General features: G+C 40.1%; 4 protein-coding genes across 6 annotated transcripts; 2 read left to right on the forward strand and 2 right to left on the reverse strand.

The window, feature by feature from the left end:
• Nucleotides 1–12,856: 12,856 nt before the first annotated feature.
• On the forward strand, nt 12,857–15,772 carry mrps18a (mitochondrial ribosomal protein S18A). Its single transcript, XM_034580939.1, has 6 exons — nt 12,857–13,042; nt 13,890–13,921; nt 14,250–14,354; nt 14,452–14,575; nt 15,112–15,184; nt 15,305–15,772. Exons 1-6 carry the CDS (start codon nt 12,895–12,897, stop codon nt 15,447–15,449), a joined length of 627 nt encoding a protein of 208 aa, XP_034436830.1. The 5' UTR covers nt 12,857–12,894; the 3' UTR covers nt 15,450–15,772.
• rsph9 (radial spoke head component 9) lies at nt 15,752–19,627 on the reverse strand. The gene is made up of 5 exons (XM_034580923.1): nt 19,329–19,627; nt 19,078–19,240; nt 18,312–18,441; nt 17,895–18,041; nt 15,752–16,125 (listed from the first exon to the last, which is right to left on the reverse strand). The coding sequence occupies exons 1-5, from the start codon at nt 19,553–19,555 to the stop codon at nt 15,965–15,967; spliced, it is 828 nt and encodes a 275-aa protein (XP_034436814.1). The 5' UTR covers nt 19,556–19,627; the 3' UTR covers nt 15,752–15,964.
• A 14,182-nt stretch (nt 19,628–33,809) lies between these two features.
• LOC117758826 (CSC1-like protein 1) lies at nt 33,810–43,002 on the forward strand. The gene is made up of 24 exons (XM_034580792.1): nt 33,810–33,829; nt 33,921–33,981; nt 34,127–34,164; nt 34,294–34,436; nt 34,788–34,839; nt 36,102–36,210; nt 36,680–36,750; nt 36,904–36,984; nt 37,340–37,457; nt 37,696–37,829; nt 38,260–38,397; nt 38,635–38,788; nt 38,882–38,988; nt 39,105–39,191; nt 39,309–39,374; nt 39,552–39,714; nt 40,029–40,134; nt 40,333–40,500; nt 40,894–41,009; nt 41,101–41,145; nt 41,344–41,447; nt 42,155–42,317; nt 42,655–42,760; nt 42,854–43,002. The coding sequence occupies exons 1-24, from the start codon at nt 33,810–33,812 to the stop codon at nt 43,000–43,002; spliced, it is 2,499 nt and encodes an 832-aa protein (XP_034436683.1).
• A 1,332-nt stretch (nt 43,003–44,334) lies between these two features.
• tmem63a (transmembrane protein 63A) lies at nt 44,335–55,139 on the reverse strand. 3 transcript variants are annotated; one of them, XM_034580856.1, is made up of 24 exons: nt 54,981–55,120; nt 53,595–53,625; nt 53,445–53,561; nt 53,190–53,269; nt 53,014–53,092; nt 52,527–52,564; nt 52,247–52,389; nt 51,896–51,947; nt 51,660–51,768; nt 51,179–51,249; nt 50,942–51,022; nt 50,379–50,496; nt 49,991–50,124; nt 49,571–49,714; nt 48,900–49,053; nt 48,700–48,806; nt 48,484–48,570; nt 48,172–48,237; nt 47,785–47,947; nt 47,342–47,447; nt 47,079–47,246; nt 46,582–46,697; nt 46,451–46,495; nt 45,184–45,616 (listed from the first exon to the last, which is right to left on the reverse strand). In XM_034580856.1, the coding sequence occupies exons 2-24, from the start codon at nt 53,598–53,600 to the stop codon at nt 45,425–45,427; spliced, it is 2,376 nt and encodes a 791-aa protein (XP_034436747.1). In that variant the 5' UTR covers nt 53,601–53,625; nt 54,981–55,120; the 3' UTR covers nt 45,184–45,424. The 3 variants fall into 3 exon arrangements, with proteins under 3 accessions (XP_034436745.1, XP_034436747.1, XP_034436746.1); XM_034580854.1 differs by having other exon boundaries at nt 44,335–45,616; nt 53,445–53,625; nt 54,981–55,139; XM_034580855.1 differs by having other exon boundaries at nt 51,896–51,943; nt 52,243–52,389; nt 53,445–53,625.
• Between the last annotated feature and the right edge of the window lie 5,809 nt (nt 55,140–60,948).

Here is a 60,948-nt window from a genome sequence, read left to right on the forward strand (position 1 = left end):
TTCATATTAACCGAACAAACATGAGAGCGGTATCAATGTTCTCATTGAGCTCTGGAAAAAGTATATTTCTCAAAATGTCAAACTGTTCCTTTATGTTTACACATCCTGGTTTTACTATCTCAAATGAACATGCAATATATACAAAAGTACATACGAGTGCTCAGATACTGTCTCTAATCGCTAATAGTGGCATGGATTGTGTCCGGCTTTCATTCAACTTTTGGCTCTGCGTGGAGCGGAGACACCAGATCTTTTTGAACTTTCAAAGAGATCTTCCTCAGATCAAATATCTGCAGATTTCCTGGGGATCAGCTGTAGATGAGCTCCAGTAGTGATTGAATCGCACAGAATACTTACACAAACAGCAGAGAGAGCTCCCTAACATCTAACAGGTGGAGCGGTCAATGCAAAAAGATTTTCCTCAATCAGTATCGTGGAAAAATGCGTTGTACATATATGTGCACAATAAGGCAGATAAACCAATGGCATGTGCTCCAGGAGGATGAAAACAAGTTGTACAGGACTGGCTACTCACTATTTAGTGTTATATTAGAAAAATACATACACATATACATGTACAATACACTTTTGGTTAGTATACATGAATCTGTCAAAATAAAGTTCTCCCTGGATATATAGTATGAGACGAGCCGAATAAGTATCTATTTAAAAGTGGAAACACTTCTCCCTGTAGGGAGTGAATCACTGACATGATCCAGATGTAGCCAGGGAACAGAAAAACCTTCCTAAACACAGAAAATGGACTTAGACTAAGACTAGATGATGGCAGCAGGCTCTCATTCAAGTTATGTTATATTAAATATTTCCATCCATCCATCCATTTATTATCTATACCGCTTTTTCCTTTAAGGGAAAGGGAGCTGGAGCCAACTTCAGCTGATATTCAGCGAGAGGCGAAGTACAGCGTTGCCAGGTCGCCAGCGCATCCCAGGGCCGACATAAACCATTCACTCTCACAATCACACCTATGGTTAATTTAAAGTCTATCAGCTTAAAATCCAAGCTGGGGGAAGTCTGTCCCATTCAAACTCAGGAATACGTGATGAGAGAAAATAACATGAAAAAATTGCAGACTAATATTTCCTTCAGGGTGGTCCCTACTGGCTGTATGCTGGTCAGGGTGAATGCAACATGCATTTAGTGGTTATGTGTCATCACTGTCATGCATCGTCTTTCCAGAAAAGACAAGCAGATGCAGAAAGTTGTGCTTTCCAGGAGAAATTGTCAAAATATATGTGGTTGAAGTAAAAGAGAAACCAGTGGACCTGGTTTGCAGAGACACACTCACAGTGGTGAGAAAGGCAAACCTTGAGCATCTATTCAGTTGGAAATTTCGAGAAAATTTAATGAAGATAAGCTCTTGGATAAAGTTAAAGCTCTTCAGAGGCGTTTGAAAGCCCATCAGAATGTTTTTAACAGGACTAAATTCTGACAGAGACACTTTGCTTTTCGTGAGCAGCTATGAAGATGAAAGGTCAACCAGAAGAAAAATTTGTGAAGGAGCCTTGTTGCAGCTAAGGAGTAAAATTGTTCTTCAGTTATTCCCGTCTTTAAAAACTGACAATTGCAAATATCAAATTCCACTCGAGACTGACTGACTAAAACCTGGAGAACTAGCTGTTAACATCATCTTCATCACTACCATCTGACATCAGAGGCCCCACCAAACAAAGGCAGTTCCAAAGCGTGAAGGCAATTAGTGCTGTTCCCCTGTTAAATGATTTAGTATGGCCTTCAAAGGATGTTATAAAAACTGAATGGTCCTTGATAGGTTCCTCACTTGTGTTCAGGTTATCCAGGACATTCAACATGCAAAGCCAGATTTCATGATACAGACTACATCATTTCAGAAAGTGAGCATTTAGCTCGAAGCATTAAAAGCACTAGATTCTCTTTAAGTTTTCCTGATGTAGGCTACATCACTCGTGTTTTCCCAAGGATCTTAAAAAACTATCAAGGACTCCATGAAGATCTTCTCATGAAATAAATCAGAGGCAATGAAAAGATTCCCCCTGCTAAAAAGAAACAACACACCGGTAGACAACATCTGTGGGGTCAAATCATGAAAGAGCCCTGGGTGCACTGATCAAATGTAGGGACATGAGGGACCAGAGTCTTTGATGCTTTTGTAGTTATCTTTTTCCCAATACGAGCATATGGGGAGACTCTTTGAGCGGGGCGTTTATCAGACATAAAGAGAGTTAAATCAGCTGAGAGGACTTTGTGTTTGTTCTCTGTGGTACTTCACCGTGTTTCTGTGTTTCCTCGCTGTTAACTCGCCTCTTTAATCCTTTTCTTTCTTTTTTCACCAGCCCACAGCCCAGGAAGGTCCCCTGTGAGCTCCCGGTGCTTGGGATACATTATGCTCACCACAACAAAGAGACAACATTGCACATTTGTAAATGGGCTGCTGCCAGTTGGACAGGTCTTTTTAAACAAGCTTTTTAGCAGGGGAATGGAAGTCGGCTCCTCTGAATCACAGCAGCCAACAGCGTAGGTTGAGGGTGAAATGTGTCATCTTGTCAGATCTAATTAGATTTTAAATGTTTTACACAGTTGACACCTTCCTCCAAAGCCAAGTGATGCAAGTCCTAAGTGTCTATTTACCGATCTTCCGTGTCGAGTGAGATCCTGAAGATTTCTTTAATCATCACTGTGATTCTTGGGAGCTGTAGGGGATTTATTAATAATAATAACATTGACTTGACTCTCATCCAAGTTTTTCCCTTTTTGCTTTGTGGGAATGAATGTATGATTTCTATTTCAGCCAGATGTTTAACACTGAACCTTTTTATAAGACCAAATAAATCCAACTACCATCAAATTTTATGGTAGTTTTTATGATAAGTTTTTATGGTAAAATGAATTACCACTGCCAGTAAGAGCATATAGCAAATAATCATTCATAAAATACAATATGGAAATATTATGAATGAATTCAACAATATACGACTCCAATACTATATCCCAAATAGATTTACATTAAGTGATTTAAGTCAACATAAGAACCAAAGTGGCGATTTGCCCAGGTGTCAAGACACTTTGGTTTCAGGAACCAGCTCCAGTAGTAAAATCCACAGAATAATCCAACACAAATGAGAAATGTATAGCATGCGTAAAATTAGCCAGATTTATTAAGTCTGGAAGAAAGTTTGGAAACTTGAGTGGGAAAAATGCCTCCATCCAAATGTAATATAGCACCTTTGAAAATAAAGAAACTTTAAAACAATCAGTGGTTTTGATGCTACTTGTATCACAAGTAGCACACAGAGGCAAAAAGTTAGGAAACTTCAGCTGGCTAGATTTTAGTATAAGTATAAAGTTGGTTTCTGTCATATTTGGTTGTTCTTATCACACGTCCAAGTTCAAAATTTTCTGTCAGAAATTTATTTTAATTAGTTATTTGATGCTATACAAACTGGGTTAAACGTCATGATTGACAGCTGACTCGCAACTGGCTAGGACATTGCTTTATCTTCCTGTCACTACTGTTCAGACCCTGGCTCCAAATGCGCAAGATGGCAGTGTTCATATCCAGGATATTTTGGCTTCTGGATAGTTGGAGGAAGTGGATACGTCGTCCATCTTTTATACAGTCAATGCTCCATTCTCAACGGACAGCTTTGACCTGCACGGTGAAGGTCATGTGACCTGACAGCTGGAGGTTTCATTTGGCAAATCTTTGCCTGTTGCCTCACATGCTGTCTGGTTGAACTGTAGAAGAAGGTAAACCGTGAAAAGGACAAAACAGAAATGCCCTTGAAAAATGTGTGAGACGCTGTACAGTGAAACGGCAGTAAGTTATTTTTTAACCTGTGCTTAAGTTTTGACAAATTGCAATTTGAACAATGCTAATATTTAAAATACTGCAATGATTACCTGAGAAACTTAAGAAAGCACCTCCCTCTGAACTATTCATCCAGGCTGACTTTGAACGGGCAGCAAACAGCAAAATAATAATACATTGATAGTGCAACAGCACAGTGAAGATATAAGACCTGATGAACATAATATATTTAATTTGTGAGCATATGTATGGTAAAACTGTTATTATCAATATCATTGCTGTATAAGAAAGTTGTAAAAAGGCCTTTTTATCAATATAACCTGTGACTGAATTAAATACATTTTAATTGTATGCTTACATGTGCTTTTAATGTATTTCCCATCCATTACCATTAGGCCAAAACATCTTAAAAATAACTGCCTTGCCGGTACCGTGACCTTACACTAATTTGAAAAAACAATAAATAGTGCAAGTCCTGACCCTACCCTTACCAATTTAATCCAAATTTGATTAAAACAGCTATCGCTGTGACAGACAGACAGACAGACAGGCGCCACGAATTATAATACACCCGCCTACTACCACATAGCGTGGGTGTATAAATCATAAAACTCTGCAGTCAAACCCAAAGCCAAATGGTCGATGTATTTAATATAAATTTAATAATGGTTTAATCTCTTAATTGTATTGTTACCATAATGAAGGTCATTATATACAATGAGTCACAGCCATTAAAAGTCTTCCTGTTCAGCTGACCTCGGTCAAGGTGCTTCATGATGATGACTGTAAAGTAACTGGTTCAAGAGATTTTTGGGAAATGGGGGCAAGTTCAATGTGCAGTGCAGTTATCCCTTTAATTGCCACTTGTTGCCACAATGGCCACAAAAGTTACACAGTTCCACTTTAAAGTATGACTCTGTCTGCCAGTTAATGCTGGTCCTGAAATCTGAAACATGGCAGTTGTCAACTTGTAATTTGACCATGAAGCATACAGTTGGTTATTGCATGCAGTCGTCATAATTTGTTCTAAACGGAAAGACTCAAAAACGCATGTCTGCACTCCCACTTAATAACAAGCAGTTGTTGGAAAAAGAAGCTCTTCCTTTATCAAGTGCTTAGTCCTGTGTTTTCCAGTGATGGAATTTTACTGGAGAGTTTGCCTTGTGTTTGACTGCCCAGTCCTTTACAGGCCTACATGTGAATGAAAAGGAGATGGAAGGACTTCAGGTTTGCTTCTTTTCAGCGTCCAACCTTTTGTCGCATCATGTGTCTTTGTGTGACTGAATGTCTCCCAATTAAGCCCAATGCAGAAGGACTGGAGAAACACTTGACTGATTGCCGTCGACTGTACGACTTCTTCTCACCAGGGCAAGGCATGCACGCGCGCGCGCTCGCACACACACACACACACACGGAAAGAAGGGTTTTTACGTTCTCATTCAGAGGGTAAGATGTATTGGACATGGTGTTAAAAATACAACAAAAAAGACGGTAGTAAAAGTTTTTTTTTAAAAGACGGTCTCAAGTTGTTTCCATGAATGACCCCCAACTGGGAGAGGAAGAGAACAAGGCACAAAGATTATGTTCCCCATGGTGGGTTAGGGAAGTTTATTAGGTCTGAAAACACATTTCTCCTAAGGAAAAGTCATTAAGGGTTTAATTGTTTTTTTTTTCTGGTTGTAAAGAGGACACTGTTTATTCATATATCCAACCATCATAACCTTTGTTTTACATCTATGCTACAATTTATTGAAAGGTTTAAATTCTATATATGACTTGTACCTGAACTGCCTGAGGTGTAGCAATAACAGAAACCTATTATGCTGTAAAAGTTGTGAAATTGTTGATAACGCTTCATTATTTAATCTACAAGGTCTTGACGACCTGGGCAGGCTGCTGCAGGGTTACAGTCTACAGGAGGAGGGAAGCAGTCACATAGATTCACCTGGTAATCACTACTGCCCCCTGCTGGGCTACAACTGTCTCCAATGGAGCCTGCTCTCAGTTCTATACTTTTCAACTTGTTAACCCAGTTCCAGTCACAGTGGGAGACAGACGAGACAAATGAGGGTCAATAAAATCCTGCAGGATACTTTTCATGCAAGGTGTGGGGACCATAAAGGTGGAGGGGGTACAGAGGGTCTAGATATATTCCCACACTCTATTGTAGTGTGTGAAAACTGTACAAAAACTTGTTGAACCAGTTCAAATTTTGGTGAAATAGGTAATAATGATGAGTCATGTGTTGTACTGTAGATACGCCAGGGAACTTTAATCAGCCCCCTCCAATGAAAAACAGATTTTTAACCTTGTTATAATAGATATATATATGATACAAGATATATCATGAACAAACTAAGCAGTCAATGCAATGACTGCTTCGTTTGTAAAGTAATTCCACCTTAGAACTGCAGTGTACCAGTGACAGTCTAAAAAAATGGATTCAGACAGCAGGAGATTTAGTCAGTCACAAATCCAAGGAACCCATAAGATCAACTTGCAGGGTGAGGCTTTGCTCTGATAGCACCTCATAATGTAACTGCTGAGCGTGGAGTATTGGAGGACAAGTCAGGTGAATTATCTGTGTTCTGTACGCTGAGTTAGCTAAGATAGCGAGGCCAGAACTGGCACTTGGGACAAAAGTTTAACTACCATTTGCAACACATTATTACCTGTTAGATTATGTAGTCAGAATGACAGCTGATATCCATTATATTGAATATTGTAGAGTCCAATTCATAAAATAGCTCACATTACCATTGTGATACATTGACTTGTTTGGCTGCAAGGCAAGCAGTTCAGGGATGGATGTATATATATATGACGCTACTATGTAGAGTTACATCGTTTCAAACGAAATTCTAATATGAATCAAAGAGGGAAAGAATTGCAGTGTTTGAAGCTAACATTAAGATAATGATAATTGTGTTGCAGTGGTAGAATAAACATTGAACAATGGCATGATTCTACAGGGAAGCAACAGTACCCTATGTATAATATTGTGCACCCTCAGTTGAAATTCGAATGATAAATATGTCTGATTTTTTTTTTTTTGTGGTAAGTAGGAACTCTTGAAGATGGTCACATTATTAAGCAATGAACCCTTAAAAACATCTATCAGGACTGTGCAGATCGTCTGTGTGGTGTTGATGTATGGAGCTGGGTTTAAATCTTCAGTTGTTTGCTAATCGTCCAATATGATTACATGGATGTCCATTTTGGGGGTAGTTGATTGGGGAGGCCAAAGTCAAACACCAGCAACAACAAAGCCTCAGCAGCTGAGGACAACAAGGCACCTCATGACAACCTCGCTGACGTTACCAAAGTTGTTTTAAAGACTTCAGCCAAGCCATCTCAAGTTTAGTGCCAACTGGCTGGTAACCAGCTGACTCCTGACTCATCAGCACCCCTTGGCCCACAGCTTCAACCCATGCCAGTTGACCTTGCAAAAGAAGAGCCTGTGCAGGTGTCTAAATAAACCCAACTTGTTGGTGGCATGAGGCATTTGTTTTGTAGTTCATTGTGTAACATTCTTATATTTATTTACCAGGTGAAATTTTGGTCTACAGCAACTGGCGAACTAGAGCACATGAAATCAATGGTGTTGTGGAAGGAGAGATGTTTCTTGAAAATACATCACAGCTTGAAAAGAATTGCTCATATTTGTCAGCTCTTGCAGACGTATTGAATCTATGATGATAAACCAGCTGCCTTTCGAAGATTCTGTTGATGTGTTGGGGCGCAACACAGCAGAAACAAACAATATCATATTATTGCATGTATAATCATGTAAATGTCATACCTTGTTATGCTATAAACGGCTTGGGCTTTGATTGACAGTTACAAGAGACACAAAGACGAAAAGATATATCTCTGCTCTTAACACGGACGCACATACAGTTGTGTGTATTGTAATGTTCTGACCCCGATAAAAGCAACTGTAGGCATATATAACCTGGGCAATAATCAATTAGTGGAAGATTAAGTTTTAGGTCTCTGCACAAGTGCACCCCCACTAATTTCAGATGCACCCTTAATCATTTTGTTCTGGAACTGGACCTTATGAGACGTGAGGAGGAACTGTCAACAACTCGTTTTGCATGTAGGTCAACGGACGAAAATAACCCTAATATGAAGTGACACCTTGTCTGAAGTATCTATGGTCAACATCAGCCAAGAACTGCTAGTTTGTCCAACAGTTTCACAAGCACAATGGTGACGTATCTCATGAATAAAAATGGTTTCAAATGCAGAAGAGAAAGTTGTCATCACTTTTGAGAGTAACCCTAACCCTAACCCTAATGGTCATACCAGAGCAGACCTTTACCACAGATTTAACATATCACTGATCTTAAGCTGCTCTATTCAAACGTCAATTAAGTCAATTTATTATGCACTTAATCAAACAATCAAAGTTTTTTTTGTTTGTACCCACCAAAGAGCCACATATCTCCTGTTTGATTTGTGAGGGCTATAATATGTCAATCTTCTCTTTCCAATTTCCATGTGACCAAAATATCAATCAATACAACTTAAAGAGTAAAAATAATTAATACATCAAAGAGGATGAACGATTACTTATTTCAGTTAATGAAGAAAAAGAAGTTACAGCTCCTTCAATAGTCACCTCATAAGTCACATGACCACTTGCAGATGGCCTTTTAGTAAAGAGGACCGCAGCTGGCTGGAAACCATCTGGTGTATGTGAGAATGCGGCTGCAGGCATCATAGCAACATGCACAAGGAGGAAGTTAAGAGCAGGGGCAGCCATGGTGGGAAACTAATCTGGCCAGTGCTGCAGGAATCTGCACAGCATGAGACATCCCTGCATCACATTAAAACAGCGCTCCGAGCTTATATTAATCGCTGGTTATATTTCTGGCTGTTGTTCCTACAGGTGGAACACGATTCTTTAATTTAAAACACATGCAGAGGGAGAATTCCTGATCTGTGACAGTGATCCGGAAGAAAACAAATTAGTTGTCTCTTCTGTCTTTTCTGATCTGACTCCGTCTCTGCTTTAATTGACTTCCTTGTTGCTAGTCGACGGAGGGATGAATCTTTAAAAGGTCAGACAAACAAAACCCAGCCAAAGGACACTGGACCTCGGGAGGTGCGGAACCAGTTTCAAACTAAAAACTACATCCCCAGCAGGAAGAAAATTGCAAGAGGAGAGGACAAAATGTTTTCAAACATCTGAAGAGGCTTGCGTTTTTTATTGAGTGTGTGTGTGTGCTCACAGACAGACTGAGTGTGTGTGTGTGTGGGTACGTGTGAGAAGGAGGATAGAAGCTGCCACTCTCTGAGGGCCAAGCGGAGGAAAAATGGGGATAAGAGCCTCTTCAAAGAGCAGTGAATTTGTTGGAGAGGCCAGTGCCATTTAGCACGTACGCCCAAATAAGTACGGGAAGGGTAGTGAGTGAGGGGGGTGAGAAACAGAAGACGCGGGGGGGCCAGCGGATACTTGGATGGATAAAGATTCATGTCACTTGCAGGAAAGCTTTACCCTGCTTCAAAAGGGGAAAAAAAGAAGAAGAGGAGCGATGAATGCACATTGAATGTCACTCAGGACACTGAGGTCCACTCCCTGGTTGATGAAAGCTGCGTCTTGATTTCCAGTTGTCTGCTTCAGAGAACCTCTTTCTTCCCACCTCATCTTACGAGCAGCGGGGGCCTTTAACCAAACTCATTCCTTGGAAATAGGCTAATTGTGTTCAGTTGACTTCCTTGGATGCAACAGCCCTTACAAGTTAATCACCCAGGAAAGCCTCTTAGTGACAGCTATGCCTTAATTGCATACCAGACTGTGCCCATCAATTTCGGGCAGCAAATCCACACATTCCACCTGCATGGGAATGAGATATTCTGTCAAAAACCTTTGGTGCTCATTGGGAGAAGTCCTACATGTGAGGACACATTACAGAGCTATGCCACAACAGTTGCAATCCATTGCATGTGCTACCGTTACGCCTGGTGTCAACACTGCTCCAGAGTTTTAGTCCCGCTTAAACAGAGAAGTTTGGAAATGCTGCTGGCTCCATTTTAGTTTGAAAACTCTGGGGAAATGTTTTAGTCTCGATTCGCAGAAGCAGAGAAGTTGGGAAATGACTCAGACATTCACAACAACTTGCTGATTTGGTCTTTTCAGGTCAAGATGTAGCCTTCGCGGATTTGTTGGGCTCCTAAAACATGACCCCGTTCCAGAAGAATACGAAAGGCATCAGCTGCAGCTACCAGTGTAGAACACAACATGGATAATCACTTACAACTGTTGCTGACCCTGTTGTCTTTGCTAACAGCTGTCGTGCAGTTGAATTCTGCATTTTACTATGACACAACTGCTTACACGTGTAGGAGAGCAATCTGCGACAATTTCTCTGTGCAACGGGACGTGTGTGCCTTCCTGTGAACACCGGCATGTGCATGAACATCAGTGGTCACAATATATGCATTTTCAGACGTGCTAGGATGAGATTCAAACTGATATGGAACCAAAATACTTGTGTGGACAGAGACTGTTTTAATCAAAAAAAATGCTGTTTTCAAATGAAATTTTTCTACTATGCATGTGGCCTTTAATTCAACTTTGCAGATCCCATGGTTTTGCTATTAAGACCCTCTTGCAGCTCTTTTTGTGCAGAGTCCTCTGCAGCATCCCCAGGGGCCCTTCAGTCTACACCAAAAACATTAAAGGCCAAACAAACTGACCAGTGTGACAATAAAAAAGGAACGCAGAAGGGTGGGTTGGATTTGTTTTTGTGTTATGAGACTGTGCCCGCTCTTCCTCTCTCTGGTCTCAGCTCATCTGCTTGTTCCATGCTGCGTTTTAGCGTTTATCCAGGGAGGCAGGGGTGAAAATGCTAACCTTTTCCACACAGCAATAACTTCCCACCATGACATCAAACCAACATTGCCTCAGTGTCCCCCAGTGCTCGCTGTGAAAATGTCAGACGAGCTCTTTTCATCTCAGGGAAATCCTATCTGATTTACTCTCCCCCTGCCTTCCTCAGCTGAGGCGTCTGTTTGTACAGGCCCATGTTTCATTTGAATATCAAAGCCTATGAGGAGGTGGCCAGACACTTTAAATGCCATTTTTTGGGGCTTCTCTTGAGGAATGTGACTGCCTAAGTGTCCTTGACGAAGGAACCTAATCACTGAGACAATGTGTGCTTTGTGGCGGCAGGGCGACGGTAATCTCTATCTCCTCTCAGCTCTGTAGACAAGATGGACACAGAAGAGGCTATTTGCATCCCAGTGTGCAGCTCTTTTAGGTTCCACACTTAAGATGGCATTTGAGAAATCGCTCGCATTTTTGGCCGTGAACCCAAGGAACCGTGATGGTGAATATCCTGACATGCCCTACATGTAATTACCATGCTCCACTCACAATGAACTATGCTGAACCAACAGATTAAGTCGCACGGAGGAGTTTTCTGGTACAACTAAACAAACACAAGTTAAGTTTCAGACATACTCTGACTCGGTGGTGTGTCTCCTTGAGGTCCAACAAACGTGCAGCATAAAATATTGCCATGGCTGATTTTTGTTTATTTTGAAACCTTTGTTTTTGTTTGAATCCATGTTTACCTGTTTGCATTCTTCTTCTTCCGTATCTTTGTTTGTTGAATGTTACCACCACCAACTGTCAATCAGTGGAATAACATTAAATATCTGATTGCACAAGTTGATTGTGTGATTATGTAAATCCTCTTGCCTGGGTATGATACAAACAAAAAAGGGCCTCACACACACACAAAAAAAAAAAACATTGGTCCAAGGCCCTGATGGTCAAAACCTCCACAGGGTGCTTTTAATTAAAAAAAATACCCCCATCACTAGGTATAGCTTCAACCATGAATTCATTATTTGTTGTGTTATTGTAATAGTTATGATAGGAGGAACCCAAAAATGAGCAAAAAAAAGATCTAAACTCAAGACTGAGTTTCCTATTGTTGTTATTTTGTTTAGAAAATTGAGACCTACATTTATGCAATTGTAGGAGATCCTGTAAAACACACAATGTGTTGTTATGTCTATCTTCAGTGTATCATGCTGCTGTAATTTGCTATAAATTACATGAATGTATTTATTCCTGCATTTACCAAAGCACTTCTGTTGTACTATTGTTGCAGTCTCCCTTTGCTTTCTTAATGACTCCCTTATTCAAGTGGATGATGAAGTAAATCCTGAACAACAGCAAACAAAAACATAGCAGGTAGACAATGGCATAGTGTTCTCTAAATGTGCGATAACACTATCAAGCACTAGCACTTTATCTTCGCGGGCCTCTCTCCGATCTGTGCGTCGAATCCACCTGAACCTTTTGCTTCCTGCAACAAAAGCTTGGCGTGTTCCTACACCGCTCCTCGAGGTGCCTCTCCTACTTTTCATCTGATGAGCCTGGTATGACTGGAGGTATGAACAGTGGCCCCTGTCTTTGTTATGAACTCATTTAAACAAGGATGAAAGCCTCTCTTAGTAATCTCTGGGATCCACAGATATATCCTGCAGTTTATTGTGTGGACTGCAGCATTCATTTTCATGCACACTGGCACGTTATTTGCAGAGAAATACTTGAAAATGTCTTCTTTATCTTTTTCTTGGCTCATGTAGCTTCATCTAGACGCCAGTTTTCATCTTTTTTGCTCAAGTGTTCCCTTGTCTTTAATGTCTTTTCAACATCAACGTCTTGTACATTGTTGTTTCCCCCTATGTTTACTTTTGTTTGATCCTGAGTTGCAGTGCTTTTGTGGTTGAACGAGGATTAAATTACAGTTACGTCTTAGCTAAAATGGGCAACGCTTTAGATAAAGATTCATAAAACTGTACCATTAATATATGTATCTGGACTTTGAAAGTGACCTATTTCACTAAGCCAGTTCATACAACATTTCTTAACTTCATAAATGAACGTGGTAGTAATTTAACTTTATTTCTGTTCTTACTTTCTGTTTAGTTTGTGAAAGTCTGAGTTGTTGCATTCCTGCCTTGGTTGTTATGCGCAGTCTTCGCCGAGGGGGTCGCTGTTTCCACTCTCGCGAGGCTTTCATACCGGAAGCGACGACGGCGAAGGTCAAGAATTAAACATGGCGCTCCGTGGTGCACTGAGGTCTGTGTACACCTCGTTTGCGGGGTTAAAATTAGGAACTGCAGCCTCTAACGTGGGTGTGTTTCAGGGGATAAATGTTCCTCGGCTCTGTGCTGTGACCGTCCCGAGCAGAGGGATCCGCCAGGGTGAGTGTTCCATACAGACGTGACGGCTTTAGCCTGTCGGTGTGTTAGCTAGCATGCTAATGTGGAGGCACTGACAGCAGGCGGCTCGGCGCAGATGTTTCCTCACATAAAACCCTGCAGCCTTCACACAAACTCTGAGGATCCACTGATTATTTTAACTCTTATTGTGAATGCAAAACAAGATGAAACACAAATCCTCCAAAACACCTGAAGTCCTGCGTTGACTCTCTCCTCATATCTCTTCATCACGTGTGTTATGATCCCAATAAAGTGTTTCCTACCAGAGATTCACTCATTTTCTTGACTTTAAATAACCTTAAACCTGGTGGTTTATACAGTATACCATGTATGGGTTTATATCTGTAAAGGTTGCATAATCATATCAAACTTTGCTTTTATAATGGCCTTTATTAAACTGTTATATGCCTGCTAACTGTCATTTGAACCCAACTGTGTACTTTTGCATTACTGTACTTTGCTTATTTGTGTGCTTCTTTTAAATATAGATTTTTTTATTTTTCGGGTTTGTTGTGTCAAATGAATTCCCACCAGAGATTATTAAAGTTTATCTATCTATCTATCTATCTATCTATCTATCACTGAACCTATCAGGAGATATTAACAAGCTACAAATTTGGACCCCAAAGATTCGAGATTTACTTTATTTAAACACATATGTCACAAGAGTTCGAGAGTGACATTGAAATATATTTACTTGCTGTCAAAAAGTGAATGGTTGAATGATTGTACGTCTTGCCCAGATAAGGAGGCAAATACTGAAAAATAGCAACTGCAATATTTGTGTTTATGAATACTGTGTAATGTTTTACATTCTGTTTTGTTGCAGTGGTAGAGAAGCAGGAGGGTAAAACAACAATGGTAAGTACAAGAGTGTTGTGATGTGAAACTGACATAATAGTAACAATAAACATACAATTTTATATTCTGTAGTATTTTGGTTCATAAATATAGTCTTTTTTATCAATTCTATCTATTGTATACACCTCGTGTTTTTGAAGGCTTCATGACATGGCAATTAAAAAAACAAAGAAAAGTTCGCATTTCAATGACCTCCATCAGCACACCTCTATAACAACCAGTTATAATACGATATAGTTGGTTGAGGGGCTTAGGATCAGAAAACCTTAATGTGACTGGACATGTAATTTTTTATTTCAAAGGTATAATAATGCTCATCTTTTCTCAGATCGAGGGACAAATCGTAGAAGTCCCAGTAGGACCACAACCTCCAAACCCCACAGCCAAGTGTCCTATCTACAGATGGGACCTTCAGAACAAATACAACTACACGGTAAATGCATTCAGGGGCAGCCAATGACCAAATAAGATATTATTGAAAGTGTTATCAGCTGTTTAAGGTGCCTGATTTGATTCTTTTCCTCTCCCAGGACGTCTTGCTCCTTAGTCAGTTCATCAGGTCAGATGGAGGGATGTTGCCCAGGAGAATCACTGGTCTCTGTCCACAGGAGCATCGCAAGATTACCATTTGTGTGCAGATGGCTCACAGAGCAGGTCTGTGTTAGTGACTACCCCTCTGTGTGGTTTCACATACAATTGAGTTGACACTGAATCTGTCTGTGTATCATTGCAACATTGAAACTAATTTCAAATACATATAAGTAGTCAAGATAATGTTGATAGTGTTGATTTTGACTCGAATGACAACAGCTGTGGTAAACTGGATCAAGAAAGCAGGATAGAGTTAGGTTTCACCCTAATCCCTAATATATTAATTTCTTATAAATTGAGATTGCATTCTTACAAAAAACATTTTGGTTATATATTTATTACAGAGTAAAGTAAGCTGAATTTGATCTGCTTGTCACAAAGCTGGTTCCCTTTTTTTTTTTAACACTATCACCTATCAGGAGAGTTGTTGACAGGGATAAGTAATTCCTTTGTTCACTGCAAATGTGTGGCGTGAGTTTAATCCAACTAAACTGTATCTTTATGCCGTTTAGTTTTTTCCCACCGGCTCACTGAAGAGCTTTCTCTGATAACAGTGTTGCTGACATGTTTCAACTCCTTATTTCTTTCCTGTGTTCAAGGTCTACTACCTGACCACAAACCCAAACTTCCTGAAGGCCATGTCCCAAAGAGGCCCAAGCCACAACTTAACAGGTGATACATGAATCTGTGTCTGTGTCTGTGTGTGTGTGTTTTCACCATCATCTACCAACTCTCAGCATGTATGTCTATCAATAAATATATGTTTTACATCTCTATTTTTTTTTTCTACAGATATTTGACTCGCTGGTCTATTAACTCTGTGAAACCCATCTATAAAAAAGGACTCAAGTGGTGTAAGAAGCGTATGCTTGTTGGCCACCCAGCACTCAAGGACAATGTGTGTTACGGTGTCAAGCCTCTTTACATAAAACACTGAAGGACAAAGGGCCTGATGAATCAGTACAGCAGCTGTTGGAAGAGTAGGTGGGCCGATTACGCACGGATGCAGTGGATTTCCACGTCTGACTTTTGTGATAGTGCCCTGGGAAAAGGCCTAAACACTTCATCCATCTGTTAATCCACCTTTTGTTTAGGAAACTGTCACACTTTGAATAAATCACACTCATCCATTTCTTGAGATGAACTCACTGACGAGTTAATGTGAACAACAACTGGGTCAGTGTTACGTTTTCAAAGTAGGTGGTATGTTGACTGTGTAAACTCAAGGGAACACAGATGTGCAAATAAAATGTCTGTTTATTCTACCTCAGCATTTGTTTACTGTATAGGAATAGCCTTTATGCATGAGAACTAAATAGAAGAGAAAGCTTGTAGACACGAAGTGCATAAAGAGAAGATAATAGTCGTGCAATATGCTGCATAGAGCAGACATTGGTTTGAAGAGGATATATGAAAAAACTGCAAGCTTGAAATAGGTCTGTAAGTGTCTCTTTACAGCATGAAGGCGAGGTCCAAATTCTTGGCCCCATCACCGATGTAGATGTATCCGTGCTGTGGCGTCATTGGCACGTGGTAGAAGGTCAGGCCGAGCCACAACAGGCTTCGAAGCACGCACACTTTGCTGCCACATTCAAACTGGAGACTCCATGATCCTGCAGACAAGGGCAGAAAGCTTGTAAACAGTTGATACATGCAAGAGGCTGCAACGTCATGTTCTCTGACTGTAAGTAGACCGACTGGAGTTTTCTTTGGAAAATCACTCCAAGACAGATGTGCCTTCACATTCCAGGAGCAGCCAATCAACGCTCTGTTTTGATATCAACAGTTGACTCTGACCACAAACCAAAGACCCAAGGAATAGAGAACTTGAACTACATTCTGAGAAATAAGACAATAGTTTCACTCCTTGTTTTGTTTTGGACAAAGTATGATTCAACTAAAATATAAATGACTTAGGGGTGTGGTAGGATGGGAAATCTACAGCTGTAAATTGAGAGCTGGACACTGGTTGTGGGAAAAGAGGTGGAGCACAGCCCGGGGGTCTTAGAAGTAAACATCTGTCTTTGGTGGAAATGCATTATACTGCATTTTCCCCAGAGTCCCATTCAAAAATAGAGAAAAACTGTTTCTCCTGTTCTAGCGAACTCGTGTGAAATGCTGTTCTTACGGCTGAGTGTGGCATTGAGACAGCTGTGTAGTGTCTGCTGCAGCAATGACACTGTTAATGTCAGTATCAACTCAAAGAACACACACAAACATATACACACGAGGAAGCTCTGTGAATCAAACATCTGTTGCACGTTTAGTCTTGGACGCTCATACACTTGAACATGCAGGACGTCACTTAATCTGCATCACATCCAGCCAAGAAACCAACCTTACAGGCTTGCTAACAAAGCTGCTTTCAGACATGCACTGAACCTATAAAGGAATTTCTGCAGACTTTCTCTGCTGACCCCTGAGTATAGAGTCTGCAGAAAGTCCGGAGGAGCCGATGTGAGCGCACAGCAGGAGATCCCCCCGCTGGATTCAGCATGAGGGGGTTGATGGTGCTTCAAAACACGCAACAGATGCAAAAATTTCAAAAACAGAACAAATTTCTCAGGATTACAAACCAGAGCCACGCACGTAGAACACAGATGAAGATGTCAAGAGAGTTTTTATGCGGATAAGAGTCAACGCCGGTGTCGGGAGTGCTGTAAAGAAAAACTCCTGATTTCCGCAGCCGAAATAATACATACATTTTTGCCTCCGCCTGCTGCACCCCCCCTCACCTGAGTCCTTCTGAGAATTTGTTGCGTCTGAGCAGAGAAAGTGTGAAAAGTCTTGAGTAAATTGACATGATTCTTTTTACAGTAGTACCATTTTCCTCCGAAAAAATACATTTTTCCAACGTGGAAAAATGTTCAACAGCTCAAATGTGTGAGCCTCCCACCGGCATTTGAACACACAAACCGGAAAGAGTCAACATTATATCATGCTTTAAACCACATAACCAAACAAGAACAATAACAAATTGATAAATGAACTATTATGGCATTCAGGACCACACTTCTCTCGCAGTACTTGGGCCCTGAATCCAGGACTAAGAGCTGAGATATTACTAATCACATCTGATCGGTATTAATTAAGTCATCAAACCCCCAGAAGCCAATTTTGGGTGAAACCTTTCTTACAACACATTCCCGGAAATCTGGAGGCGAGGGGGATTTATCATTTTACAGTTAAAATGAGATAGTTGTTCTCTGAAGAAACGCCTCTGGACTTTTCAGTCGCCACACTGATTCATATTCTGATCTAAAGGCCTCATTGACGTGAAACTATCCTCTTAAGTTTATAGGGATTGAATTTTGTTGTTGTGTATAAAGGAACATTAGGCGGCATGTTTTGGTGTTGGGTAAACTGAGCTCTGTGGCTTCACCTTTAGGAATGTCATCACTCAGCACATCCAGGAAGTCAATAGCTGGGTTGAGTTGACTCATCTCTAGGATGCTTTTCTTCTTCAGATTCTTTGGTTCGCTGAAGTGCAGGAAACTGTCAAGCTTTCCTGCTTCAGAGTGAGACAGACCTGGGGAACAATGCACATAAGAAATACACTGTTACACAGGGTACAGAACTGTAAGTTAACCAAATACATTTGAAAAGGCATTATGAAACATTTCCCAATGTAAACCCAACCATAACCCTAACCCTAACCCATTTGACGTATTGGTCCAATTGACATAAATACCACATTTTAACAAGGCTCGATGAAACCACTTACACGCAGCTGCAAATGTTAATGCTCCACAATGGGACTTAGACTCACACATGAAGTGAAACAGTAAAATCGTATTACCGCCGAAGCTGCGGTTGATCTGGACAAGGCCGTGCGGACTCTTGACGAATGCACCTCGTGGTACTACAGACACTTCCTCTTCGATGTGATGAACTGTCACTGCCAGCCTGCTCTCCTCATTCACTTTGGTCTGAAACCAAGAGCAGACTTTCATGACTGTACAGATATCAACAACAGGAACGAATCACAGAAGTGCACCAGTAAGACTCTTTCTTCTTCTGCCATCTGTGTTTATTGTTGTGTTAGCAGGATTACACAACAACTACTGGACGTATTACCACGGAACTTGGTGGAAGGGTGTGGTGATGCGTTCGTGGGAAGAACCATTACATTTTGCTGTGGATTTGGATCATTGGGCAGATGCTGAAAACCTTTTTTTTCAGTTTCTTGCACATTTTTGTTGATTACTCGGAAAAATTTTGTGTGAATCTTTATGAAAAAGAAAAACATATTTAGGGGGTTTATATCTATGACTGTGCAACTTCATGCTGATCCAATACAAATCTAGATCTGAAGTTAAATGTGGTTTCATAAAGGGTATAGTTTTTTCAGCCACTGTATGGTAACACATAGAGCTAGAAACCTGTAAGTACCACGAATGTGTAGTTAAGAAGTGTAATGTAATAGGGCCTTAGCTTGTTTTAATTGTAGGGGACTGCTGAGCCTCGGGGGACCTATGTGCTCTACTGAGTGCAATCCTACTTTTATTGTATGTTTAATTTAGGTCCCACATTCATCTTTGTTATTACTTTATATCAATACTCACCACTACCTCCTCTTCTTCATCTCCTTCTCCTCGCCTGCGGGTGTCCCGATGCTCGTACACATGTGAGGGGTCTCCTGTGAAGCGACCCTTGGCAGCGCTGGACACTTGGTCGATTAAAGGGCCTGTGGCAGGGGGCAGCAGGAACCAGTCCACACAGTTCAAGCTGGAGGAAACAGCCATAACACACACAATCAGGTGTTGTCTACACACAGCAGATGAATGAAACTGAGTCACAGGTGAGGTTCTCCCACCTATACAGATTCTTCCTATCCTTCATCTCATCCTCTCCTCTCCCCTGAGCAATCAAATAATCCGCCTTCAACCCCAGCACTTTGCCCCAGAGCATGACTCGCTGGAACTTGTAGTTTTTCTGCAGAATCACCAAGGAGGTCTGCAGGGCGGCTCTTTGCTCGACGCTCAGAGTGTTGCCGCTTCCGGCGACGAGTTCCAGGGAAAAGTACAGCGACTGGGAATCCATCGTTTCTCCAGTGAACCTTTTTTTTTACAGCGTCAGTAAATACAAGTCTCAACTTCACCGCGGTGTTTTACCTACTTGCCAGCTAGCATGACAGCTAACAACACAGTCCGCGCGCTGCTACAGTGGTTGCTACTGACAACAATGCTCGTCGACGCGGTTGTTATAGTAACGCTAAACATTTGTTCGCCCTCCCACGTTAACACAATTACAAAAGTCACGTTATTACCACCACAAGAGCAAATTAATTGATTAAAGGGCGCATGTGTCTCTGCAGGATGTATAAAAGCGTATTTATCTTCAGCAGACTGTTGTAATGGTGAGTTTACAGATGTCTGTTGGAGCAGAGAGCTGCAGCTGATCCTCACTCACTGTCCTGAGGTCTTTGCACTGGCTCCCTGACTCCCACATCCTGTTGTCGGTTTATAAAGCACTGGATGGTTTAGGGCCAAAAACATATCTCTGATCTTCGGAGTCCAAAACTAAATTACCTGGAGAAGCAGTGTTCAGTTTCTGGAACAAGCTCCCACAGACCCTGCAGGTCTGCTGAAAATCACAGTTATTTTAAATCAATGCCAAAGACTTTAATTGACATGCCTTTTATCAAATCAAATAATTACAGATTTTTTTTTTACACTGCACTGTTACTTTTACTCTTTTACTTCTTGTCTTATTTATTAGCTTTTATTCTCTATTGAGCTCTTTTTAAATGCTTAATTTTTGCATTGCCTTTTGTTGCTTTTACAATTCGTCATGACGCCTTTTAGATTCTATGTGAAGCACTTGGAATTGCTTTGATTTTGAAACGTGCTAAACAAATAAACTTGCCTAGCCTTTTGCAAATACTCTATTTATATAGACTATATTTACTGTGCCATGCTGCCACCAAGTATCACAAAAAGGAAAAACTAAATTGTTATTGTTTTTGTATTTATATTGTATTTGTATCAACACCCCAATGATGCAAACCAGATCATGCTCTGATGTCATTGCACATCCTGTCAAGCGCGAAAGAGTCCCCTCTGCAAGGGGGAATCAAGTTTAGTTCGTCACAAGTTTTAGTTTGTCCATAATGGCATGCCATTGTGTTGCAAATTTAGCCTTAAGGTTGTGACATTGCTCAAGGTTGCTACAGGTAAAAGTGGTACTTAGATACTTACCTGTGATCCCTGCAATAGAAATGAATGATTTACTGTGAATATCCAGGAGGGAAAGCCAGCTGAGGGGATCAGATTAGGATAGAAAGGGATGTGTGTTTATTATCCAGGACATGGTCAAACGTGCTTCGGCCAATCGGCTTGTTGCTCCCTCACTGCGAGCTAAACACTCATCAAAATCACAACTGTTTGCTGTCCTGGCTCCTAAATGGTGGAATGAGCTCCCCATTGACATCCGGACATCAGAAAGTTTACACATCTTCCGCCGCAAACTAAAAACACACCTCTTCCGACTTTACCTTGAATAACATTTTTAAAACTAACAATTTAGTAGCACTTAAAATGGCACTTACTTATAGCACTTTGTAGTTTTGCTTTTTTGAAGAAATTGTACTTTCTCTATTCTTGTTGTTCTGGGTTTGTACCCTCATGGTTGAATGCACTTATTGTAAGTCGCTTTGGATAAAAGCGTCAGCTAAATGAAATGTAATGTAATTATGTATTGTAATTTAACTGTTTATTATAATTGCTCATATTTGGTTATTGTATAAAAGGACATGGCTGACGCTGGTCATGAAGAAGTTGTCGGCGCCTGAGAACACAACTGTATTCTTTATATTTTCTACAGAAAATGAATGTGTCAACCATCATTAATATTGGGGAGCACGCCTGTGCTTTTGAAAAGCATTACGACGACGATGATGATTATTATTATTGTTGTTTCCTATACTTCCATTACAATAGTGCACGACTATGCTCTTTGACAGCGCACGCTTATTTAGACTATTTGATGTAGTTGTGGATTAAGTTTGTAATTTTCCTCTTTCTAACAGAAAAAATCGCACATTGTTCCTCACTGAACTCCTCAGTGCTGATTGTTGGCTCTGTATGTTGGTATGAGGGGAACAGTCAGTTTAGTGGCAGTTTCAGCCAAAGTGTGTGGAGGACAGAGGGTTAAGTTCTTTGCACAGCTGGCAGGATGCATGCTGTAATATTACTGCATGGCACATGGGAATAAGAGTCACAGGATGTATTTTTCCATTTAAATACTATCATTGTGTGTTCGCAGAGAATAGAAATAGCTTCAACTTTAATAAACAATGACATGTTGTGGAGGTAAATTTATTATGTGTTCCCATGGCCATAAGTCAAAGTAACTGACTGGCTTATAAGATAAAGTCACACAGCATACACACCAGGCTGTAGTCCTTGAGGCTTATGGCAATTTCATGAATCAGATTTAGTACTGGAAAATGAGGCACCATGTGTGTGTGTGTGTGTGTGTGTGTGAGACTGTTTTAGGGTTGAGGATGTAGAGGTGTTCTGGGTGCAAATGAAATAGCTGAAACGTGATCTAGCAGGAGTGGAGGAGGAAGAATGGGATACTGTTAAGTTTCAGTATATTCTGTGTGATTTAGTCATTGTGTGAATATATTGTGAATAATGCATTTGTTTGTTTTTTTAGTTTTTTCCCTCGGCCAAATCTGTTTATCCGTGAGAGGAAATGAACATGCAGCTTGCTCATCGTCCACCAGTATCAGTGTCTTGGCTCAAAAGGTCAATCCTCTTTTACGTCTGCAGTTTATTAAGACATCCAAAACCATTGTCCTTTCTCTCTTTAGTTCTTGAAGGTATTGTTTTTCATTTCCAGTGGATTGATTTCAGGCAGACTAAGTAGTGCTTAAATCTATAGTTGCTCTGGGCATGTAGTGTAGTGTATCCTGCAAATCGAATAGGGAAGCATATCCTGCGAATCCCATTCATAAGACATTAAGCAGACATTGGTTTTTCTCGTTTACCCTGGAACAGATCCACTAGTTGTGGTCGGTGTAAGCAATGTAAAGCCTATTTAAGTTACACTTAGAGAAGCAGGATTGGCTACTGTCCAACAAATGATTGTAGACAACCCGATCCCGTTTTGGTCCCTTGGTTTCAATTGTATTAATTTCTTTACAGATCCTGAAAGCCATGCAGGAAGGAACTTTATTTAAATGTAGGAAAACAACAAAAAGTTCTCATTCATGCTGGAAGGACAGTTTAATTACTCTCACATCAGGTCGTACTATTTGAAGTTATAACCCATAAAATGTTCAGTGCATTAAACCCTAGTTGCTACTCATATTGCTCAGTCATATCCTGTCAGTGTCGCAATATATTGTAATTACTTCTTTGGAAAGTCATATTCACTGGAGATTTCTGCTATTTCCCATGATTCAGATTGTCTTCACACGCACAGGGTATTCATAAGAATTCAGGAATGTTTGCATTAACTGTTAGTTTGATCTCATTGATATCATTCAGATTACCGTTAGAGCTGTATCAGAGTATTGTGTGAAGTTGCTGCTAATGCTAACTGATCATCATTTCCTGATACAGCTGCTTTCGAGGGTTGAGATACATTGAATGGCTACTTTCAAAAATGTCAACAATAACTTGTATCAAAAAATGGGGTCGGATTTGAATGAAAATCTAAGGGTTAGAACCAATTCCAGGCAATTCCTCTCAAGAATTTGCAATCTGAAAAGAACACGGGCAGGTTTTAATAATTCTTAATGTCTATTCATTCCCATGCTTGGCTATTCCCATGCCACACTGCAGTTGCAGGGCTCTGTGTGGTGGCTGCAATTGTCTAAACAAAAGGGCTCGGTCTGGAGTCACATGCTTGATCAGCAGCGGTGATTTCAGCTGCCTGGCCCTCTGCCCTCATGGCTAATGTAGTCCACCAACAGAAAAAGGGGAGGAGAGTGGGGTGACTTCACCACAAAGTACCCCACACAGAAGAGAATACACAAGGACAGCCCCTCACCAACCCCTCCACTCACTCACACAGACAAACACACTCTGAGCTTGTTGCTCAGGATGGCACCTCATTAGAGTTGGCAGTGTAGGTGGAAGTTTTGGAGTTGCAAGCCACAGAGTGACACACACATACACAGCACTTCATTTGTGTTTCCCAATTGGCCGGGAAGGAAGTAATACTTGGAATGAAGCGGCCTGTTTCTGTCCTTGTCCCGCTGCTCTGGGAAACTCACCTCCCAGGCGACCAGCGTTGCCACGGCACTAATCCTGACGGACAAAAGATGGGAGTGCCACAGAGCACGATGCTGCTAGACGCTCTCATTGGTTGGCATGATCCCACGCGATGCACTGATTGGCCAGTGCCATGTTTATATACAAATTGGAGCAGTCAGAGGTCACATCCATCGATCTTGGTGGTGACATGAAGGAAACCTGACCCCAAAACCTCAGAACTCTAAATGGGCTTAATTCCTATTTGATACGTACACATAAAAGCACATGCACACAAACACAGCGGCTCTTTTTTAAGTCCAGTGGCCTGGGAGTGCAGTATTAAGTGAATACTGAAAGAGAGGGAGTGAAGTGACCAAATAATAGTGTCTGTGCTGTACAGCACAGACGACAACAATACCAAGAATGCATTGAGGGCACTGGGTTCAGTGGGTTGCACACCTAAACAAAAACCACAGTCACAGAGGTTTTGGATTAAGACTTGATAAATATTTTGATCCGGAGAAGGGTGTGTTGGGTAAACTAGTAAAACCTCACAGAATTGCAGATCACTGCGGTTCTATTTGACCTGCCGTGACAACAGTCTGTTAGAAAAAAGTAATTATTATCATTAATATGATTTATCTGTTCTCCTTAAATTTCCAAGATTATTCTTTTACTCTCATTTACTATTTGTCGGTATCTTCTAAATCTAATTTGTATCTACACTAAGATTAAAAATAGATTGATTGGTGAGGCTAATATGCTAATAAGAGCTTATTGGAGATATACTATTAAGTGTAAGTCTAGCCTATATGTCCTCCAACAAGGAATTCCAGTGAAAAATTGCAAAAAAGATAAATTAGAGATAAATTATACACCTTCTCTCATCACATAATTTGTCCACCAGGAGAGCGCTGATGCTATATTTTTTAAAGTTACATTTCTGTCTTATGTCTTGGTCAGGGCAAGGAAATACTCGTATTTCCTTTTTTTTCGGAATTAAATGACGTGGATGCCACTCTCGTGTTTATAATCATTAAGATACAGGTAGCGTTATTAGTTTAGCTTGGATTAGCACAAAGATTCGAGCTAGGGGCAAACAACTATCCTAGCTTAGTCTGATCACATCTAAAGCTTGATAATCTAGATGTAATGTTTAGCATGTTTTATCAACTCATGGTTGGAATCTTAATAAGTGCGGTAGACCTTCAAACATCAAAGGGATATTCTCCATCTTGTCCTATGTTCTAAAATAAAGAAATTATTGTGATTTTACAGTGGGCTATGTGCCTGACTGAGCTACGTTAGCTGTTTGAGAGTAAGATCAATCTTTTATTCCAACTCTTGGCAAAAACACAGCTAATATTATTTTAAAGAAACTAATAGCAACACATATTTTACAGGTTACCTACACATTTCCTCAAAAGAGCTTTGTTATTGGATCAAAGAGAATTACAAGGAAACTACACATGGTGCTCAGTTGTTTCCAGTAAACTCAATTTGGGTGTTAGCATAACCCTGTATTGCCTGAATCAATTATTACTTTGAATTATTACTTAAAATGATTACCATTACTAACTCATAACTTAAATCACAGACCAGTAAATATGTAATTCGTTTTTGTATTGTGTGCTGCACTGCACCTTGTGCAAAAACCAAATATGACTATGTGGACATGTGATCAAGCTGTTTGAACAAGATAGTCTGCAGGGAATTAGATCCAACTTAAGATCAAACACACACCCATTTCAAGAAATCAAGAGCCATGTGTTATGAAACTGAGCCAGTGAATTTGTGGTGTTTTCCATCAGATCAAAGTTTGGTGTGTGTGTTTTTTGAACAGTTGTGCACTGTAGTTGTAGCTGCTGCCATTGGGACTAGGCTGCTTCCCAGGCTCCGGTAGCCTCAACAGCCACATAATGTCTTCACTGAGTTAGCAGAAGTCAGTGTCCAGCAGCGAGCGTTTATTAAATAGATTCAACCAACGGGCCGTATATCAGGTGTCTGATATCAAACTTCCATCTCTTTCCCAGCTCATCCTCAGAGCCACATGGGAATATCTGCAAGTTATTAGTGCCCCCGCATCCAGACCCTGCACAGCTTTCTCATGTGACTTTGTTGAGTTACAGCATGTCTTTTCAAATCTGTCTTGAATTCTCTTCGTACAGCAGTCAGGCAGTGTTTGTGTTTGTGATTCATCAAGGAACCAGTGCCATATTGTGAGTTTTGCCACCACTTCAAGCATGTTGAAGATCATTTAACACTGAGCATAGTCCCTTTATGCTTAAGCACACAACCACACATACAGACACACAATGAAATCATACTTGAGAAAGAGTCGACAAGTTAGGTACAGTAGGGGTTGAGTACAGTCAGTAACCTTTGCATGCACTCAGACCATACACTGCAGTTATGTCACGCAACAAAAATTACTATAGAGGTCTTTCTCAGCTGAGGCAGGCACCGTGGTGAGAAAGGGGAAAAGGGCAGGAAGCAAAGGGAAACCGAGAGGGAGACAATATTACAAGATCAGGTGAGGAGGTGGAGCTACTGGAACTGTCGCCCAGTAAACTGTCTCATACCAATGTCAGAGTAAGTTAGAAATCCTCAACAAACACTGTGCATTTGTCCCCCTCTGCTGCTTTATGAATATTTCAGAAGTTCAGCACCTCAACTGCAGCTCAACAGTGCCCCCAAATGTTAAGAATGGTACATTTTGCTCCTGTTGTATTTTAATAATAATAAATTATACGCCGCCTTTCAAGAGACACAAGGACGCTTTACATGTGTCGGTAGGGACAAAAAGAAAGAAAAGAAAAGGACAGAAATAGACTGAGCACTAATGGCAGGGTGGAGCTTTAACTGAGGCCAAAGTGAACATGTGGTTTTTGAGATTTCTGAAGCTGTCCAGAGATGCATCATTGCCGATTTCAGCAGGGAGAGAGTCCCAGAGGGGTGGGGGCTGCAAAACAGATGGCTCTGTCTCCAAAGGTTTGCAGTTTGTTGTTGAGGATGGAGAACAAACCTGTGTTTGAGGACCGCAGCTTTTGGAGCGGAGTGTAGGGGTGGAGGAGGTCAGTATGGTGGGGCTAGGGCATGGAGGGATTTATAGGTGAGAGGGAGGAGTTTGTTGTTGATGCAGGCCTTGATCGGGAGACAGTGGAGGCGGATTAGGGTCGGGGTGATGTGCTGCCAGGGCTTAGTGCGGGTGAGAACCCTGGTGGCAGAGTTCTGCACATACTGAAGTCTGTTCAGGACATTGTCTGGTTCACCGGACAGGACACCATTGCAGTGATCCAGGCTGTGAGGTGATGAAGGCATGAATGAGGGTTACTGCCACAGAGTCGGGGAGTGAGGGCCTGTTTTAAAAAAACAGATAATAACAATAAATAAGTCCTATTACTACCGAATACAGTTTTGATACAATGCACATTTTTAAAAAGCTGCAAAAGTACCTTAAATAGAAAATAAAGGTTGACCTGTTCAAACATTCATTCACTAAATAATAGTTAATAATAATAGTTTCTTTCACCTTGAAATAAATCCTCTAACCATGGCAAAATACAGCTTAAACATTCTGGGGTCAAAACTCCTGAAATACTGATACAATATTTTTTCTCTTATCTTATTAAAGAAGTAAACATATTTGCTCTTGTTAGTACACAAAAAGAGGGTGTGGGAGGTTGTTATTAAAAGTTTGTAGGAAGTTTTACTAACAGAAATTATGCTAATGGAGGATCATAGCTTATACGACAGAAAACACAAGGGATGTAATTAAAGAAGAGAAAATGTGGACAAGGTCAAATTAAACCGGACATGACGACAGAAGCGAGAATAAACACTGGAATGGAAATCTCTGCTGAGAGACAAAGGGTTTAAGTCCGACGCCGAAGCCTCCAGTTTTCTGTTGAACAGGTAATTTACCTGCTAATATAAATTCAGTTTGTTGTTTGATAGATCCCTTCTATAACTATGTGCCAGATATGGAGTGACACTTGCGAGCTAGTTCAGGCAGCCAACTCGAGCTGCGCTGCTCCAATCATGGGACATACATCATGTGACATACCTCACTCTCCACAATCATCTATAATAAACACCCACCCTATTAGGCGGTCTACTTAAGCAGAGACATTTTCCCATCACTCCCATCTATGTAATCATATCTGGGGGAGTGATTAAGTCGGAGCCTAGACGCCAAACACTAGCCTGTTCTACTGTTGCAATAAACATTTGAACTTGAGTTGTCTGACTGAACTACAATGTTTGTATTTAGTAAATTTTGGGCCCTATGAAGGAATGTGTTATTGCCCCCAACCGCCCACCCCCCAAACCCTAAACCACCCACCAGCCTGGAAAACCCATTTGACGACTCATAGGTTTAATAATTTGTAGACTGGTAGCTCAAGGTGTAGTGAAGTGTTAATTACCCCTAATACTTACGAATAATTATCATCATTGACCATTGATGTATGAATGTCAGAGGTACTTGGGTAGCATATATCATTACTGTTATCTTCTCACAAAAAATTAAATTTGTGAGTTCAAAATCAGTTTTGAGAATTCATTAAATTCATTGCATTATTCAAAATATTAAGGAAGGCTTATCACAATAACACATTTCGTTGGATGATATATTGTCTTATTATTGAGAAAAATGATACTTGTCATTCTGGAACTGTGTTATTGTGTACGTGTGTGTGTGTGTGTGTGTGTGTGTGTGAGAGTGAGTGTGTGTGTGTCTGCTCGCTCTTCACACACAAGCTGACAATCACACTTATTTAGTCTTCTGCAGTGTGTGGCAGGTGAACTTAGTGTGCGCACAAAATTTGGACTAACACAGTCCAGCTGCATCGCTGTAGGTTTATGAGTGGTCACTGCTGCCATCTGGTGTTGACATTGCACCTCACAGCATTACCAAAAGGCAGCCCATAACATGACGTCTGACTCATTACACTGAAAGTTTTGAGGAAGTTTGGAAAAAGGAAGCAAGTCGAAGTAGAGATTTTCAATATGAAATGTATTTTCTGTATCTCTCATTCAACAAGTTGACTTGTTGATGGAGTGACTGCACACGTGTAGCTTGGCAAAGCCTGCTCATTGGGAGTGGTGTGATTTGGGACCATGGCTCAGCAGCCAACAGGCCCTGACTCTGTCGATAATTTCTTCGATTAATAATCGAAATAAAAGGCAAAAGCTAGATTTGACCCTTTCCAGTAGTTTTATCTTTGTCCTTCTTGCACAATGCTGTTTCTATATAGACATCATCTTAATTATGATGATAATTCCAGTTTCAGATACCAACCAGTTTAAACAGACTGCTAGAACCTGGGTGTGACACTCGACAGTCAACTCTCCCTTACTGCCAACATTACTGCAAACAACCCGTTCGTGTAGATACTGCTGCACAACGTCAGGAGAATACGTCCACTTCTCACTCAGAAGGCGCCGCAGGTTCTGGTCCAGGCCCTGGTCATCTCACGCCTAGACCACTGCAAACTCCCTCCTGGCTGTCTGCCTGCAAGTGCCATCCGACCTCTGCAGCTAGTCCAGAATGCAGCAGCTCGACTGGTCTTTAACCTACCTAAATTGACTCACACTACTCCGCTACTCCATCTGTTTCAAAACACTAGTACTTGCGTACCGTGCTGTGAACGGATCGCGTCCAGTGTACGTACATCCAGGACATGGTCAAACCTTACACCCCAGCCCGTCTACTCCGCTCTGCATCTGCCAATTGGCTTGCTGCTCCCTCACTATGAGCTAAACACTCAACAAAATCACGACTCTTTGCTGTCCTGGCTCCTAGATGGTGGAACGAGCTCCCCATTGACATCAGGACAGTGGAAAGTCTACACATCTTCCGCCGCAGACTAAAGACACATCTTTTCCAAATACACCTGAGATAAAAAAATTATATATTAGAGGGGTTTGAGCAGTCGTCCTCTAACCAGAAGGTCAGTGGTTCGATCCCAGTCTTCTCTAGTCTGCATGCTGAAGTGTCCGTGGGCAAGATACTGAACACCAAATTGTCCCTTCTCATAGAGAAAGTGCTGCGCATAGATGCACTCTTTCAATGTGTGTGTGAATAGTGTAAACCTTCACTGTAAAGCGCTTGATCGGTCATCAAGACTAGAAAAGTGCAATATATATGTTTTGAGTCCACAAAACACTTCTGGAGTCTCAGGGGTAAACTTTGTTCGAGCAGAATCCAATAAAATTGAAGTCAATGGTGAGTCCTTCTTCGGACGAAATAAAACAACAGAAAAAACATAACATGCCTCCATACTGCTCCTGTGGTGTAGGCTTAAAACATGGTTTAAATTACCTTGTTTCAGTGGAATATGAATGTTGGGGGCTTGTGGACACTTGATGACACCACACGAGCAGTATGGATGCATGTTATGTTTTTTCTGTTGTTTTATTACTTCTGAAGATAGGCCACTAATCAGCTACACTGTTTACCCCTGAAAACCCCAGCTTGTAACTGAAAACAAATGGATTTTCTTTTCTCCATACATTTTTATCACATGTAACATACTAATCCAGTTTCCAACCATAATTTTTCAAGTGAACTGTGGACTATTATTAAACGCAGGGACAGCTGTGTTATACTCCTCAACTATTGAATTTTACAGAATTATATTATTCCCAAATGTGCTGTGTGCTAGGATGGTTCAGTTACGTTGCTTCAGTCTATGTAATACTGGCTCCAGTTCCAGAGAGTCTAAATCGGCTGGTTGTCATGGGACAGGAAATCTTCAATGTCACTGTTGTGTGTCAGAGAAGTATTCATATATTCACAGCAAAAAGAGGGACTACTTTACACCTTGAAAATTGATTTCAACAATCAGTGGTATCCTAACTTCCATTTCATTACATCTGGCATTATTCACTTGGACTCATGGATGACCTGATTAGAGTTCGATGGTCAAAGGTCAAGGTCTCAGCGCCTCAAAAACATGTTTGATAATTTGTCACTTGGATGCAAAGATGAAGGGATGCAATTTAAATGTGAATAGTTAAATGTCACAGTGACCTTTTATAAATCTGGGGGAAAAAAATAATTTTGTCGAAGTAAGTAGACAAAAACTACACTGGTTGGCAAGGCCATACAGCCGCTGTGGCGTAATTGAATAATCTGTTGATTATTTTTTCGATTAATCAATTGTTAATTGTATAAAAAGACAAAAGCTACATTTTATCCTTTCCAGCAGTGTATTTGAAAAGCAACTTTGTCTCCTTAAACAGTGCTATTTCTATATGTATTACAAACACCTGCAACTTACTTATGACTGTAATTCAAGTTTCAGGTATCTACAATGTAACTCTGACTAGTTTCTTTTGATTATTTGCTTCAGGGGGGGCGTTTTGTGGGCCTAGACTCAAGGAGCAGTATGAAAAAAGCAACAGGAAGTCAGCAAATGAGGATTTAGTGGCCATTTTTGGCCATTTTACACATGTATTTTAACAAACTCCTCCTAGAGCTTTCATCAGATCAACTTCGAAGTTTGATCACACGCCATCAAAACAAAAGGTTGTTGTATCTGTATAATGTCACAGTGTCAGTGGTCATAGATCCCTTTGATGTCTTAGATGTTGCAAAGGTGAAGGATTTATATGATCTAAAGAGAAACTAGAGTGTTTTTGACCTGAACAGATCTATTAGTCTGTATGTAGTGATAATGATAGCACCACCTACAGCCAAAAGGAGGTACTTAGGTTGTTGTGTCTGTAATGTCACAGTGTCAGTGGTCATAGATCCCTTTGATGTCTTAGATGTTGCAAAGGTGAAGGATTTATATGATCTAAAGAGAAACAAGAGTGTTTTTGACCTGAACAGATCTATTAGTCTGTATGTAGTGATAATGATAGCACCACCTACAGCCAAAAGCCACCTACTTAGGTTGTTGTGTCTGTATAATGTCACAGTGTCAGTGGTCATAGATTCCTTTGATTTCTTAGATGTTGCAAAGGTGAAAGATTTATACAATCTTAAGAGAAACAAGAGTTTTTTTTTACCTGAACAGATCTATTAGTGATAGTGATAGCACCAACTACTTCGAAAAGCAGGTATGCCTCGTTTTAAAACTTTAATTCGATTTACATAAAATTTTCCCCATTAGGTCTACACTTGATGGACCGTAATGTGTGGACGCGTGGTCCAGCATCCCGTGACTGACGCAGGTGGTGACGTGTTTAACCTTCCCGTATGGGCTAGGTTTAGGGTTAGGGTTGTCCAATCAGCCTCAAAATTCTGTCACATTGTTGTTAAAGATCCACCAGTTAACCTAGAGAAGAAGAACTGCTGTTTTCTCTTCAGGTTCATACCACACTGATGCTGTGCTGCTGTTTTGTGTGAAATCAGCTTTGAACATTTTGCAGCTAACAGGCTTCACTCAAGGTTTAAATGTAAAGTGTGCCCACACTTTTGACAGCTTGTCTCTGTTTATCTTAAGCGGTGTTAGTCTCTGACATTTTTCAAATGTGTAGTTGTCACATGAGCTACACAAGGGCCGGTGGGTGGTTTACTGCCCCCACCTCAGGAGGCGTTGCCACAGTGTGTGCTGTGTATTATTATTATTATTATTAGTAGTAGTATTATTAGTATTACTATTATTATTAAGAGACTCGACTATCGATTTTTTTAATTAGTGGCCAACTAATTTCAGAATTGATTAAATTGATGAATTGATTACATTAAATGATTAGATAAATTAATTAGATAGTTGTTGCAGCCCAGCTCATTTTCTAGTTTACCTTGCACTGAAATGTATCTGCCCCCTTAACAGAACTGTATATTATTTCTTCTTGTTGTTTGTATGGTTTATATGCGTGTGACAACCAACGCCAAGGTGCATTACCGAATGATACAAACTTCAAAGTTACTGTATATTACTACTTCTTGTTTGTTCGGTTTATTGGCGGGTGGCAACCAATGTTAAGGTGCATTACCGCCATTTACTGTGTTGGTGCGCTGTTCTCGCAGCTCAAATTTGAGCCCATCAAATTTGAGCCCATAAAAGGTCAAAGGTCAAGGTGTCACAAAGAGAGCTTTGTCTCTCTGATCCACCTTTTCTGTCTGTATGATAAGCATGATGAGGCCTTTGATCTTTTTTCTTGACTTTGATGGATTTAAGGCATTATAGACAAATCTATGTGTTTATATATAAGGAAAAAACACAATGACACTAACATACAGGTTTGATACATGGTTGCAATACCTTTGTCATAGAAGGAATATTCCTTTCTGTACTTCAAACCAAATTCACAAGTCAGTAGACTTGTTGAACCAGTCAATCTTTAGAGCTTCATCCTTTGTAGTTTTCACAAGCAGTGCTGAATTTTAAAGAAAATTAAGGTGAGCAAAATTATGGATTGACTTTGGCAAAGAGAACTTCTTCTATAAAATGTTACAAAAGATGCTTAAAAGATTTAAAATAAAATATGACATATTTTTAACCAGTGTTTAGACAAAGCAAACAATTTGAAGATTCCACTTTGGACCCTGTGACTTACATTTAGTGGAAAAAACAGTCACAAAGTTCATGGATAAAAAAAAAAGACAGACTACATTTTTCTTCACACTGTTCTTCTCTGGGAGGTCATTTCTCACAATCTATCCTATTTTCTCTGCAGATAAGTTCTTCTGATTGAAGAGCAGGTTCCACTCCAGCGATGCATGCCATACAGTGGTGGCAAAATGACACTCGCCACTTTGGAGCCCATAAACACATTTTCCTCCCACAAAATGGTAGCTGCTACGACCACGACAGCGTTATCAGTGGAATCTTCTTGGGAGGAGTGCCCGTCGTTTTAGCAATTAATGTTTGTGGCTCTCTGGTATGTATCTTACTTCTGATGCTCTAATCAAACTAATATAGAGTCCTGTGACCCCAGTTGTTTGTGTTATGTCTTCAGAGGCAGTAAATTGTGTTTATTCTTACTAATAAATACATTTTCAAGTATAAAGAAAGTCAAATGAAGAGACAGCTATAATGAGCTATAATGACTTTTCTTGTCATCTACAGCTGCTTCTATTATTGTTCTGCTTCTTAAGGATGAAGTTTTGGGACCATGGGCGTATAGCTATGGTTGCAGCCAACAAACGGTCAGTTTACAACTTGACAAACAGGAGGCTTCAGCCACGTATGATAGACATAATGAAAAGTGCTGTAAACCAATTGAACTTTGTATTTCAGGGTCATGGAGGAAGGACAAGCCAATGAAAACACGCCAAATGAGCCTACTGAGGCTGAACAGGTATTTAAAAGAAAATTGTTTGTTTGCCCATCTATCCTATAACTTCTGGGGCAAACAACGCATGGCAAAGGGAAAACACTGTTTAGTCAGTCCGCTATCAATATTATTGTATGTTAGTTTGATCCAAATATGTCTTTGTCTTTAGGGATTCTTCTCTTGGATTCCTTTCACCATCAATTTGAGGTGAGTGACTATAGTTTGATTCCTCCTTTGTTGATCAATGTTTCTCCACTTGTGGCTCATCTGTTTTATCATGATTCATATACAAGATGTGTTGGTTTCCTCTAATCAGTGTCTCTTTGTGTGTTACAGTGATGACCAAATAAAAGCCAAAAGTGGCCAGGACGCTGTTCACTACTTATCCCTTCAGCGTCATCTGATCTTCTTGCTGTCGATCAAGAGTGTCATCTCCCTGTCAATCATAATGCCTATCAACTGGAGTGGATTCTTACTAAGTCAGTGAGACACTGTCTCTGATTACAGCTCAAATGTACACAATGATAAATGACACAATGATATATGACACAATGATAATAATATCCAAAAGTTCCTTTACATATGTTATGTTATATACTGATTCAGGTGTGTTTTTACTAAATAGTTTCTGGTGGCTTCAAGTGAATCAAGCGATCAACATGGAGGGGTTGAACTGTTTCCACTTCATAATCAGTGTCTTGTCTCTAGATTGTGATTTTTATTTTGTAGGTGGTTTTGTCTGAACCCTGGCTAAGGTTGCCTGTATTTTTCTGTTCACGTTCTTGTCTCAACCACACTTTAGTTTAAAATGTGCTGTTTATCTCTTTCAGGTGGTGTTGCGGTGCATTTCGGAAGGATAACTATTGGGAATCTTCCAATTGGGTAACTACTCTATCAGAGTATGACATTTAAAAACTAGAAAATTCCTCCTGCCGAGAAATTTTGAATGTGTGCCTAGTGCTTGCTGCCGGCTCAAGAGAGACATGTATAAAAGCTGCATGTTTATAACATGATCCAGGTTGGTGAGAGAGAGAGACTGTGCCAATTTGAGAGAGAGAGAGAGAGAGAGAGAGAGAGAGAGAGAGAGAGAGAGAGAGAGAGAGAGAGAGAGAGAGAGAGAGAGACTCCGACTGGCTACTGGCTTGTATGGCTGTCTACAGATTGCCATGTGGCCCGCTCAGTAGTTATCCTCAATACCTCTTTGCCTTCTAAAAACGTGCTGCTGCTTGAATCGCAACATCGAAGACATCAAAGGAATCTTTCCTGGCTAAACACACTGGAAAAGAGAAAGCTACACTCTAGCAAAGCCCTCGAACAACGTGCGATTATTCAAAAACTATAAGTCCTATCTGTGAAATAAAAACAACATGAGAATCCCAAGACTTTGCCGAACCTACAGATATATTTGTATTGGTTAGAGTAAAAATATTTGACCTTTGGAGTGAGTTAGAAAAGTGTGTCTCCTTCCAGAAATTTCCTCTCAAAATTAACATTAGACCCAATGGGGAAGAGACAGCTCTATGCTTTAGCGCAGTCCTCGAACAACTGCTTCTTACTCAAAAACTAGAGTGAGAATCCCAAGACTTTGCCGAACACACGGATATCTTTTTTATTGGTTAGAGTATGATAAATTTCCTCGCAAAATTAACATTAGACCCAATGGAGAGAGGCAACGGAGAACTAAAGTAAAAAAATGGATACAGACAAATGTTTAGCTTTCATAGTGGCATTTCTGCGAAGCTAAGAAGTTTTCCTATGTTTTGATCTAAAAATCATGTATGACAACCTCCATTTGTGGCTTTGAGAGCAGTTTAGGCACACACAAAGTAGCTGAAAACGTCTGCTGAAATTTATGGCAGAAGAACTAATAATAATAATAATAATAATACCAACAATAAGAAGAAGTAAAGGGAATAATAATGTGTCCAATGCATTGCAGTAAACTGAAATGCATTTCCTAGTGGCTATACCACTAGGCACACATAATAATAAGTATACAGAATAGTAATATATGGCCAATGCATTACATGCATAGGCAAACATAATAAATGTATAAGGATATATGAGTAAAGGTTTGCATTGCAGAGGAGCTTTGTGGTTTGCTCATACCTAAATGTTTCTCTGTGTCTTCTGTTTGCTTCCAGAGAACTCCTGTTATGGGTGCACCCAGTGTTTGCAGTTGTCTATTTGATCCTGACAGTTTTTGTTCTGATAAATCACACACGTCAAGTAAAAGACAGAAGCAAAGAGACGGTGAGTTTATGATTACTCAGGGCTAGACTGTAAGATTTGATGTTATTTTTCGGAACGTTCTGAGAGTCCAGAGACTTTTTTCTGAAACTGTTTCTATTAATTACCTCCGCCTATAGGTTATGTCTGAATTTGTTTGTTTGTTATTTAGCAGGGTAACAAAAAAAAGACAGATTTACATTTTATTTTGTGGAAGTGTGGGGCATGACTCACAGTAGAAACCCATTGAATTTTAATGCAGGTCCGGATCAGGGGTCAGATCCAACAATAATTTTTGTTGATTTCATAAGGGGGCCGTTAGAGGTATACTCTACATCCATTCTACTCTTAATATTGGATTACACCTGTTTATGAGGACCTAAATGCATAATGAAAGTTACAACTGATTATAGTGTGGTGAATCACATTCATTTGATGTCACTAACCTGTGAGGAAACGTGACTGTTGTGTCTTTCTGTTTTTCACTTTGCAGACCAGAAACACCTTGATGTATTGTTCAGTTCCTAAAACAGCGACAGAAGAAGAAATAAAGGCCCATTTCACGTGAGTGGACTGAACTGTTTCCTTCCGCCATCTCCATCTTGTATAAAGTTCACTTATATACTATATATACTTTATAGTTTGATGCACCGCACTTGCATGTTACTCTCAATAGTAGCCACCTGCTCCTCTCCTCAATGTCCTGTTTTTCTTCAGAGAGGCGTACCCGACCTGCGAAGTTACCGCTGTAACCTTGGGCTATGACGTGACCAATATTTTGAATCTTGATCAGGAAAGGTAAGAAATCAGAAGTAACTAAATAAAAAAATAAAAAAAGTCTCTTGCCCTCTATGGCTATGAGAACATACTAACATGTGTAAGTGAGCAGGTAAATATTTTTTATTATTATTATTAATATTTTTAAAGGAATAGGTGGCTTGCAGCTATAATCCCACAGAGAGAATTGTGAACTCTACTGAATGTTGGAGACATATATACTGTTCAATATTTACATATATGTATGTCTGCAAAGGAAATGGTACCAAGCACCAGCATGAGCAGGAAATTCTATGTTTAGAAGTATGTGTTTAAAATGATAAGGCTTTACTTTTACTAAATTAAACCAATTTTTATGTGGTTGTTTTTTACTAAGGATTGAATCAGGAGAAAACCTACGCTACTACGAGCATGTCCTAGAGAAAACAGGAAAATCGAAGAAGATCAACCCTTGTGTGTGTAGCCACCTCTGTTGCTGTTGCAACTTTCAGGAGGTGAGATCGAACAGATTATAATACCGTTTTTTTCTCATTGTCTTGATGCTTTTATCTTTTTTTTAAGCCATGGTTTGTATTGAAAAATACATTGGACTAAAGACAGTTTTTGTTGGTTGTATCATTGTTTCTTATTTACAGGCATAGTAAGTGAAGCAAGTGTGCAAACTATTTTACAGCAAGAGATTATGTAAAGTTGTAAACATTTAAATCATTGTGTCTGTGTGTGCTCCCTCAGGTTGATGCCATCGAGTTCTACGCAAATAAAGAACAAGACCTGCTACAAAAGATGAGGAATCAGCTGGAAAAGGAACAACCACGCCCCCTGGGGATGGCCTTTGTGACCTTTAAGACCAATGCCATGGCCAAGTTGTGCGTAGCTATTTGTTTGTGCATATATCTGTATATTTACAGGTGGGAGAAACATCTGTAATATTTGATGTAACACCTGAGAAATGATAATGTAATCTAGGGGAACAGTAATGCAACCATTACTAGCTTTGGGTTATAGTTCTAGTTGTTACTGTATCAGTGATGGATTCATCCAACTCAACTGTGCTACTGTTTCCATTTTTCAAATTATGTTTTTTTGAAAATGGAGCAACGTGCTGTTGTCAGTGACACTAACATGGCTATCACGACACACAGTATGTTGACTATGATAAGATGTTTGCCGACCTGGAAGCGGCAGAATAATGTGGGCTGACTGTGCTTGTCCTCTGGCCTGTTCAGAACAGGGTACATGTTAGTGTTGAGAGCTGGTTAATGTGTATCAACAACTGCTGTTGTGTACTCACCATAGAGTTCTGAAAGACTTCAACGCTGTCAAGTGTCATAAATTCTGCTGCGGAAGGAAGCCCAAGTCTTCATCCAAAAGCGAAAGTCTGAAAGTGACGAATTGGAGAGCCGAATTTGCATCTTTTGCCAGATCTATCAAGTGGTAAGTCCACACTGAACCCATGTTCTCCATTCACTCATCATTCAGTAAAAAATGATCATGCTAATAAAGTGAATAATTTCATCTGCAAAATAGCTGTTAAATATCAACACTCTTTTGAGTGTTGTGCTTTAGTTGCCTGATGAAGAGAAATAGAGAGGAATAAGAGTTGACCCCTTTTCTATATGTTGTGTTGACTCTTTGAGTGTAACTGTCCTGTTGCTTGTGTTTTTCCTTCAGGGAGAATCTGGCAGTGAAGGGTTTCAAATGGACGGGTCAATTTCTCGTAGTCAATTTGGCCCTCTTGATCCTGGTCACATTCCTCACGACTCCCGCCATGATGGTGAACACCTTGGACAGGTTCAATGTGACAACACCCATCACCGATCTCATGGTGAGACTCACACATGCAGACTTGCATATATTTGTCACAAATTTGGGTTAAAAGCTGAGAATCTACAGTTTGTAATGTTTTTTTCCACCTTAGATTCCCATTGTCAGTCAGTTCTTCCCCACTCTACTGCTGTTGGTGTGTTCCTCATTGCTTCCTGCCATAGTTCACCATTCTACAGATTTGGAATCACGCTGGAGCAGGTATTACACACAGACACACACACACACTAACACACACACACACACACACACACACATGCACATGGTTCCTCTTAGCTGAGAGGAAAGGTTTTAATCCAGCTGCTTCTGTCCCCCAGTTCCAGTGAGCAGCTGAGCACGATGCGGAAACTCTACTTTTTCCTGATCTTCATGGTGCTCATCCTCCCCTCACTAGGACTCACCAGGTAATTTGTGTTGCCATCAGTTTTAATAAGCAACAGTTCCCAGCATCCACTTATAATATATAGTTCATAGGTTAGCAATTAGTGCGTTTTTGCAATGCTTTTTTTGGGTCTTTTCAGTATCGCAGGCTTATTCCAATGGTTGTTTCAACGCTTGATCCACGGCGTAGGGACAGTGAGGTTTGCGTAAGTAAATTTCTCTTTTCTGCTTCTTGCTATTTTAAACTTTATTATTATAGTTTGTAAACATAATTCAAGTTTCTTAAATTGTTCTCATTTTCTTTAATCCATTTTCCTCGTTGGTTCTATCTTATTGTCGTCCTTTCTTTTATCCGTTTGTTTTCCTTTCCTTCCATCCACCAGGTGTGTGTTTCTGCCTGACCACGGAGTGTTTGTTGTCAACTATGTGATCACAGCGGGTTTCATGGGCTCTGTGATGATTTTGCTGCGGTTGCCAGAGTTACTGCTTTATATCATTCGTTTGGTATTTGCACGCTCTGCGGCTGAAAGGAAATACATCAAACAGGTAAGTCACAGTATTATACCTGAACTCTTAGTGAAAACAGAAAAGGCTATCAATCTATAACAAATAGTTATAGTTAATAACTTATTGTTAAATGTATTATACATGCTTCTATGTTCAGAACGGGCTTTTTCTATGAGGGCATGTAGGCACAATCTTTGTGTGTATAGGCCTGTAAACAGGAGGGCAGTAATGTAAACATCTTAAATTATTAATATTATTCTAACAAGTCAGATTCATGAAGTATTTTTAAGGAAAATTTAAACAAGAATGCAATATTTTTCTGCAATTTACTTCATTTTGACTTTCTCTTATAGAACCAGGCCTACGAATCTGCATATGGGGCCATGTATGGCTGGACCCTCTGCGTGTTCACCATTTGTGTGGCTTACAGCATCATTTGTCCCATCATTACGCCTTGTGGTGAGTAGTTAGGTCAGCTCTACACCAACATGCACCTGTTCACACTCAATTCACGTCATTCTCTTGATTACTCCATCAGACTTTACCAAACACCTCGATGTCCCTTTTTCACTTTTAATGTGTAAGACATATAGCCGGTCATTTCCATGGTGTGGTTCTTAATGGTTGTGTGTGTGCGTGCGTGTCTGACTCAATCAGGTCTACTATTCGTGATGATAAGGCACTTTGTGGACAAACACAACCTGTACTTTGCCTACCTTCCCAACCCCCTTGATAGCCATGTCCACATGGCAGCTATCGATATGGTCATGGTGGCACCCATCCTCTGCCTGATGTGGCTTTACTTCTACTTTTTCGACACAGCAGGTGAGAAACAAACATGCGCTTAACCTGAAAGCGTTAACCTCAGCACATTCACTAATGGTACTTAAGCACAAGTGGTGAACTGTATCTATTGATGTTAAAATTTAAAACAAAAGCAAAACGTCTGGACTTTGCATGTGGTCATTCTACATTAATTTACAGAATCTTTGCTATATTGCTTCAGCTTGTTACTGAAAACTAATGGTAATTCTTCCTCCATTCATTTTTATCAAATGTAACACAAAAATCTGTCAGATGATCCAGTTTCACTCCATAATGCTTCAAGGGAACTGTGGACCAAATATATGTAATTATAATGTGCTGATGTGACATGCAGCTACGTTATGAGAGAAGTCCTCATGTCAGTATTTCTAAATGCCTGTGTGGTGTTTCTAGGTTTCTTGAGCCCCATAGCTATGTTCACCATGGTGTTTCTATTGATCGTTGTCGTCGTCTGCATCACACACAAGTTCTTTGGCTATTTCAAATACCTCAGCCCACAAAACTATAAGGTGAGTTTTTGCTTGTGAGTGCATATGTCAGACACATCTTCACCATTCCTCAGACCGAGCCAGTCCTCATATTGTTTGTGTTCTCATGCAGGTGAAAGAAGAGGACAAGGAAGAGGTAGCTGAGGAAGAACAAGAGGTACTGTACTTGCCCTATAACAACTTCCACAGCATGAATAAATATAATACTTTTAACTTATCTCAAACAATATCCACAGTAAAATAACAATATTGCAATATTGCATCAAAAACCTCAGGGGAAATAAAAGAAAACACAAAAGTAAGTATTGAGAAACACAGTTCTGTTTTTTCAGTACTTTGTATTGTATAATTACAGGTCTACCTTCCCAGAGTGCTTTATCCTGAAGCACCTGTCTGTGCCATGATTCTGGAGACTAATGAAGCTGCAGACAACAGCCTGGCCATCAGAACCAGTCCATTGTGGGATGTCCGGTTCACTGATTCAGTGCATTTCACTGATACAGACAAATTAATCTCAGAGACATGATCCCTGCCACTAACCCTAACCCTGCACTGTCATCATGTCTTTGATAAGGCAAGAGAACAAATATTTGTATTAGTATTTCAGGCTTTTTGTCAATACGTGTTAGAATGTTTAAGCTATATTATTTGTATTGTTGTTCTAGGTTTTTCAACTTTATTTTCTCTTGAATGTGTTTGCAACTTTATTGTATATTTTAACAAGAAATAAACCCTGAAAGCAAAACTGTAAGTGTTGGGTGGTTGATTGCTTAGATATTTTTGTATCTTTTCTTAAAAAAGAGGAGCAACTGAACCATTCGGACTCCTTCTTTTTTAAATGTGCATTTTAAGGGTTTGGAACCGTGATATTAGAAGCAGGGTCGCAGTTTTTTTCCGCTGGCTGTTTGATCGAACGTTCCTCAACGAAGGGACAGTGAGGTTTGAGTCAGTCAATTTCTCTTTTCTACTAAATCTGTAGACAAAAATTTATAAATTTTAAGCATACAAGTTTTTCTTGAATTTCTACCTGTTGGTTATTATAGTTTGTAAACATAATTTAAGTTTCTTAAATTTTCAAATTTTCTTTAATCCATTTTCCTCGTTGGTTCTACCTTATTGTCGTCCTTTCTTTTATTCGTTTGTTTTCCTTTCCTTCCTTACACCAGGTGTGTGTTTCTACCTGACCAAGGGGCGTTTTTTGTCAACTATGTGATCGCAGCGGCTTCTGTGGGCTCTGGGTTGGAACTGCTGCGGTTGCCAGGGTTATTGCTTTACATCATCCGTTTGGGATTCGCACGCTCTGCCGCTGAAAGAAAATATGTCAAACAGGTTTGTCACAGTATTGTCCACTAGAGGAATGTTATACCTGATCTCTTAGTGAAAACACAAAAAGGTATCAATATATAACAATTTAACTAGAACTTGTTGTTAATTGTATTGTAAATGGCTACCGTGTTCAGAACATGCTTTTTCCATGAGAACATGTCGGAGAGTAAACAGGTGTATATAAGCCAGATGGTCAGTATGTGATATAAACATTTCAAATTATTAATATTATTCTTACTAGACAGTTTAATGAAGTATTTCTAGGGAAAATTTGAATAAAATTTGAATATTTAACTGTAATTTACTTTATTCTCAGCCTAATTTTGACTTTCTCTTACAGAGCCAGGCCTACGAATTTGAATATGGAGCGATGTATGGCTGGACCCTCTGTGTGTTCACCGTTGTTGTGGCTTACAGCATCATTTGTCCCATCATTACGCCTTTTGGTGAGTAGTTAGTTTCACTTTTATGCATAAGACTTATAGACAATGTCACTTCCATGGTGGGGTTCTTAATGTGTGTGTGTCTGACTCCATCAGGTCTACTGTACATGCTGCTGAAGCACATGGTGGACAAACACAACCTGTACTTTGTCTACCTGCCTGGCCGAAGCAAGGTCCGTGCCAATCAATTCCAGGAATGGAACAAGCAAATCTCAGTAGAATTTTACAGTAGAAGCCGCTTATAGTGATCACGTTTGTCCCACGCCAAAATGATTACTATAAGCAATTGATCGCTATAAACGAATAGCCTCTGTATGATAGTCCCAGAACTTGAGGGAAAGGCAACATTGCGCACACACACACATGTTTGTACAGCTTCTTAGTGAGGACACTGATTGGCATAATGCATTCCCTTGGCCCTTACCCTAACCCTAACCATCCCAACTAAATACCTAACCCTTAACCTAACCTAAACCTAATTCTAACCCTAACCCTAAAACCAAGTCTTAACCCCCAAACAGTACATTAAAGGTGGGGGGGGGGGGGTCACTAAGTGAGGACCGGCCAAAAGGTCCTCACTTTCCCAAAATGTCCTCACTGTGTGTGGTCCTCACAAAGATAGCTGTACAGGAGCACGCACACACACACACACACACAGACTACGCTCACTTCTCTCTCACAGGCACACAAACCGACACCAACTCAGCTGACGTCTCTCATCTAATATGTCTCGCCCTAATTTATGGGACTATTATTATGCTGCCCAACTAAAAACTACAGTTCTTTTGTGCCAAAGGCAAAAGGAAAGGAGAAAATAATAATAACTCTATTTGTAAAGTGCTTTTCAATACAAGTAACAAAGTTCTTTCCAACAAACAATATGAAATAATAATCATAAAGATAATAAAAGCCATTGATATCATATGATATTTGATGTCAATGATATTTTTTTTTTATAAAGATTTGTCTTAAGAAGAGAGATAAAACAGGTAACCAATTCTCTTCTGGCAGATTGTTCCAGTGTGTATGGGTCCTCACGGTAAACTTTCTATCTCCTTTTAATAAACAGGGAGTTGGTGCAAGGATGCTAAAACAGGTGTAATATGGTTACATTTTTGGGATTGTGTTAGAATCCCTGGCGGCAGCATTCTGGACTAACTGTAGACTGTGGTTTGATTTCTGAGTAAGACCACTATAGAGGGAGTTACGTAGTCAAGACGAGAAAATGCATGGAAATCCCAGTGTAAGCAGTGATAGCAGAGACCATCTAAACCCTAATTTCTTATTCACCTTACACACCGGGGTTGTTATGCAGCAATTTAAGTGATGGGCCCAGACTTTTTTTTTCGATTTTACAGTTACCCCAATACTTCGTAAACAAGATTTTGAAAAAGGAGATGTGGAACCTAATGAAATCAGAGGGTAAGCTACTCAACTGCAGCTCAACAGAGCCCCCAAATGTCAAGAAGCAGTGAGAACGGTACAGTTGCTCTTGTATTTTCAAGAAAGATCAAAAAACAAACAAAACAAAACAAAAAAACAAACAATTTCTATCAACCACGCAACACTTTCATTTTTGTCTTAAGGGTTTATTTATTTGTTAAAATGCACAAAGCTGCAAACACATGACTCCATAGTACATTAAATAGAAAAAAATATTGACCTTTTCAAAAACATTCGTTCATTCATCATACAGCATTTTCTATTTACCTTGAACACCAATGAAAATAACACCTAACCATGGCAATATACAGCTTAAATATTCTAGCACTTGTGGTTACAAAATGCCTGAAATACTGATACAAATAGTTGTTCTCTTGTCTTATTAAAGAAGAAATTTAGCTCTTGTTACTACACAGAAACAGAGATACAAAAAGTGCATTATCAATTAGGCAAAAATGATTTCCTTGGCAGGAAATGTCATCATGTAGCATCAAAAAAGGCACTGTGGAGAAATGTGGAGACACAGAGTCCTCTTTGGCATCAGCGGCAGTAGCTTGATTATCTAGTTAATTGCATTTTTCGCCTCTTACAATTCATGTGCAATGAAATCAATTTCTGTGTTTTTCCCACAAACATTATGGCTTGATTAAATGGCAGGTTTTGGTTAAACATTCCTTGGTGACTTGGTCCTTATCAGAGAGAGATCTCGTACAGAAACATACAACATGTAGCCGTGTTTTGTGACTGACAAGATTAAGAGAGAGTAGGTTTCACGTTGGACTCTTGTGGATTGGGACAGTGCTGGGGCCTCATTTATAACTGTTGCATATGCATAAAGTGGGCTCTCTAAAGTTGGGTATAAAGAAACTTGACGGGACAATGTGTGCACTTGTACGCAAACTCCGACCCATATTTACGAACATTTTGGGGACAGGAAAGTGGTGATGCAGACGTAACCCTCTGCATGCATCACCAAGACATGACATTGGTTTTCATATAGCCCCACAGAGCCACTTAGAAATACATAAACTGTGTTCACCTTTAAACTTCCATTCCCAAATCATTTCCCAGGTTGGATCCCCAATGCACTGATTGTCGTGATCAATTTTCAAGGTGTGAAGTAATCCCCCTGTAAATATATGACTACTGCTGTGACACTTGAGTGTAATGCTGCATCATGGATGCAATGATAGAGGCCTATATGCAAATGAAAAGATATTATAATCAGGAGTCGATGAAATCTTGACTCTGATGATCTGTGATTAACTGCACTGGATCGGTTGACATGCTTCCCTCTACTAGACTGAAGCTGCTGTTCAGGCTGCTGTCTGTGGCTCCATAAGACTGATGTTTGGACCCCTGTAAGGTGCTGGCAGGTGATTCGGGATTAAGCACTCTGGGAAGGTAGACCTGTAACTATATAATACAAAAGAGAGAAATGAGTCGTGAAAACAAACAAAAAGGTTCGTAAAGACAATATTCACTTCTGTGTTTTCTTTTATTTCCCCTGCGTTGTTTGATGCATTATTGCGAGTCATGGTGTAAGTATGACTTTGATACAAAAGGAATGCTTATGATTAGGGAAAGATCTCTTGTTAGGCAAACTAGGATGCATCAGAGGGGAACAGCAAGAATGACTGGTGAGATCAGTCAGGACTTCAACAAACGGATATATGTCAATGCTATATGAAGGCAACTGGACTTGATTGAGATTCTTGAGGGTCTCAGCAACTCTCAAGGTATTAAAACCACACAAGAGTTAAAATACCCGGGACTCCCAAAACAGTCAGAGCTGAAGAAGCCTTAAGAGAGGGGAAACGTCTTTTCCAGAAGCTCATGCAAGTCAAGTTGCCTTTGTATAGCACTTAGAAATGTTCAGACAACAAGGATGACAATACTGTCCCGGTATTATTGCCTCTACCAAGGAGGTTATGTTTTTATCAGTGTTTGTTTGTCTAATTTTAGTTAGTAGAGTTAGGCAAAAACTACTGAAATACATTTTTGTGACATTTTGTGAAGGGATGAGGCATGACCCAAAGAAGAACTCATTACATTTTGGAGCAGATGTGGATTTTCTTTCACTTTCTTTGACATGACAAGATAGGAGGTTAGCCTTGGTGGAGCTATGGCGTCTCTGAGCACTCTTCTAGTATTTACACCTTCTTGTTTGTACTGTAGTTATTATTTAAGGCAAATTTAACTAATATATTCATTCATACTGTGGAATTTGTTATCGAACAAGTACAGTACCTTAGCATTTTCTTCAGCTAATTCTTCCTCGTCCTCTTCTTTCACCTGCAGAGGAACACAAACAATATGAGGACTGGCTCGGTCAATGGTGAAGAGGTTTCCGATATATGCACACACAAGCAGACGCTCACCGTATAGTTGTGAGGGCTGAGGTATTTGAAACAGCCGAAGCACGTGTAGCTGATGCAGATGAAGACGGTGATAAACAGAACCACCAGTGTGAAAAGAGATGTGGAAGTCCAGAAGCCTAAAAACACCACACAGGCATTTAGAAATACTGACATGAGGACTTCTCTCATAACGTAGCTGCATGTTGCATCAGCACATTATAATTACATATATTTGGTCCACAGTTCCCTTGAAGAATTATGGAGTGAAACTGGATCATCTGACAGATTAGTGTGTTACATTTGATAAAAATGAATGGAGGAAATAATACCATTTGTTTTCAGTAACAAGCTGAAACAATCTAGATTCTGTGCATGTAAAATTCTTTAGAAATCTTTACAGATTCAGCTTTTGTTTTTAAGTATTAACATCAATAGATACAGTTCACTAATTGTGGTTAACTACCATTAGTGAATGTGCTGTTCACTTTTTTCTGGTTAAGCCCATGTTTGTTTCTCACCTGTTCTCAGGACAGAGAAGAAGTAAAGCCATATTAGGCAGAGGATGGGCGCGGCCATAGCTTTACTGACAGCTCCCAGGTGGACACGGCGGTCGAGGCGGGCAGGCAGGTAGACAAAGTACAGGTTGTGTTTGTCCACCATGTGCTTCAGCAGCATGTACAGTAGACCTGATGGAGTCAGACACACACACATATTAAGAACCCCACCATGGAAGTGACATTGTCTATAAGTCTTATGCATAAAAGTGAAACTAACTACTTACCAAAAGGCGTAATGATGGGACAAATGATGCTGTAAGCCACAACAACGGTGAACACACAGAGGGTCCAGCCATACATCGCTCCATATTCAAATTCGTAGGCCTGGCTCTGTAAGAGAAAGTCAAAATTAGGCTGAGAATAAAGTAAATTACAGTTAAATATTCAAATTTTATTCAAATTTTCCCTAGAAATACTTCATTAAACTGTCTAGTAAGAATAATATTAATAATTTGAAATGTTTATATCACATACTGACCATCTGGCTTATATACACCTGTTTACTCTCCGACATGTTCTCATGGAAAAAGCATGTTCTGAACACGGTAGCCATTTACAATACAATTAACAACAAGTTCTAGTTAAATTGTTATATATTGATACCTTTTTGTGTTTTCACTAAGAGATCAGGTATAACATTCCTCTAGTGGACAATACTGTGACAAACCTGTTTGACATATTTTCTTTCAGCGGCAGAGCGTGCGAATCCCAAACGGATGATGTAAAGCAATAACCCTGGCAACCGCAGCAGTTCCAACCCAGAGCCCACAAAAGCCGCTGCGATCACATAGTTGACAAAAAACGCCCCTTGGTCAGGTAGAAACACACACCTGGTGTAAGGAAGGAAAGGAAAACAAACGAATAAAAGAAAGGACGACAATAAGGTAGAACCAACGAGGAAAATGGATTAAAGAAAATTTGAAAATTTAAGAAACTTAAATTATGTTTATAATGTTTATAATAACCAACAGGTAAAAATTCAAGAAAAACTTGTATGCTTAAAATTTATAAATTTTTGATTAAAGTTTAAAGTAGAAAAGAGAAATTTACTTACTCAAACCTCACTGTCCCTTCGTTGAGGAACGTTCGATCAAACAGCCAGCGGAAAAAAACTGCGAGACTGAAAAGACAAAAAAAAATAAAATTGCAAAAAAGTTTGGCAAACTTCCTCCTCGATGCAGCATTTTACTGTTGATACATTCTAACGTCAACTGCGATGCACATCTTACGCTCCCTAATTTTTAAGTGTGTAAGCTCCCGGTTTATTGCTGTATTTAATATACATTCATTGCTAACCTATGAACTATATATTATAAGTGGATGCTGGGAACTGTCGCTTATTAAAACTGATGGTAACACAGCTTACCTGGTGAGTCCTAGTGAGGGGAGGATGAGCACCATGAAGAGCAGGAATATGTAGAGTTTACGCATCATGCTCAGCTGCTCACTGGACCTGAGAGACAGAAGCAGCAGGATTTAAACCTTTTCCTCTCAGCTAACAGGAACCAATCACTGCACCGTGTGTGTGTATGTGTGAGAGTTAATGAGTGACTGTGTGTGTGTGTGCCTGCGTGTGTGATACCTGCTCCAGTGTGCTTCTCCTAGAGTGGAATAGTAGACTACGGTGGGAAGCAATGCAGAGAAGGTCGACAGCAGTAGAGTGGGGACGAACTGACTGATAATTGGGCTCTAAGGTGAAAAAAAACACACCAAACTGTTAATTCTCAGCTTTTAACCCAAACTCGTGACAAATAAATGTGTGTCTACATGTGCGAGTCTCACGTTGAGATAGGTGATGGGTTTTGTCACATTGAACTTGTCGATGGTGTTCATAATGATGGTGGGAGTCGTGAGGAAGGTGAGCCCGGTGAAGAGGCACAAATTGATTATCACAAAGCGCCCGAACCAGTAAAAACCCTTCACTGACAGATTCTCCCTGTAGGAAAAACACAAGCAACAGGACAGTTACACACAAAGAGGCAGCACAACATATAGAAAAGGGGTCAACTCTTATTCTTCTCTATTTCTCTTCATCAGGCAACGAAAGCACAATGTTTTAAATGTTAATATTTAGCTAAAGATGATTTAGACATTTGCAGAGGACATTATTCCCAGTGCATCAGCAGATTATATGCAATTCACAAGCAGGATTTACACTGGAGACAAATAATCAATTTCACTACATAATGAACTATTGTCTTTGCTGCACCTCGTTGATATGGTTGGAACTCATGTCACAATGTAAACAGGAATATTGTTATGGTTCCAATAGTGACACAATATGACAAATGGGAGTAAAATCAAATCATAATCCAACTAGTATTTGATATAATGAATTGTGCTCCACTGTTATGCATCAGACAAACAAACTGAAGACCAATGTCCTTACTGGCAACAAATCTAACGATGAATATGGAGCAAATACTGTGAGGGGTTGGTGTGTCGGACCTTACCAGTATAAATTCTTGGGATGAGGTGCAAAGCTGACTCTCCACTTGCTTACTTTCAGAGGTTCACTATAGGACGAAGGCTGTTGCTCACCCCCACAACAGAACGTTGTGCCAACACACTTGAGAGCGTTGAAGTCTTTCAGAATGCTATGGTGAGCAAACAACAGCACAGTTGGTGATACTGACATGTGCCCTGTGGTCTTAAAAGTCATGTGGTGGCAATAAAACTGAGGGAAAACTGTTCCAATCAGGCCAGAGGAAAAACACAGTCAGCCCACATTATTCTGCTGGTAGTAATAGTTGCATAACTATGCTATTGGATTATATTATCATGTCTCAGGTGTTACATCAAATTTTACAGATGTTGCTGCTGTTTCTTCCTCCTGTAAATACAGACATATGCACAAACAAATAGCTACGCACAATTTGGCCATGGCCTCGGTCTGCAAGGTCACAAAGGCCATCCCCAGGGGGTGCGTTGGTGCCAGTTCCACCTGCTCCCTCATCTTTTCAAGAAGGTCTTTTTCTTTAGCACTGTAGTACTCGATGGCATCAACCTGAGGGAGCACACACAGACACAATGATTTAAATGTTTACAACTTTACCTAATCTCTTGCTGTAAAATAGTTTGCACACCTGCTTCACTTACTATGCCTGTAAATAAGAAACAATGATACAACCAACAAAAACTGTCTTTAGTCCAATGTATTTTTTTTTTTTAACCATAAATCATGGCATAAAAAAAAAGAAAAGCATCAAGACAAACAGAAAAAACTGTTCCATCATAATTTTATCATCTGCTCCATCTCACCTTCTCAGAGTTGCAGCAGGAACAGAGTTGTCCACACAAACGAGGGTTAATCAAATCATGTTGTCCTGTTTTCTCTAGGATACGCTCATAGTAGCGCAGGTTTTTTCCTGCTCGAATCCTGGGTGAGAAAACAAACACATGAATTGGTTTAACTTAGTGAATCTGAAGCCTAACCATGTTATACATGTACTCCTGCCTATATGTCAATATTGAACAACATGAGACTGAAACATACAGTGAAGTTGTGCTCCATAAATCTACACAAATGAATTTTAAGAGGCCAAAAAGTTCAGCAGTGTTTCCAAGAATCTATTGCAATTGTCTCTGTGGGTTTGTAGCTGCAAGCCACTAATTTCACACTGCACAGAGATTGCGTTCTTTATCAACATTAATAATATAGTTAATAATTTATTAAAGGAAGATTAACTAACAACAATTAGGGAAAAAATTCTGTTCTGTAGGCCTGTATGACTTTGTGTCCTTCTCACTTACACATGTTAGTATGTTCTCATTGCCATAGAGTCACGTTATTTATTTTATTAAGTTACTTATAAATTTCTTACCTCTCCTGATCAAGGCTCATGAGCTTGGTCACGTCATAGCCCAAGGTCACAGCGCACACTTCGCAGTTCGGGTACGCCTCTCTGTAGAAAAACAGTACTGACATTTAGGAGAGGAGCAGGTGGCTACTATTGAGAGCAACATGCAAGTTCGGTGCATCAACATATAAAGTATAGATAGTGTATAAGTAAACTTTATACAAGATGGAGCAGTGGAAGGAATCAGTTCAGTAAACTCACGTGAAATGGGCCTTTACATCTTCTTCTTTTGCTGTTTTAGGAACCGAAAGCACAAACAAGGTGTTTCTGGTCTGCAAAGTGAAAAACAGAAAGACACAACAGACACGTTTCCTCACAGGTCAGTGACATCAAATGAAAGTGATTCACCACACTATAATCAGTTATAGCTTTTATTATGTACTTAGGTCCTCATAAACAGGTGTAATCCAGTTTAAGACTAGAATGGCAATCAGTAGAGAGCATACTTCCACCTAGGCACAACAGCCCCCGAATGAACATAACATTTGAATTCACAAGATCCCGATTTTTATGTGAAGAGGAAATCAACAAAAATGTTGAAACACACCCTATCTCACATATATCGTCCTTTGCGTAGGTAATAAATAGTATCAGTGAGATCCAGACCAAATGTGGATGATCAGAATGTTATACAAAATAATATCAAATCTTACACTCTAGTCGTGAGTAGTCATAGACTCACCATCTCTCTGCTTATGTCTTGTACTTGAGATGTGTGACGTCGCAGCACAAAAACTGCCAGGATCAAAAAGAAAACAGCAACCACTGTGTGCGCCCATAACAGGTTGTTTCTAGAAGCAAACACAAGACACAGAGAAAGATTTAGGGATGAGCAAACCACAAGGCTCCTCTGCAATGCAAACCTTTTACTCATATATCCATTCATTGTTTTATTTCATACTCTAATAGAGTAGTTACCCATTTGAAAGATTTCCAATAGTTGTCCTTCCAAAATCCTTGGCCTCACTACCTGAAAGAGATAAACAGCACTTTTTAAATATAAGTGTGGTTCAGACAAGAATGTGAACAGAACCACTGACAAAATAAAAATCACAATCTAAAGACAAGACACTGATTATGAAGTGGACACAGTTCAACCCCTCCATGTTGATTGCTTGATTCACTTGAAGCCACCAGAAACTATTTAGTAAATACACACCTGAATCAGTATATAACACATGTAAAGGAACTTTGGGATATTATTGTCATTCTGTCATTTATCATTGTGTAAATTTGAGCTGTAATCAGAGACAGTGATGTCTAACCCACCTTGTAGGTCTCCACTCAGGTTGATAGGCAGTATGACTGACAGGGAGATGACAGTGATGATGGACAGCAGGACGATCAGATGGCGCTGAAAGGATAAGTAGTGAACAGCGTCCGGGCCACTTTTGGATTTCACTTTGTCATCACTGTAACACACACAGAGACACTGATTAGAGGAAACCAACACGTCTTGTATACGAATCATAATAAAAAAGATATAGATGAGCCACAAGTTAAGAAACATTAATCAACAAAGGAGGAATCAAACCACAGAGTCACACACTTCATACTGATGATGTAAGGAAGCCAAGAGCAGAATCCCTGAAGACAAAGACAGATATTTTAATCACACCAACATACAATAAAGATTACATTGATAAAGAATCTTTGGTATGTTCTTCGTTTATCTCACCAAATGCATACTGAGAATAAAATCATATTTAAACCCTAGGATGTCACGTCAGTTATCTTAAATGTACGATACATAACTTATGCCGCTACGGGTCCCTCAATCAAAACAATAACTAAAGACCTAGTATGATATTGTCGTGAAGCAGATCAAGGGAGCTGTTATTTTCATTCACTATCTGCGCTTATGCAATAAAGTTTTACTCAAGAAACAGCAATTAATATTCGTGATATATTTCGAGTGACAAATACAAAAAAAACTGCCGACTGCCTAACTGTCTATTAGTGGGTTTTCCCTTTGTCATATGTTGTTTGCCCCAGAAGTTATAGCAGAGATGGGCAAACAAACAATTTTTCTTTACCTGTTCATACTCTAAGGCATCCTCAGTAGACACAAATGATGACGTGTGTCTTTTGCGACTGTGCATTCCCTTGGTGAGCCTGGAACACAAAGTTCAGTTGGTTTACAGCACTTTTATTGGTCAGTGTGTCTACCACACCTATCAAAAGCCTCAGGTTTGTCAAGTTGTGAACTGACCCTTCGTTGTCTGCGACCAGAGCTAATCGCCCATGGTCCCAAAACGTCCTCCTGATAATCGAGAAGATGACCAGCAGCACCTGTAGATGATAAGAAAAGTCATTATAGCTCATTGTTGTCTCTTTCTTCATCTATCTTTATACTTGAAGGTGTATTTGTTGGGAAGAATAAAGAAAATGTACTGCCTCTAAAAACAAGACAGAAGGAATTACAGATAACTGGGATCACAGGACTCATCAGAAGTAAAACACCTACCAGAAAGACAGAAAAATCCAGCAATAGGACGACCGGCACTCCTCCAAATGGGACTCCACTGAGAACAGTGTTGTTTGTGTTTCTGTAGCAGGTGCTATTGTCCAGGAAGATAGAGGAAGATCCAACTTTTGGAACTGACCCCCACAGGGACGCCATCTCCGGAGCGGAACCAGCAGTTCGTCTGCAGAGACCAGAAACAGGGGAAATGTTGAGAAATGACCTCCCAGAGCCAAAGCTTCTCCAACAGTGTGATTAAAAACTTAATCTATTGGGGGTTTTTTTTATATTTGTAACTTTTTTTTCTATTAAATGTGGGACACAGAGTCCAAGTTGGAATATTTAAATTGTTTGCTTTGTCTAAGCACCGGTTAAAAAAGATTTAATATTTAATTAAAAATGTTTTAAGCATCTTTTGTAACATATTATAGAAGAACAGCTCTTTACCACTTGTGAAACAATCATTCCATAACGTGTCGCAGCTAATTCTTATTGAAAATAGACAGAATGATTAGAATGATCTGAAGATTGACGAGTTCAATGAAAGTGGACCTGTGAATTTGGTTTGAATCCAATTATTTACTCTGAGTGGGTCGGTCTTTAACCGTTTATGAGTGATTGCTTTTTTTTGTTGTTGTTGCAAAAGTAATACAGGTGGTATCTGCCATTTCCTGTTATTCCTTTTGGCAAATCAACCAAACAAAGCATTGTGCATTCAAATGAAAATCTGTCACCCAAGAACCTGTTGCATGATTGTCCTACATAAAATAACTGAAACTTTGGGGCAGTTCAAAAGTTTAACCCCCTGTCCTGTCACCTATTTCAGAAAAGAATATACATCGATGTCATAAACAGTAGCTGTCTGACACATCTGCACACAATAATTACGACAGTTTGTTTTTTATTTTTTCCCGAGACCGACCACAGATTTAAGGGTTTCGCTTGGGGCGTGACAGGGACTCAAACCTAGCTCAGAGCAACAGTGAGGGACTGTGTGGTCCCACCGCTGGAGTCCGTGTCCGATCCCCCTGGTCACGATCATTAGCGAGGCCCCACCCCATCCGCAAATTGATGAGCCACGCTCGCGGATGTCACGAGGGCGCAGTTGTACGTTATAAAAAAAACGGTTTAAAATAAATAAATAAAACAGTTAACCCGTGACATTACAATTTCCGGGTGGGAAAACTTAAAAAGCGGACAGATGAGTGTTGTCCTCTCCGGTTTTGGGGGCTCACACATTTCCCTGCGAGTGACACCTCGTCGCTTGTTTGAACAGCTGTATTTTGACAAGAAGAGGAAAGACCGTGGCCGAGCCGGAGGTGTCATGGCGCTTTACTGGCCGAGCAGAAAGTTTCATAACAAAAAAGCTGAGCTCAACAGAAGCGGGCCGAGCGAGGCGACTCGTAACGCGACAGCTGCGGCGGCGAGAAGTCACAGGAAAGTTAGCGAAGCTCAACTCCGCCGGGGCCAGCGGGAGAGGAGACATATGTCAACATCCGCGAGCCTGAACCCGGATCTACCTGTGTGGAGAGTACTCACCCACCGCTGCCTGGGGGAGTGATGACACGTCCTACCTACGGGGAGTCTTCGTCATGTTCCGTAGGGAGGAAGAAGACATGTTTCTGTACAGTACGAACCTGCTGTGGGTGTGCGTGTGTGTGTGTGTGTGAGATCAGCTCCGTCACCGCTCCCTATCACACTGCGCCTCTGCGCATGCGCGGTAGTGTTGTAGGTTTTGAAGTCACTTCTAGAGCCTCCCTGAGTTTCACTGTGTGTAGACCCTCCACTGTGTAGACCCTCCACTGTGTGTAGACCCTCCACTGTGTAGGCCCTCCACTGTGTAGACCCTCCACTGTGTGTAGGCCCTCCACTGTGTAGACCCTCCACTGTGTGTAGGCCCTCCACTGTGTGTAGACCCTCCACTGTGTGTAGACCCTCCACTGTGTAGGCCCTCCACTGTGTAGACCCTCCACTGTGTAGGCCCTCCACCTGTATTTCACTGTGTGTAGACCCTCCACCTGTGTTCATTGTGTAGACCCTCCACCTGTGTAGACCCTCTAGCTGTGTTCATTGTGTAGACCCTCCAGCTGTGTAGACCCTCCAGCTGTTGCATTTGGGTACAATTCATTATGAATGATTATGGTCAAAATGGTAAATCTTGGCTATTTTTAATCAATAGTGAGATCCCGATTATTTATCAGGATTATTCTTTGGTTTTAAAGACAAAATATTTTCACTGCACGCTCAGATTTAAATAACAGAGCACTGTGTTCACTTCAACGTTGTGCCTCGTTCTTGCTAATGTGCAAATCTGGGTATGTGCCTCGGAGGATTTGCTGAATTTTGAGGGGGCCTCAGGCCTCCAAAGTTTGGAAAGCTCTGAACATATATGATGTTAAATAGATAAATGATATGTTATTTCAACATATGTTTAATTTGAGAGGTGTTACTCATACTGATGAACCCATAGACTACAATGACACTCAGTAATAGCCAACACCCAACAGTCCCCCTATAAAATCAAATTTAAACTATAAGTCCCCTAAACATGCCTGATTTTTTTTAATAAGATCCACTTCATACAGGTTTATTAGTGGATTTATTTTTAGTGTAACTTCCGCTGGCAATTCCTGATAATTCCAACACTGAAAGAAAAATCATAAAAACATGTTTTTCTCATTTGGCCATTAGTGATTACAGTGTAATTATTGCAGTAATTAAATTTTTTTCCTACCTTTATGCTTTTGTCACATCGAGAAGGATACTAAATTGTTGAACACATATGTCACACTGACTTCTCTGTTTCGATGGTTAGAACTGCTTCTGTTTGGGGAGGCATCCGATGTCAGATAGTAGTTATGATGATAATCACAGCTAGTTTTCCAGATTTGGGTCACTCATTGTCGAATTCAGTCGTTGTATCAGTCAGTTTTGAAAATATCAGCTCACAGCAGTAGGTCATCCCAAAGAGAGATGCAAACTTTATAGTGCATGTCTCCCTCTGAATGGAAAAATTAATGAGCAAAGGGTTGTACTTATGTTTGAGCTGCTTAGCTCAATGATTATGTGCTGTATGTTGTTAGGCAACATCAGTGATTTGCTTAACAAATATGTTCAGTTCCTTTTTGTTGACTTTTAATGTACTGAAAGCTTTACACTAAACGCCTAAAGTAGTTTTTCACACACCAGCATATCAGTCAAAGCAGGCTCTTGTTCTTGCTGTAAAGTAGATTTTGTGTTACGCCTTTCCAGTTGCACTTGCTACATTTAATTTCAAATGATTTCACATTTGAAAGCAGAGCTAAGAAACCAGTTGAGCTCTTGAAGCTTGATATTTGGCTCTGAGGGGTACTTGGTACTGTCCCTCAGGGCGACCAAATCACACAGCCTCCAGTTATCACTAAGTTCCATGGCAGGTTTTCCCTTCATCTCCCTCACTTCCTCCCTCAGTTTCTAAAACCACGAGAGCATGCTTGCACAACTCAGCCATTGCACAGTGGTAAACCACATCCCTGTTCTCTGACTGAAGCTCACTCAATAGCTCCTTGAACTGGTCGTTGTTTAGCCTTTTGCTATTATAAACGTGGGGAGGCCCAAAGGTTTCACTGGACCTGCAGGAAATCTTGGATCACATTACAGGATTGCGCAAGAGGCCATTACTCTGCCGTATCGTTACACAGAAAATTGTTTTTGGTTGCTATATTGATTTAAAATCTCAAATATAATGATAGGTACTTCAAGTTTCTATGATTGTACCTCTATCGTGCAACAGACTTGGGTGGAACCAGTTGGAAACTAATTCACCTTAACTCTGCACATGGAACATGATTCAATTGAAGTCTATAATAATTTAATGCAGTAAAACAGTAATACTTTGCTATTGGAGCTTGAGTAAGTTAGATTTGTGGTGACTTACATTTTAGAGGTTAGTCATAGGTCAAATGTTTTAATATTCAAAGTTACCAGTAACTACAGCTGTTAAATAAATCCAGTGGAGTAAAAAAGTATATTTCACTCTGTGGAGTATTAAGCTGCATAAATGAGAATTATTAAAGTTAAACTGTATTTGCGACACAAGTAGGTTACAGAAACACTGCGACAGATAAATAGCCTGTTTTTACACACCAGAGGGCACCAGAGCAAGCTTCTTTATTTCCTTTAGCTATTCAAAAAGCAATTTTTAACTTTCAAGGGAAATGGAAAAAAAATACATTAAAACATAATATTTCCATGAGAAGAAACTCAGAAACATTGTTAATTCAAAAAAACATACTCTACTTAAAGAGGCTCTGTAAAGTTTTTGCTATTGCTACTGTAGCCAAAGTTCCAATCGCAGAAAAAGATATAGAGCTCAGAATGAAACTTTTTCCTTTAGATCTGTCTCCAGAGAGAATGCAGCACCAGTGTTAACTCATGTTTCTATCACTTGTTTGCTTCTTAGCCATAGAATCAAGTCTGCCTTCAAGAAGTAGCGCCACTTAGAGGATATATTATAACCTCTTGTCTAGTGAACACAACAATAACTAACCATTACTGGGTGTCATCTGTGTGACACTGAGAGCGATTACTCCTCCGATTTGACAGCCGTTTCCAGGTAGAAAACATATTTTGCTGAGTTATTATGATAAATATCATGATGTGCTGCTGGCATTAACTACTTTAAGGGCAATGTTTACTAATGTTGTTGGGATCGTCCTCCTTGCACGCCTGCATACCCCTGTTGTGCATGCATCTGTGGGACCCATCTGCATCCCCCTCGCTTCCTTGGGGGTGATATTATTTGGTGGTAAATAACCACTGGTAGTGCCAAACACGGCAGGTACTTTTTGGCTTGAGCGTCACCTACATCTCAGTTCCATTAAGAACATTTTACAGTACATCATCCTTGCAGTGTACGTGGTAGTGGTGGTCTGTCCCCTGTGGCTTGCAGTCAAATATCCAATGTCCAAATGGTAATCAGTGTAGGAGAAACACATTTGACATGATATTTCCTTTTCCTGCATTGGATCCATGCTAAGCTATATTGGCGATCGAGCCTCATCAGCTTTGGTTGCTGCTTTCATGAGCACAAAGCTGCCAGGTGGTTGTCATCCTGTTCTGTCATTTCTTCACAAAGTGCTACATGAGTCTGTTTAAGCAGGAAGTAAACACTTTCCAGCAGGATGTTAGGAATTACTCTCTGGGTCAAATCCATGATGAGGATTGTAACTGGGTCTCATCTCCATTTAGCTCTGCAGGGATTCGAAACAGACGGACCACAGCCCGTCCATGAGCTCTAGCAGTGTGAGTGACAACAATAAGAGGCTGGTTAGGACATTTTTTTATTTACCACCATAAATAACAAAGTGATTCACAATAGTGAACAAATGCATTGAAAATATTTACAACTGTAGGCCAAAATGTAGATGCTCATAAAAACCACCAAACCGTTTCCATTACTGATTAACTATCTTCCTAATTTATACAATTTATTAAATTCATTGACAAAATCATTGTTTGGTTTGGTGCCAAATTCATGTCAAAACAGATCCAATTTCCCTTCGTGTATCTGCAGCCTTTCCTCTCAAAGATCCCACCTAAAACCAATCAATCAATCCAACTTTATTTATAAAGCACCTTTCAAACATATCAAATGCAATTCAACGTGCTTTAAAGGCGATTGACAAAACATAGGATGTTAAAAATGAATTTTAAAAATGTGTTAAAAACATTCAGATTTTCAGCCTAATGCATACCAAAGGAATCAATAATAAGAAACAACAGTTAGGAACATACATAATCAATAGAAATGTTTTTAGCTAAAAAGGATCAGCAACACTTATAAACCAGATGAGATCATTGTGTCTTCTCCAGGAAAGATAAAAGCTTTTATGTGACTCATCTCATCTGATCGGTGATCAGTCAATGTTGTGCTTTAACGAGAATCAATTGAGCAGAACATGAGACACAGCAGAGAGAATGCGGGTTGTTCCACATTGTGAGACATCACAGTGGATGTGTTATTGTGGCTTGTAGGACAGGGCATTGATAACTAACGTCACGGGCCCCTATCAGATGTGCCACTGGTCAAATTAACGAATCCAATGCAATTAGTCATTCAATTTACTGTGAGATTCTGTGGTTGCTCTGAGCATGTCTCTCTCTCCCTCTCTCGTACTCTCTCTCTTTTCTCTGGTTTTCCATTATGGGATTTTCTGTTTATCTGTTGTGGTCTTGACTGTTCATTTCTGCTTCCTGTGTCGTGCTGTGTGTGTTTGTCTGTGTTTCTTGTCTCTGTGTGAAAGTGTATACACAGTGATGTCCGTGTTGTCAGTGTGTGTATGCCAACATCAATCTGCCTGTGTGTGTATGTGTGTGACTCTGTGTGTGTGTAGTGACTGTTCATGCCTCACTGTGGGACGCGTTGATTAGTGCTCACTGCGGCTCAGCTCCCAGCTGTCCTTGCGACTGGCCGCTGATTGAAACCAATCAGGCTTGCGATGGCCCCATCGCGGTGACCCCTCACCCCTCCCACCCCTGGCCTAATCACCTGCTGATTGGCCCACGCAGGGCCCCCTCCCGTTGGCACGGAAGGTTAATTTGACCAGCGGATGAAGGCTCCAGGAGGGAATAGGAACGTGCGCTGGGTGATATTGCATGGATATAGCCCACCTGTCAATCACAGCCACTTAAAGGGGAGTAGCTAGGGAAACACTGACAACCAGGGAGGAAGATGGAGAGAGAGAGAAAGGATGGAAAGGAAAGAAAGAGTAGCGTTGGTTAAAAACATCCAGTTTACTTCTGGATACAGCATTATGTTACACATCTAAAAGAAAATCCTCACTCAATGTTCACTTGCTATGTATTTACTGAGCGTGTTGTGTATCCCACAGCAAACGCTGTAAACAAATATACAGCGTTTGCTGTATATTCTCTGTTGGAGAAACAGAGTTGAATGAATTAAATCTGAGCACCATCCATGAATGAGACCACAAGATGCTGGTGAAAGTTCTGGAAAAGCAAGATGGAGATGAGATGTTGTTTCTTTTGATTTAAGTATGAACTCTCACGCTCGGTATATTGTTTTAGTTTATTTACTTTACTTTACACCTCCATCCCTTTCTCATAAAGTTTGACTTAAATCATCTGTATGCTTTTGCTATGTATTGACTATTACATATGTTTACTATTAAAATCCTATGAAGAATAGAAATATGATCACAAAACAATAGAATCCAATGGACGATATACCTCACTGTTACATCGTATGAACACTCCCTCACCAAAACAAAAAGCGGATATATATTATAGTGATTTTTATTTGTGAGTTACACACATAAATATCAGTGATATTGCGAAACATGTTTTTCAACAGACAAGCCAATATTCATAGATATGGATCAAAATCTCAGGATATGTGATCTTAAGTAACATTTTAATTTCATTTGTTTATCCATCATATATTTCCCATTTTGATACAACCAGTACATACAGTGTATGCAATATACTCCAGGAATATTGCAGTGTG

The sequence above is a fragment of the Hippoglossus hippoglossus genome, chromosome 24, assembly GCF_009819705.1.
Source record: "Hippoglossus hippoglossus isolate fHipHip1 chromosome 24, fHipHip1.pri, whole genome shotgun sequence".
Lineage (NCBI taxonomy): Eukaryota > Metazoa > Chordata > Actinopteri > Pleuronectiformes > Pleuronectidae > Hippoglossus > Hippoglossus hippoglossus.

What these genes read in the sequence shown, in the direction of transcription:
- mrps18a (XM_034580939.1), top strand. Translation starts at nt 12,895, where the DNA reads ATGGCGCTCCGTGGTGCACTGAGGTCTGTGTACACCTCGTTTGCGGGG. An exon ending in AGAACAAATACAACTACACG is followed by an intron (nt 14,355 to 14,451) that starts GTAAATGCATTC and finishes TTCCTCTCCCAG; the next exon opens with GACGTCTTGCTCCTTAGTCA. An exon ending in CCCAAGCCACAACTTAACAG is followed by an intron (nt 15,185 to 15,304) that starts GTGATACATGAA and finishes TTTTTTCTACAG; the next exon opens with ATATTTGACTCGCTGGTCTA.
- rsph9 (XM_034580923.1), bottom strand. Translation starts at nt 19,555, where the DNA reads ATGGATTCCCAGTCGCTGTACTTTTCCCTGGAACTCGTCGCCGGAAGC. An exon ending in ATGAAGAAGAGGAGGTAGTG is followed by an intron (nt 18,442 to 19,077) that starts GTGAGTATTGAT and finishes TCTTGGTTTCAG; the next exon opens with ACCAAAGTGAATGAGGAGAG. An exon ending in GAGTGATGACATTCCTAAAG is followed by an intron (nt 16,126 to 17,894) that starts GTGAAGCCACAG and finishes CCTTGTCTGCAG; the next exon opens with GATCATGGAGTCTCCAGTTT.
- LOC117758826 (XM_034580792.1), top strand. Translation starts at nt 33,810, where the DNA reads ATGGTTGCAGCCAACAAACG. An exon ending in AGCCTACTGAGGCTGAACAG is followed by an intron (nt 33,982 to 34,126) that starts GTATTTAAAAGA and finishes CTTTGTCTTTAG; the next exon opens with GGATTCTTCTCTTGGATTCC. An exon ending in TAGCTGAGGAAGAACAAGAG is followed by an intron (nt 41,146 to 41,343) that starts GTACTGTACTTG and finishes GTATAATTACAG; the next exon opens with GTCTACCTTCCCAGAGTGCT.
- tmem63a (XM_034580854.1), bottom strand. Translation starts at nt 53,600, where the DNA reads ATGGCGTCCCTGTGGGGGTCAGTTCCAAAAGTTGGATCTTCCTCTATC. An exon ending in TGGATTTTTCTGTCTTTCTG is followed by an intron (nt 53,270 to 53,444) that starts GTAGGTGTTTTA and finishes TATCATCTACAG; the next exon opens with GTGCTGCTGGTCATCTTCTC. An exon ending in ACCGAGGCCATGGCCAAATT is followed by an intron (nt 49,715 to 49,990) that starts GTGCGTAGCTAT and finishes TGCTCACCATAG; the next exon opens with CATTCTGAAAGACTTCAACG.